This window comes from Liolophura sinensis, chromosome 8, assembly GCF_032854445.1.
Source record: "Liolophura sinensis isolate JHLJ2023 chromosome 8, CUHK_Ljap_v2, whole genome shotgun sequence".
NCBI lineage: Eukaryota > Metazoa > Mollusca > Polyplacophora > Chitonida > Chitonidae > Liolophura > Liolophura sinensis.
In genome coordinates, this window is record NC_088302.1 from 42,950,112 (window position 1) to 43,014,593 (window position 64,482).

The 64,482-nt window shown below is 40.3% G+C and overlaps 3 protein-coding genes across 3 annotated transcripts; all 3 read right to left on the reverse strand.

Moving 5' to 3' along the window:
* Window positions 1–16,280: 16,280 nt before the first annotated feature.
* Window positions 16,281–37,593, reverse strand: LOC135472200 (acid ceramidase-like). Its single transcript, XM_064751585.1, has 13 exons — window positions 37,417–37,593; window positions 36,024–36,067; window positions 33,800–33,884; window positions 29,314–29,403; window positions 28,676–28,748; window positions 27,266–27,340; window positions 26,317–26,362; window positions 25,367–25,511; window positions 23,783–23,837; window positions 23,070–23,236; window positions 19,368–19,532; window positions 18,175–18,231; window positions 16,281–18,029 (listed from the first exon to the last, which is right to left on the reverse strand). Exons 1-13 carry the CDS (start codon window positions 37,504–37,506, stop codon window positions 17,940–17,942), a joined length of 1,182 nt encoding a protein of 393 aa, XP_064607655.1. The 5' UTR covers window positions 37,507–37,593; the 3' UTR covers window positions 16,281–17,939.
* A 15,018-nt stretch (window positions 37,594–52,611) lies between these two features.
* LOC135473560 (uncharacterized protein K02A2.6-like) lies at window positions 52,612–53,808 on the reverse strand. Its single transcript, XM_064753414.1, has one exon. It carries the CDS (start codon window positions 53,806–53,808, stop codon window positions 52,612–52,614), a length of 1,197 nt encoding a protein of 398 aa, XP_064609484.1.
* Window positions 53,809–54,689: 881 nt separating this feature from the next.
* LOC135473561 (uncharacterized protein K02A2.6-like) lies at window positions 54,690–55,787 on the reverse strand. The gene has a single exon (XM_064753415.1). The coding sequence runs from the start codon at window positions 55,785–55,787 to the stop codon at window positions 54,690–54,692; it is 1,098 nt and encodes a 365-aa protein (XP_064609485.1).
* Window positions 55,788–64,482: the final 8,695 nt, after the last annotated feature.

The following is a 64,482-nucleotide window of genomic DNA, read 5'->3' on the forward strand; positions in this document are numbered from 1 at the left end:
TATGTGACTTAGGAGTTCGACATCACAAGTCTTTTGTTGCGCAACGCAACATGTTGTATGCTGCGGTTTCATCTGTGACGTGATTGACCTACCCACAGTGACGTCACGCTCTTCACGCTTCAACGTCACTGAAATGACGTATTACGTCCCACTTCGGACTTCTGCCTGTATCCCATTAACGCGTGCCTGTTCTTTATATACTAATCATGTGTAGTTTTTGTTCACAATTGGTCAGCAGAAAATTTAGATAAAAAGTCTTCGCTGTCCACAGTACGTTAAGGATATTTTACAATATAGTTTTTCTTCACATACTTGTAAAACCAGTTTTTCTTCCTGTTTTTATTGATGTTATAAATTTTATATGCCATCTTGAATATGCAAATGTAAATTTGAAATTTGAAAGTTACCCTCAGCCTCCTTGTGCTCGATGGCTAATAAATATCAACATAATAACCAATAAATACAGTGTTTGGACTTGGGTGATAATTAGGTGACTTACGTAGCAAACCAGGCTACTTTACACAGCTTTTCCTGCATGTGGAGCGGATACTCGGCGAAAGATCGTAAACTTCGTAATCCATACATGGCCTGCAATGGCAAAATGATATATGTACCTGGATCAACGAAACTGACATGCCAAACTGAAACGGCAAGAGAGTTTGGTAATTTAACCATATACTACAAGACTTACAGCATATAGTGCAAAACCAGAACAGTGACGACAGTGTGAAAATTGGCAAATAGTCACACGAACCTTGTGAAATGGGTCCTCTTGTCAACACCCCAGTTAGGGTTTTATTTTAACTATTCATGTAAATGTTTAAATAGTAGCAAATTACTCGACCCTAGGCAACGGTATATTAATATGTCTAGTTAGATCAACGAATCTGATACGTACATGTATCAGATCTGAAAGGCAAAGAGAACTTCGTAATCTATAGGCCTACATAACCAGCAACGGTAAAATGATATACCTAGTCAGATTAAGGGAGCTGATATATTCACCCGTAATAGCAAGTTATGGAGAACTCAGTAATCTCCAGGCAGAAATAGACTAATTAGCCCGGTTATTTTTGCCATAACGATTGTACTCAAGTAGACCTGTTTCTCACAGAACCCGTTAGATTGTGTTTCTTTATCAGCGCCGCTGAATCAACGCGACCAAAACACTCGAACCTGCTTCTCCAGCCGGGTGTATAAGAACCAAGCTTAAGCTTGACAACTATAGACACTGTAGCGGAGGATGGTCGCAACATTTCGGTTTAAGCCATTCAAAAATATGCTGTATATTTTTCCTCCAATAGCCGATTATTCAAGGACTTTATTCAGGACATATGACTACCAAGATTTCGCATGTTTATGAATATACAGAAAAAGTAGCGTAGAACAGTCCACAAATGCTTCCATAAAATTTTAAAAATCTGAAGGCATTTAACTCCTTTAAAAAAATCTATAGCATAAATGAACGTATTTGTACGCATACATGTAGCTCTAGTTGCCTGGTTGACGAACTTAACCTCATGGTTAGCTTTCTTTCCATTCGAATGAACTTCGCCGAGAAAATGTTGGGAAATTGGTAGATACTAGTACCACGCTAATATGACCCCCACCCCCACCCCCACCTCCACCCCGGTCCTCTAAGATACCTACCGTTTGTATCTGCTCCGGGGTGCGAGCCTCTGAAGGCAAACTTAAGATGTTCTTCACCTCACTGCTCAAGTTTATCTATAAAGACACAAGCAACGGTTTCATGTCAGTAACGCCCAATCAACGGTCATCTAATGTTTAATTTATCTGATTGTTGCTTAACGCAATAGTTAAGAATTTTCCACTTTTACCATTGGTGAGGGGAACAGCAGTTTCTGGCTTAAACCACCCACCTTTGGCAAGTTACTGCTGAACTTTCCCGAGTGAGACGCACAGATATGCATACTATATTGGCAGAAGGTCTTCAACGAAAGTCAGACCGCGCAAATAATGAATAGGGGCATGTATAAATTCCCTGTCCAAGGACTGGAATGAACCCATGCGCTGTGTATCTACGCGACTGAAACACATGCGCCATCAACCACTCGGCCACGACCGCTGACGTCTGCTGTTTAACGAAGATTCTAAAAGTTAACATTCTTCACACAAAATTCCATCGTTAATCAACATATTAAAACTTTGTATAATACAGATTGAACAGTACATTCATTTCTATATTTACACATTGAATCCAAGGTTCAGAACGCTGTGCTGAACAATATTTTATTTTCATGAGAGGGGGTCAATATTATAAGTGGACCAAACCGGGTGTTGTGAAACAACAACATTGATATTATCTAATTACTACATGCACATGTGTTTCGATGGGATATCGGTAACTGCGGATAATGGCGATCAAGGCAGTAGTGGGTATTCAACTGGCTGGTGAGTGGTTTAGATACAGTCTATACAGTTAACATCACCCCCCCCCCCCCCCCCAAACACCACACACACACACAAACGTTCTCGTTGCTTGTGTTGTACTTGGTCACAATAAGCAATCGATGACGCTCGTGTGGCCGACTGCGAAGTCTAACGTTGAAAGATCACGTTGAAGATCACTCACATGGTGTGCATATTTATGCGTCACACGTGGAAAAGTTTGAAAGGTTGGTGTTATGCCCCTGGCACTGCAGTTTCCTCTACCCATAACACTGAGCGCCAAAAATGAAATATTTTTGAGTACTTTTTAAAACAACAATCACACAAATAAACCAAGCAGTTAGACATAGTCAGACCGCTTGGTTCGGCCCTCTTTCCAGTTTGAATTTTGTAGAATATAATCTTATTAACATGTCAAGTATGACTATACACGTTCACCTCTAACTTATCGATATATAATTCATACCATCAACCCTGTGAATTTGGGTCCAAAAACATATATATATGAATAAATGGAAAACAAAATATTGAAGACTTACCTCGACTTTAGCCTTGAAATAAGTCGGATCAAAACTGAGACCAGAATTTTTTAGATTCTCGTAGCTATATTCCTTAGCAATGGCGGCGAAGGTAGGTGCGGAGTCATCGCCTGATTTGTCTCTGCATAACATCAGAAATTGTGTGATTAGTGATTTATTTATATGATGGATGTTTTACGCCGTACTCAAGAATATTTCACTTATATGACGGTGGCCAGCATTATGGTGGGAGGAAACCGGACAGAGCACAGGGAAAACATGACCATCATCAGGTTTCTGGTAGACATTGCTACGTGGTCGGGGAGGACGCCAGCCTTAGCTGGATGTCAGCTTACGCGCTGGCACGCTAACCACCTCGGCCACGGAGCCCCCTTGTGACCAATGAAGTCAGTTGGAGACGAAGTAAATTTAATCGTTGGACTTTGTACACGTATGCTACCTAACAAAATTTCCTGATTTAAAGCCGAGTATCGCTTTATTGATTATTCTTTTCACATTATAACTGACAATCTGTAACGTTATCTTTTTGAGATGCCTGAAGATGAAGATAAAGATACTTGCTTTTGCATGAGCGCTGCCACTAGTCTGCAGGCTATCCTCACCAAGTGTGCGGCATGACGGAACCTCTCCCGAGCCTAGAACACAGCAAATATCATTCTACACAATCTGTCACAATAAGAATTATGCAACAGGACAAATATATATCCTGTTAAAACCTTCCGTAATCAACGCTTAGTCTGGTGAGTAATTTGTTAAGTTCATTTATTTATTTAGTTGCTTGTTTACTTATTGGAGTGGTGTTCAAGAATTTCTTACTTATAGTACGGTGGGCAAGTTTATCGGTAGAAGAAACCTGCGCGCTGAGAGTAAACAAATGACTTTTAGCCAGAAACCTGCCAAACTTTTTGACCTAAGGTCACAGTCACATAAGCACAGCTTGGATTTGAACATGCGACCTATATAACCTGCTAAACGCAGTAAGCCCAGACATCAAGTAACTGGAACGCCACTTTCTATATTAAAAAGTTAGCGTGTGAATAGTCTGATGTTAACCAGAACTAATAAATATATCTGGTGTCCAAGTCTTAAGTGCCGATTGGATGTGATGTCCTCGTCTTTGGGCGAAGATAAGTCCACCAGCATTAAGAGACCCTGGGAAACCATAAGCTCATGGTTTACCACCATGTATAAGTATATGGGAATATTGAATTATGACGCTGTGTTAAAAGCCAGGGATGTCCTCTGCTCGAATACTAAGAATACAAAACAGTTAACTTGATGCCAGTGTGTATCTTCATGGCAATGACAGAGGCGTCTCTGTGGGACGCCTCTGGTTCAACAAGAGTAAACTTATGCCTGGTTTCACCAAGATTTCAAAGGCTATAGTTATTGCTGCGATCTATGATTATTCATGTAACAAGCCTACTAGAACTCTTTATACAATCGTTCCACAAGTGTGCCAATGCCAAAACCATATCAACCTAATGCTTCGTTATAGATTCGTTGAAGACAACTTGTAGCAGCTATGCATTGTGACTTTAGCTGAACAGTTACAAAACCAATAACTGTTTCACACGTTTTGCAAATGCACAGAGGTATTTAAGCCATGCTTGGACTGCATTTATACATGCATATAACAACTCTGAAAATAAGGTGTTAATTTAGTATTAGCACTAAACGCGCGAAACTCAGTCACCATCTTCGCATGGCACATATAACCACAACAACAAAAACACCGCGACTTTACTTTGGCCTGTCTCTCTATTTGGAGGATTTTCCGTAGCTGTGAAAGCCGGAAACCAGTTGGTGTGGCTTTTGAGGGTAGAGACACTTGACTTTCCGCGATGTTCCTCCAGCGGCGGTGTACTGTCTTCCTGACAAGTCCAGACTCTTCCCCCAGGGTATCACATGCCACACCTACAGTAAAGTGTGCGCGACCAAACAGACTACCACGGGTGCTGCCCCGAATCAGTTTCTCTTTCAACTGACTCTTACTCTTTGCTAAAGAATCTCTGGCTGCCCCCACGGAACTTAGTGCCAGAAAAGGCAACGTTTTCCTGGCAGCTTCAAAAAGCGTTGGCCTGGAGGCTCTCTCTCTGTTAAAATCCGCCATTGTAAGTGAGTCTAGGTGATCGGAATCCTGCTGTTGTAATACAGAATCATTTGGCTCCATGTCGTATACTGAGCACTTTAGAAAAGGTAACAACCTCCAGCTGGCGTAATCCCCGAAGGCAAACACTGCGTGGGGCTTCTGGAGAGGCATTTAGACCTTCTCTGTTCGCAAATCTATAAGCAAACGTGAACACTGCAATGGCCGGGTATAAAAACCAGCCGTAAATCAATCCGCCGCATATAGCCGGATTTCTCCCCTATCGACTTCAAGCAGGTTAACCTTCCGCTGATTTATGGTACTCTGTACGGTACTGTGTACACAACAATTAAACGTTCTGATTTGAAAGTAATGATCAGTTAGATTCATAAATATGTTCACGCTATCAGAGAATGCTGAGCCATTATGCGGGGTTAGGCAGACATTCAAACCAATAAACACATTCTAAACGTAATACGACCATAACGTTCCGAAAGGTGTTTAACATTTCTTTCATGTTTAAGAAATAGGGTCCAATGAAACCTTTAAACACCCAGGAAGACATATATATGTCAACCAGGCCGTTAGGAATAAGTTTAGGAAAGAAGTTTTTTCTCGTCTTAAAATTGAATTGTTCTGGCCATGTATATGAACATGGTTTATATGTTGACTAAACAGTATATAAAGTACGTGTTTTTTAGTTTCCCGGAAAATTAAAAAGCATTAATGCAAAAGGGAAAAAATAGGAAAACATGAGAAACAAGGAAAAAGAAAAAGAGAAAGAATGAAGAGATATGCGTCTAATTATATATTTGATTTTAAATATACACTCGTGTGTTTTACATTGATTTGTCACGCTGGCTGTACGATTGGGGTGATATCACTAGGATTGTAGGTTAAAGGTCTTTAAATAAAGACTTGCCGCCACCGCTTATCATAAATTTCAGCACGCCGTCCATTGAAAAGCTCGTCACGTGAGCACGGAAGTGTGCCAGACAGATCGTTTAAAGCGAACAGCAGGTTCGCACCAATTTCTGTTTACAAGCTGGCCTGATACAAAACAAGAATACCACATTAGTATCCTTGGGAACGACCCAGAACAAAGGCGAAAAGATGAAAAGATACCAGGCTCCCAACTCATTAAAGGTTGGTCGACAACAGGAACACATAGGCACAACACAACAAGCGTTATTCTACAGCCAAAGGAAACATAATATAATCACCTGCCTGATTATGAACAGCCTGAATGCTTTAACCGACAACGCACAGGTTTGGTGGAACAGCAGAGGGAATCTGTATAGTTTGTGCGTACTGACTTTATACATGTAACTGACCTTTACCACCAGCCCCACCCCATCCTACCACCCCAAAACAGTGGAAACAATATCCTCGGGTTCCGGAAAATACCGTTTTCTAAACACAGTAAGCTAAAGAGAGCAGAATAGAAACTGATGTGATTAGCTGCTACAAACGATATGTGTGAGACAATCTGTATCGTAGAAAAATACAATTGGCCCTAAATATCATTGGCTTTCTTAAAAAAATTGCAAGAATACTAGGAAGTAGAAAGATATATTACAAAAAGATCAGGGAACACAGATTAATCACAAACGGAAAAATTCTATTACTATTTTACAAGACATTTTGAATACAGCCGTTATGAATGCAAGAGATGAAATTAGCACAGAGATGTACTAGATACATTCTGTGAATTATCACAGATACTGTCTTCTGATTGGAGGAGGAAACAAAACGATACGTGTGTCTATTGGTCGCTCGGTCTCTCAGTCAGATTTTTTTACATTCTTCCGGTTAATAGGGGTTGTTCACTTACAGAGGGCATCGCCACGACACAGCTGAAATATTGTAGAAGTCGTCTTAAGTCATAATCATTCCTTCATTCTTAACGAAAGGCCTGAGAGCATGGCCACATACGTCTTGCGCCTGTTCTCATAACCTCTGTGTAAATGATCATTACAGGAGACCCGAAAATAAATACATGTATCCATAATTAATTAAAACGTGGTCTTTGCGACCTTACAGAGGACACGGAAGGTGTGGACCCGTGCCCAGAGCGTCTTCCTCGGGCTCGCAAAGGTCGCATTCAAAATGGACGCCATCAGCCACGGTACATAAACACCGATATTACACTTTGACATTTACACTATGGTTTGATGCTGACACCCTGGGTGACCAAAGAGAAACGAACCGCATATTACAGATGCATTAAAAGTATACATCATACTCCGCACAGCGCCTGCACCACTACACACTCGCTTCTATCACTGCGACTTCTGTACCAAGTTTGACAAGTTTGACCTTGGGAGACTGTGACGCAAGAATGCTTGATTAGGCTTAGTCTCGCCACTGGAGTTCTAGCGTGTAAATACTTAATCAGTATTCAGCAATAAAACGGTAAATAAAATTCAGGAGTTCGATTCTTTAAATCACTACAACTAGTAAACTTCGTACAGAAATCTTGAACAACGCCGAGATCACTGTCATCATGGTGATGAGGCAGGAAGCGATGTCACAAACGCTTTGGTTCAACATTTGTTTCTGATAATACTTGATACAAATCCATTTTTCTTATCTAAAGTATATCGAAATCATAACATGATTCTAACTAACTCCTGATTATTGCTGACTATAGTTTCACACATGGATTTTCGTGGTGAGGCCAAGCCTACGTGCGTCACACGGGCTCCAAAGGTCAAACTTGTCTACTGGTGGTAGTGATGTGAAGCAAACATAGAGAGCGGCACATGCGCTGTAAGGAGATTTTATTTGATTAGTGTTTGTCGCCATATTTTAACACAGCTCCAAAGCCTTTAACACTAAATGCAACGGTGAGTAAAGTGTACTCAAAGTGACAATCTGTACACAGTTGCCGTCGTCATGGACGCTGGGACGGGTCCATTTCGGTAATAAAGTAAAGAGGCTGAGTTGTGCTGTCTGAACGTCTGTTTCTTTAAAATTTGACAGCTGACATTTTCCGAGGACAAAGGCAAAATAAGTTTAGATATAATTGGTCAGGCAGTTAAGTTGAGAGGAGAATTATTCACTGTCTCCGCACAACTGCAGCCACTACTCTGAACCACGCTGATGTTAGAATACAGGAGATAATGTTCGTAACTGGCCACTGGAACGAGTTACAAACAGCTAGAAGTCGCATGAAGAACAACGCCGCTCTTTGAGCAGTGTTTTACACTCAATCGTTGTTTTCCCCCAATCGTCGGATGCCTCTGTGACAGCGTGCCTGGCCGGTGTGACCCGAGCTGAACAAGTAGGCCTGAGTCTGCCGAAATTGGATCTACATGGTCATGAAATTCTCGGCAACGCTACCATCTCAGGAAGCACCTTCCATTTAAGTTTCAACTGAATCTACAAGTTTCTCCACGAAATTAATCGTTCACTTCTGACAGTTTTTTTTTTATTAGTTTAACTTAAAATCATCATTCCTCTGTCGTCGCAAAACTATTATGTTCCAGTCTCGAGCTTGAACTGACATGGAGAAGCGCTGGCGGGAAATGTGCATTTATTGGTCAATAACTGTCGCGTGCCTCCCTCTGACTGGATGATGTATTTACCACCCATTCCACTGGAATGGACTTGCCCAGAATTATAACAAAACAGCCTAGACCGTTACATATACAGTTGTTTTCGGTATTATTTTTCCCCTAATGGCTCAATTATTTCATAATGGTATGTTAGAATAGAAATTCAGAGTTCTCAAACAGTGGACAACTCCCGCCTGCTGTGAAATATCTTGGTGATTTGAGCGTGACAAACTACGTTTTATTTCTTAACTCAAGAATGTTTCACGTATACGCCGGCAGCCAGCAATATGGTTGGAGGAAACCGGACAGAGTCCCAGGGAAACCCACAATCATCCGCAGGTTGCTGGAAGACCTTCCCATGTACGACCGGAGAGGAAGCCGGCAAGAGCTGGATTTGAACTTACCGCATTGATGAGGGACTCTTGGTTCGCTAACCACCTCGACCATAGAGGTCGCCAGTATGAGTACATACTAATAGAAGACTTACCAATTTAGATTTCACCTCCTGGGTGACGGAGCCGAAGCGCAATCGGGACTTGCACACGCTTTTCTTTGAAATCTGGTTCATGGTTGACGAAGAGCTCGTCGTCAGTCCCGAAGACGGCGCTGTTTGTGGGCCGCCAGATTCCAATGTCGCGGACCGGGGCCCACTGGGCTCGGACCCTGGAGTAATGCTGAGGTTCACCCCAAACACCTCCAAACGGGTGCTCCTGTTGCTAGTTTGAGCGTTCTCCCATCGGTCATCAGGGGAGGATTGCCGTGCTTCGGAGGAGCCGACTTTCAGAATCATGGCGCTATCATCTTCGGTCGCCGACAATTCTCGCTTTCTCTTCTCCTCCCGCATTTGCTGGAGTTCCTCATCTGTAGGGTATATCTCCCGGTATCGCTGGCACAGGAAGGCCATGTTACCTGTTGGTTTGCCGTCATCGTCATCTTGGTCTTTTGATGTCGTTTTCGGCTCTTTGGAGACAATTACTCTCTGGATAGTCTGAAAGTTGCTAGTGCCAGTGTAGTTCTCTGGACGCGAGAAGTAATCCAAATCGCTCTCTGGAGTTTCATCCTTTGTCGGAGAGTCACCCTGTGTCGAAGAGATATCCTTTGTCAGGGACTCGTCTATTATCGGCGACTGGGTCTCGGAATCCATCTTGAGACCCTTTTTCAAAGTTTTATAGAAATTTAACTCAAAAATTTAGATTATCTTTCCTCTTTCGGAATATTTAACCGTAGTAGGCTCCCTGCACCTCCTTGTTGAGATCGAACCCTACAATAGATAAACCAAGTTTTTGAGAGTATAGTAATGCAAAGGTGATGACTTCTGGGGTTTGTTTTGTCAGTTAGGTTATTCATTATGCAAGACTCAGTTTTATGAGTTTTATACTATAACACAGAGCGATCTGGGTATAGACTTACATTACAATGTAACCGCTCGATTGACCGTGCCGCAAATACTTTGGCTATTATATACATAATATACACGTATATAGATAAGTTCCGGGCAAGCCATAGTGACATAATATAGAAGACAACAGCAAGAAGATTAAAGGTGGAGAAAACATAAAAAATACATAAAATTCCGATGAAAGAGTGCGAAAAATTAGTTCTAAATACGGTCTGCATTATTTTTTCGATTTTCGGACAGAGAACAAAACACTTGGAAATAATTTGTGTGTGGTGGGAATTTGGGGCCACCTCTTGGTATATATGGTACACCCATTTGCATAATAATGTAATAAATGAAATGTAACACATGTTTAAATAAATATATTTTCACTAGAATTTGGTCTCTTCGGATAACAAAGGTGTTCAACCTGGAATTTATATTCTAATATATTGATAAATATTATTGTAATTCAGATTAAAAGCATGTGTTTGGATACAAACAACAAATTTACATTAAAATAAATTTATTAGACATGCATCACATCGCTATTTAGAACATTATTAGGCAAAGACGATATACATGTATAGAAAACTTGGTCCCAAGTACCCACCATACCGGTACAGGTGTATTTTCAAATGCTCTTTTCTCTTGAAATAAAAAATCGAAAAAATATCAAAGATCATATTTTCACGCTTTTTGATCTGATTTTGGCACCATTATGTTATGTTTTCTTCCATGAAAATAGAGTATGCAGCGACAACAGTGTGGTTGTTGACATATAGTCACACGTAACTCATGAAATCAGATGCCTTGTCAATTTGCCTATGTAACTCATTAGGGTTTTGCTCTAACTGTTCATGTAAATGATGACATATAGTAAGCAGCTTCACACCTCCTCCCCCCCCCCCCCCCACCCCCCCCTCCTCTCCTTCGCACTATGGTCAGAATGCGTTCAAGTTTTCCTGCTAATAGTATTTGTTGATGTATGGTTGAAAAATTGCCGTGATAAATCTACGCAACCGGGTCTTTTCTTAAAGAAAGAAAAATGTAGTTAATACAATATAATATAAGCAGCTTTTAAATAATCCCAAGAGCTTACGATAAGAAGTGTAGAAATGACAACAAAGGCTATAAGGCTAAGGTCTACACAAAATTTCCATTTCTCGTAAATCGCAGAAAGGGATTCTAACCGCATCAGTGTTGGTGAAAAACAAAACATGAGTCCTTCCAAATAACTGTATGTATGAAACAAAATACTTACCACGTTGGTTGGGAGTCCTTGTTACACCTCCTCTACACAGAGAAAAAAACAGAAGTCAGCGGCGTCAACGTGGGCAAGCAATGGCGTGAATAGCTTGAAAGATGTCCTGACGTTGCTATAGGGATTCTTCTTACGTCACTATCGCAATAACGTTGAACTGCATTACAATGGCAGAAGACGCAACATTCAATGACGTCACAAAGAGCGATCATTATAGCGGCACTATCTGTGTTTCCGTATCCTGCATTTTTACCAACGAACAACATGGACGATTTTCTTTAACCTGAATGTGATTACGTCCAATATGAAACCAAAAAATTCTTGTTGGCAACTTTCAGGGAACTTACATGTAGGTTGATTCATTTGCAGACGAGTTGGTTTATTAATCCTGGTGATGGCGATCCTCGGTGCTTCTTCATTGCCTTCAATCTGAAGTTCTCATTCGCATGTCTTGTTGGCCTGAACGTTTATCTTAGTACTACTAAACCGTAATCTTCAAAAATACGCGTACTGCTGCATATTGACACCACGGGCAGTGTGTTGTCTCATCGTCGAAGGTCGTTTTTACTGTAAACTTTGGTTTCTTGTCGCAACTATTTTAAGGATTCAACAGATGCAGTCAGCTTGCTCCCAGTGATGTTTGTCCGCCATCCGTGAGTCCTTACGGTGATGAACGGTAACCTCGCGACACTGCATATGTATTCAATCCATCCACAGTCAGTTTAGGGCAAGTGTTCCAGTAAGATTGACTATTGCTATGGCATTTCACTTTTAAGGACGGCAGTATTTTGCGTCAATTCTGAGCTTCCACATGTCAATATTATTGACTGATAAAGAATACCTCGGTATATATTCCATAAATTAATTGCTTATTTTCGCCTATAGGCATATAGCTGTTAACTGGGACAGTAACGCGGAAGGGTGTGTTTCCTCTGTAATACAGTCCCGACTCCCAATATTATAATGCTGATAAAAGATGTAGGGCTAATGAGAACGTCCAACGCTCCAGTGAAATAGATTTCTTGTATGGTTTACAAGTGGCAGGTGTGCACGATAATACTGATTGTTTTAGGTTTGCCTAAATCCGATTTTAAAGTTATTCTTGGCAGTGTTTCTCCCTGCCTTGCCAAGCTGGCGAGGCTCACTGAGGTGTGACGGGAGTGTGTACTACGGCGACTGATGTGGACTACTGTCGGCTGCCGGTAATACCCCACCCTCCACAGAGAATTTACTAATTAAGACAACAGCCCTCGCAGGGTATCATGCCTTACATTGCGAGAAGGTACGGTAGTTCGTATCAGTCAGAATGATATAGGACTGACAGGGCGACACCATTTTCTCGCTCTCTGTCCGGGACAACTCCAATACTCTCATGCTTCGTTACTCCGCAGTCATGGTGCCTTCATGGTTGGCACTTTATAGGATAGGCGTTCTGCCAACTGCGACGTACGAAGTACTAGCTGACACGGTGTCTGTGATGTGTCTGGGAGGTGGCGGGTCTAGCGCTTTGATATAAGGTAACGACAAACAGGGACCGGTTGTTCAAAAGTGGACTGGCGAATACCGCCATTAACTTTTAATCCGCTTCTGAACAACCGGCTTCAGATACCTGTGTTACGACCTACCTGCTGCAAGGAAATACTCTCACAAAATGACAAGCTGCACTTTGTGTATCAGTGAACGGTTGTAAGAGGCAGGGATTGACTCAGTCTTAGAATGCCAAGTACAAAAAAATAATAAGTAAATAAATAAATAAATTTATAAACAGTTCCACCATGTAGAAGGGCTAAGTACACGTGTGTAACTTCATGCCTGTATTTCGGCGCACAATGTAGTATAGGCCTTCAAGTCCTGCGTTTGACGCAGTCAACATTCGGACTCTTCGATGAGTATGTGAAGTGGCCAGCGAATAATCACCTATTAAATCTGCCTTCCGTTTCACTTTTGAGGCCACTTTTATCACTGCAACATGTAGTGAGGGTGAACTGAAAGTTGGGGGTGACAGCCAAAAGTACATGTAGTCTCATACTCAGTACTAGAATTTTACATGAGGTGTATGTTTCTTTTTAGTTTACTGCAATGAAAATACTAAGAAACTTTGCAAACGTCAAATGCAGTATTATAATTTTTTTTGGACAGAAATCCGTTAATAACAAAGTAACAAGATTTTATAACCTTTAGTGATTTTACTAGATACATTGATACTGTGACCGCCAGGCATTTAGAGGCCATAGGGGAGTCTCCATGTTAGATTAACAGCGCTTTGATGATGAGATATTTTCACTGAGAGGTCGCCACCCCTCTCATATTTTCCATAGACTTGATGAAACTTGAACTTACCATCCAGATGAAGCATACGCTGGTCAAGAGAGGATTTTACAAGTTTCAAATAAGATGTTTATTTTTATGGCGAACACTTCGTTAAATATGTTAACCGATTATTAGTTGCCCTAATTTTATTTGGTTTAACCACCAGGCGAACCAGTCACCATAATGTAGCAAGCCGGAGATTTTATACCGAGCGGTGTCGGAGTGCAATCGGTGCTGATTACTGTAATATGTTATGGATGTTTGTCCAAATTCGAGGAAATCATGGCTTGGAATCTGATGAACAATACCGATGTCACGAGTTCATGTCCTTTCTTGGGACTCTTGATGTGGCCAGAGCCGTAAGGTGTTGAGGACTTCTGCTGATCAAGTCCCGCGAATTTAAGCTTTAATTGCCACTGTGAAAATTAATACCTGGTTATATGTACCCGTAGGGCTGTCGATCTTGGGGAAAGTTGCTTAAAATATATTATCAGCAAAATATATACTAGCTGTGAATTTCCATAATATTTTAATAATGCTTTTTGTTATGAACTTGTTATCTGGTAATAATGGCTAAAGCCAGTAACTGTAGGGATCATTCTGCATGCCAATCCAGGACTAAAGTCCCGCGGACAGAAACCCCGCGGACATAATGTACCACTATACGCAATTGGTTTGGCCGAGATATTCCAGCATGACATACAGGTTATAGCTTACTACCATTCACAGAATCACCTTGCGGTTGCCGTAAAGAAAAAACTCCCAGAAAAAGCGGTGTGGGGGTTATTCTCTTTCAGAAAACGGAAAAACAGAAAAATCTCCCAGATAAGAGATCGGGTGGGAGTTTTTCTTTTTTTTTTAATGAGGCAAAAAAAAAAAAAGAAATCCCCAGAAAAAGATCTCGGGCTCTGATATAATAAGCCAATTCGGATTGCCACTCTAAATCGCGATACCTGCGGGCAAGTGGTTGGCTGGTTATTTGGAGACCCGAGATAATCATCCAATGATAGTGTCACATACAGGAGTGTTTCAACAATACTATCTCTTAATTATCATCTCTGGGCCTCGAGATCTTTTCTGTGAGTTTTCCTTTTCTTCTTATTTAAAACAAAAATACGCCCACCCGATATAATTCATAGTATTATAGTTCAAAGGAAAATGTTTGAATACTCTTAAAAAGAATAAAAAATATATTTTTATAGGTTACCGTGTATTTTTTTCTATATTATATGCCATACCTGGATGTACATGATAAATAAAAGGAATCAGTGATCTTAACGTTGTACTGGAAACTTTCTATTTTGAACAAGCAAACAATCGTTGTCATTTACCATATACACTTAATACTGATCGACGGGCTTATGCCCGCCGGGTGTTTTGTCCGCGGGGCTTCTGTCCGTACCTTGATTTTCGATATACCCATACACGCTTTGCATATTTTGTCAAAATACTTCACTTTAACTCAGTGAGTGAGTGAATGCTTGGCGATTAAAGTCGTACTTAACCCTTTTTCAGGTCGGATTTCCGCCGTTCTTTTATCTAGTGCTGCTTCATCTTTTATTTAGTGCTGCTTCATCTTACTTACCGAAGGCAAGTAAAATGCCCCACCCGAGCCATTATACTGATACCGGTTAACCAGTCGTACTATGCCCTTCATGCTGAACGACAAGCGAGGAAGTTACAACTTCCTCTTTTAAGGTCTTAGGTGTGACCCAGGATTAATCCTGTATCTACCGCTCATGAAGCGGACGCTCTACTAACTGTGCTATCAGGGCCGGTTCGGTTTAACTGAAGTCGGAATGAACTGAACGAGGTTTCCCAATGATATATTTTGAAATACCTGGTTATATAATTAATGATACGATGTCATATTGTGCATCATTCGTACATTTTAAACATACCTTTAGAGTGATTAGTAGATAAATAACCATGAGAATTTGGCAATTCTCTTTACTTTAGACAAAATGTATGGCCTTGCGTCTGAAAATGACTTTCCAGAGCCTCGAGTGTCCCACACATGCACGTGCCAGATGAAATCTACATGGTTTGTATTCTCTTATGGAACTGGGAAAATCTGGCTTTTCACCTTTTCAGCTTGATCAAACCACTTCACGTTTTCTGAGCTAAAATTGTGTCATATTAGCCATACCTTTCACAGCAATACGTACTCCTCAGAGATAGACATTTTCTCAAGGTCGTCTGATACGTAACAGCGGGCTTCGACCAAGTATAAAGCCCGGTTTAGCTAATTAAATGATATTTACATATACATGAAAATACATGCATGACTGATCTTTTCTTCAAATACCCGTGGTAATATGTTACAAATACATCTTTTTCGAATTACTCTAAAAAGGATGTAGCCACCCCCACCGCCGTTCCTTCCCTTCCTGGTTAAGACTCAGTTGTCAGATTAATGGCATGTTCCCACCAAAATGTACAGGTCGTGAGTCATAAATGTAAATTATGCCAACAAGTCGGCTCAAACGCCAATCATCCATATTCCATTCTTATAAGGGCCCCCAAACACGAGCGTGGAGGAAGTCCGGCTGTCGGTATATTCAAGACCATCCTGCGGATATTATGCCTAATACATGGTTTTCTTGAATGTTCCTCTGTCAATAATGCCACACAACCATCGACTTTAAACATCGTATAGTATAATTTGTGGAACACAACTGGGAAAACTACGTGCTGAGTGTTTTGGGTAAAGAAATGGCAAAGAGATATATTCGCTAGGTTGATTTTCCAGTATCGATATTTTTTTTATTTTTTTTTTAACTTTATAAACAAGCGTGTACACGGAAAAATGACATCGTCAATTGCCTTTTACAAGCTGTTGGGAAAGGCTGGCTTTATGTTAAAGGTGATGGTAGACCTATACTCCAGTTGGCATGCCCATATCACCCACTGTGAGCGCTTTTGGGGAGAGATCCGTGATCGACCAGCTTACTTTCAATGTCTTTGTAATTACTGAGAACGTTCTGTATGTGTACATACTGCATGTTCAGCAGCCTGACATGTTATTTAATACATTCTTGCAACATTTATTGGATCCAATCAACAAAAGACAAGGATTTTATTTCTCGTCTCATGCAAACAATTCAAAAATATACTCGAAATCATACATCATGCCACAGCACTATGGCTTTATCTTTAACATTTTCATTCAATTTACAAAGTCATGGCATTTTAATAAGGTACCTATAACAATCACAGAAAAATAGCACTTGCATACAATATTCACTTACAACAGTCAATTTATAGCTCCCCTTCATCTGGAGATGGTAGAAAATTGTTGGTTTGCACTAAATACTCATCAAACAACGCTTCTGAAGTTGTTGTTACTCAAAAATATGGAAATGGTAAAAGGTTGACGTAGCTGGACAGAAACATTGAGAACACACTCACATTATTATTCACATAAGACCAGTATTAACCTTACAGTCATGCTGGTTTACAAGTGTTAGATCATCATATCAGGCATGAAAAAGAGGAAACCATACATCATACTCAAAATTGTGAACTTTTCAGCACTTCTGAATTCAATTCTGAGCACTTGTATCTTGCATTTCTTGTATAAATGAAGAGGAATTTCCCCCAAAAAGAGGACAAATCTCATGTCTGTTATTCAGGTTTTGAAGATAAAGTCGTCTTCAGGGATCAGTATACACAAGTTAGAGGTCATAATTCACAGGTCAGGTATCAGTATACACAAAACAGAGGTCATAATTCACAGGTCAGGGATCAGTATACACAAAACAGAGGTCATAATTCACAGGTCAGGGATCAGTATACACAAGTTAGAGGTCACAATTCACAGGTCAGGGATCAGTATACACAAGTTAGAGGTCATAATTCACAGGTCAGGTATCAGTATACACAAAACAGAGGTCATAATTCACAGGTCAGGGATCAGTATACACAAAACAGAGGTCATAATTCACAGGTCAGGGATCAGTATACACAAGTCAGAGGTCACAATTCACAGGTCAGGTATCAGTATACACAGGTTAGAGGTATATGAGCTAACTGACAGGTCAGGGATCAGTATTCACAGGTTAGAGCTATATGTAATAACTGACAAGTCAGGGATCAGTATTCACAGGTCAGAGGCCAGTTTTCACAGGACAGGATTCACGAAGATGTCTGGTTGGAAATAACTGGCCTAACATATTTACACAGGAGTTCATCGTTCACATGTGTTAATCATTTGAAGATCACCATTCTTCACTGATCATCATCCATAAATCCCGTTCAACATTCTACAGAGGTATTCCTCCTTCATCCAGAGATTATGATCTTAGTCTCATCCTTAGCTTCAAGTCATACATGTAGGTTATCATCTACAGGTCACAGGTCACCTATGAAGGTGAGCTGGATGTCATGATCACCATGGGAAGCATGGTTCCTCACAAGCCTGGATCCAAGTCTCTAAATGTCCTGAGTCCACCTGCATTAGAGCAGTGTATGTGGTCAGCTGAAATAAAGAATATACCACATTTACAGAGCATACACCACATTGTAATCCCTGCATGTATCAAATGAATATAAGACTTTGGAAATACCTTTGTTTAGTACTTCCTACATAAGAAAACACGGCCTAATTATGATTACATACTCACCTTGTTTAGAACTGGTTTTGAGGACAACACATCAAATATTCCAGCCACAGAAACCTTCTACAAAGAAACACCATTTTTCTGTGATTACAGAATGCAATAAATACACACTTTGACAGCAACATACAGTCCATCGTAGCTGTCAATCAACTTCCTCTGTACTCAGTATTACAAAAGCATTTGACATTCATTGATTTATTTCATTGTTGCAGATTGATTTGAATGCCACACTCAAGAATTTGTCTCACATGTAATATACAAAACTGGTCAGTTATATGGCCAGAGGAAACTGCAGTGCCTGGAGTAAACCTCTGACCTTTGGCAACACATGCCACATCGATAATGCCACATCATTATGAACCTTTGTAATACGGTCCAGCTCCATTTATTTATTTATTTGATTGGCGTTTTAAGCCGAACTCCATAATATTTCACTTATAAAACGGCAGCCAGCATTATGGTGGGAGGAAACCAGGCAGAGCCCGTGGGAAACCCACAACCATGGCATAAAACCCCAATCAATCAAATAAATAAATAAATATTTATTTATGGATCTGAAAACTCCATATCCAAGAATTTTCCAATCATACAATGATTGTCAGTTTTATAAGTGGACGAAATCAGAGCACCCATGCCCCAGGTTTTGGCACTTCCTCATACACATATGCACACCACACTGATGAGAGATGAGAAGTGATCTTCAGCAAGGCTGGATTGAGTAAACGGCCATGTGAGTGCCATTGATCAGGTACATGTATTGTCTCCATGGCCCCTTGATCAGAGTCTCCCTTTATGGTATGGAGATACCACCAGTGGCCAATTCCTCAAAGCCATTTCAAAATTTAAAACCTCCTTAATACAATGTGTAGTTTTTAGTTCTTGAAGTAGGAATGTGGACACTTTTGTCTTAAACTAATAATGATGAAGTGGACAAAATTTAAATTTGTAAAGCTGAAAAATAAGCTGGATCATATTTCAATTTTTGACTTAAGTCTGGCCAAATGGCTTTGTGAAATCAGATGTACATGTGGGGGTTTTCCATGGCACACTCCAAGCAGGATTCTAGCATTTCACTACCACTCCAAAAGCAAACTACGGGCTGATCAGTTGGTCTAATATCTGGGTTGTGTGGAGAAAAAATCTACCTTGGCATGTACTGTATGACACATTATTATGGTTGACTGGTAGACATTTACCTTCTGAGTGAGAGTGTTCATACACTTGTGTGCTGGTGTGCGTCGGTCATCCAGGAATAGAGGCTTCTGCCAGTGATCATAGTTAGTCTCCAGAATGTACCACATAGAGCTGTTCATACACCAGACATCTACAGCAGACTCCCGGGCACGTGTTATAACACAGCCCTACAACACAAAAGTGGTCACAGTCTGAAGAATGTACCACACAGAGCTGTTCATACAGCAGACTCCCAGGCACGTGTTATAACACAGCCCTACAATACAAAACAGTGGTCAGAGTCTGAAGAATGTACCACACAGAGCTGTTCATACAGCAGACTCCCAGGCACGTGTTATAACACAGCCCTACAATACAAAACAGTGGTCAGAGTTAGCCTTCAGAATGTACCACATAGAGCTGTTCATACACCAGACATCTACAGCAGACTCCCGGGCATGTGTTATAACACAGCCCTACAACACAAAACAGTGGTCACAGTCTGAAGAATGTACCACACAGAGCTGTTCATACACCAGACTCCCAGGCACGTGTTATAACACAGCCCTACAATACAAAACAGTGGTCAGAGTTAGTCTCCAGAATGTACCACATAGAGCTGTTCATACACCAGACATCTACAGCAGACTCCCAGGCACGTGTTATAACACAGCCCTACAACACAAAAGTGGTCACAGTCTGAAGAATGTACCACACAGAGCTGTTCATACACCAGACTCCCAGGCACGTGTTATAACACAGCCCTACAATACAAAACAGTGGTCAGAGTTAGTCTCCAGAATGTACCACATAGAGCTGTTCATACACCAGACATCTACAGCAGACTCCCGGGCACGTGTTATAACACAGCCCTACAACACAAAACAGTGGTCACAGTCTGAAGAATGTACCACACAGAGCTGTTCATACACCAGACATCTACAGCAGACTCCCGGGCACGTGTTATAACACAGCCCTACAAACACAAAACAGTGGTCATAGTCTGCAGAATGTACCACATAGAGCTGTTCATACACCAGACATCTACAGCAGACTCCCGGGCACGTGTTATAACACACCCCTACAACACAAAAGTGGTCACAGTCTGAAGAATGTACCACACAGAGCTGTTCATACAGCAGACTCCCAGGCACGTGTTATAACACACCCCTACAACACAGAAGATCACAGTTAGCCTTCAGAATGTACCACATAGAGCTGTTCATACACCAGACATCTACAGCAGACTCCCGGGCACATGTTATAACACACCCCTACAACACAAAAGTGGTCACAGTCTGAAGAATGTACCACACAGAGCTGTTCATACAGCAGACTCCCAGGCACGTGTTATAACACACCCCTACAACACAGAAGATCACAGTTAGCCTTCAGAATGTACCACATAGAGCTGTTCATACACCAGACATCTACAGCAGACTCCCGGGCATGTGTTATAACACAGCCCTACAACACAAAACAGTGGTCACAGTTAGCCTCCAGAATGTACCACAGAGTTGTTCATACACCAGACATCTACAGCAGACTCCCGGGCACGTGTTATGACACAGCCCTACAAACACAAAACAGTGGTCACAGTTAGTCTCCAGAATGTACCACAGAGTTGTTCATACACCAGACATCTACAGCAGACTCCCGGGCACGTGTTATGACACAGCCCTGCAACACAAAACAGTGGTCATAGTCTGCAGAATGTACCACATAGAGCTGTTCATACACCAGACATCTACAGCAGACTCCCAGGCACGTGTTATAACACAGCCCTACAACACAAAACAGTGGTCACAGTTAGCCTCCAGAATGTACCACAGAGTTGTTCATACACCAGACATCTACAGCAGACTCCCGGGCACGTGTTACGACACAGCCCTACAACACAAAACAGTGGTCATAGTCTGAAGAATGTACCACATAGAGCTGTTCATACATCAGACATTTACAGCAGACTCCCGGGCATGTGTTATAACACAGCCCTACAACACAAAACAGTGGTCACAGTTAGCCTCCAGAATGTACCACAGAGCTGTTCATACACCAGACATCTACAGCAGACTCTTGGGCATGTGTTATGACACAGCCCTACAACACAAAACAGTGGTCACAGTCTGAAGAATGTACCACACAGAGCTGTTCATACATCAGACATTTACAGCAGACTCCCGGGCACATGTTATGACACAGCCCTACAACACAAAACAGTGGTCACAGTCTGAAGAATGTACCACACAGAGCTGTTCATACATCAGACATTTACAGCAGACTCCCGGGCACATGTTATGACACAGCCCTACAACACAAAACAGTGGTCATAGTCTGAAGAATGTACCACATAGAGCTGTTCATACATCAGACATCTACAGCAGACTCCTGGGCATGTGTTATGACACAGCCCTACAACACAAAACAGTGGTCACAGTTAGCCTCCAGAATGTACCACATAGAGCTGTTCATACACCAGACATCTACAGCAGACTCCCGGGCACATGTTATAACACAGCCCTACAACACAAAACAGTGATCACAGTTAGCCTCCAGAATGTACCACATAGAGCTGTTCATACACCAGACATCTACAGCAGACTCCCGGGCACGTGTTATAACACACCCCTACAACACAAAACAGTGGTCACAGTCTGCAGAATGTACCACATAGAGCTGTTCATACACCAGACATTTACAGCAGACTCCCGGGCACATGTTATGACACAGCCCTACAACACAAAACAATGGTCACAGTCTGAAGAATGTACCACACAGAGCTGTTCATACACCAGACATCTACAGCAGACTCCCGGGCACGTGTTATAACACAGCCCTATAACACAGCCCTACAACACAAAACAGTGGTCACAGTCTGCAGAATGTACCACATAGAGCTGTTCATACACCAGACATCTACAGCAGACTCCCGGGCACGTGTTATAACACACCCCTACAACACAAAACAGTGATCACAGTTAGTCTCCAGAATGTACCACAGAGCTGTTCATACACCAGACATCTACAGCAGACTCTTGGGCATGTGTTATAACACAGCCCTACAACACAAAACAGTGGTCACAGTCTGAAGAATGTACCACACAGAGCTGTTCATACACCAGACATTTACAGCAGACTCCCGGGCACGTGTTATAACACAGCCCTACAACACAAAACAGTGGTCACAGTCTGAAGAATGTACCACATAGAGCTGTTCATACATCAGACATTTACAGCAGACTCCCGGGCATGTGTTATGACACAGCCCTACAATACAAAACAGTGGTCACAGTCTGAAGAATGTACCACATAGAGCTGTTCATACATCAGACATTTACAGCAGACTCCCGGGTACATGTTATGACATAGCCCTACAACACAAAAACACAACTAAAACACAGAGACCTATCAACAGAACTGAACCACAGGTATCTAAGCTCAGCACAACAACATAGTTGCTATGACTTTTTAACTGATTTTAAGGATATAACCTTACAAATGAAAACACATATATTGTACAGATGTAATAAAAAAGAGTGCAATACATCTAGAATATGACCCTCAGCTCAAGCTGGCTTCCTCACCAGTCGTACATGGTGGGTCTGTCAGCAATCTGTAGATGGTCATGGGTTTACCCACTCATATGAGTGAAATATTCTTGAGTAAGGCAGTAATACACCGATCAAATAAATAAATAAATTATATAATAACGTTCAATCTCTCACCTCCCCTGGTTTAGTTCCACCTAGGATGAAATAAGCTGGAGCTAACATTTTTGTGTTGGTCAGGTTTTTCTTGGCTTCCTCAAAGCTGTGAGAATTCTCCAGGGTTTGTCTGGTCAGGAAACCCATCCACTGACCGCTGTGGTCACCCAGTATCCACTCTATGACACCTATAGACATAGACACGAAATGAAAAAATAGATGTTTTCATGCTCATAGACGGCTACATGTACATGGCAAAACAATATCTGTGAAATTTGAGCAGAAACAGCTAGGTGCGTTCTCAGGCATTAGAAATAATTAAAGTTGAATTAGTTGAAATTGCTAACACCGTTTTGCTTTCAATAGTCTTAACATACATGATTTTGCTTTCATTGAACTCTTACATCTTGGTTTTGCAACATCAGATGAAGGAGCTTTGTCCTTCATTTTTTTTTTTACTTCATGTGTCATATGATACCAGACATGACACCCACTCAGTCACATTATCATAATTACACTGACACTGTGCCAACCATTCCTGTTCCCTTGCTCTAACCTCTCTAAGCCTAACTAAGCACCAAGCAAGGCAGCAATTAGTACCAATTTGGAAGTCTTTGGTATGGCCCGAATCAGGTTTTTTATTCCAGATCCCCCAACTTCAAGGTGTATGCTCTATAACCACGGGGCCACCGAAGTGGTCAATTTGCTGAATATACTCTTGAAGTCAAACATACCCATGAATCCACCATCTATGTTGAACCTTTCATTCATGGTCAGGGTGAAGACACCCTACAATTAAATGTGTAAACACTACATGTATGTACTGTATGTGCACTAATATTTCATACAAAACATACATGCCCATCATATTAGCTAAATCAAACAGTTTCAAACCAAATTATTTTATTAAATAAACCTTCATTGATTTTCCAAGATTTTCTGTCTGTTACTCACTGCATATCCAGAATGGCAATCAAATAAATGATGCCTCGTTTTTAAATGTCTTACAGTTCACTGAAGTACAATGTAGGTATAAATCCATCTGTAATATTGTGCAGAGGACAGTGTGTGAAACTTCACACACAGTGTGCAGAACACAAGAGTACGTGAAACACAATTAACACTCTTAACCATGTTAACTGAAAACCTTTTACATACTCACATTCATTACAGAACTAGAGATTAAAAGTACAGAGTGTCTTCAACCAACCTGCAACTGGCAAAAAGCTATGTGTATCCTAAACATTTGACCAACAGATACATGTATCTATGAATATTTCTTTATGTACAGGACTCTATTAAAGAGGTGTGTTCCAAGTGAGTCTTAGGTGTGTAAGTCAGGGGTGTGTCACACAAGGTGTCGGAGATGTATCACAGGTGTGCCAAGGATGGATTAGACTTGTGTGAGAGGTGTGCTACAGGAACAGCAGCAGAGTGTGACATGTGCACTAGAGGTACAGCGGAAGTGTGTCAGAATTGCACTAGAGGTGCAGCAGAGGTGTGCTAGAGGTACAGCAGAAGTGCTTCAGGTGTATAGTAGATGTGTTTGAGGTGCACTAGATTTAGTTATCATCAGATTGGTTATTTATGCTGTACTCAAGAATATATCACTTGCAGACCTTCTCAGATGGAACTCACAGTGACCGCATTGGGGAGAGGCTCCCGAGTCATTGCACTGTTGTCAGAGGGGCATTAGAGGTACAGCAGAAGCGTGTTTGAGAGGCACAACATGTGTCAGAGGTGCTCTAGAGGTACATGTACATGTACAGTAGAAGTTTGTCAGAGGTGTTCCAGAGGTACAACAGAAGCGCGTCAGAGGTGCACTATTGACTTACAGCAGCAAAGATACATGTGCAGTAGAAGTTTGTCACAGGTGTTCCAGAGGTACAAAAGAAGTGTGTCAGAGGTGCACTATTGACTTCCAGCAGCAAAGATACATGTACAGTAGAAGTTTGTCACAGGTGTTCCAGAGGTACAAAAGAAGTGTTAGAGGTGCACTATTGACTTACAGCAGCAAAGGTACATGTACAGTAGAAGTTTGTCACAGGTGTTCCAGAGGTACAAAAGAAGTGTGTCAGAGGTGCACTACTGACTTACAGCAGCAATGGTACATGTACAGTAGAAGTTTGTCTGAGGTGTTCTAGAGGTACAACAGAAGTGTGTCAGAGGTTCACTATTGAATTACAACAGCAAAGGTACATGTACAGCAGAAGTTTGTCAGAGGTGTTCCATAGTAGCGCTAGAGGTACAGCAGAGGTGTAAAGGTGCAAAAAGAGGCGTGTTTTTTCTAAATCTTTATACTGAGCCTTAAAAATTACTGGTTTCACTCCTGTCAAGACACCAAGGTAACCGGCAAAGTGCACCGACTTGAAGACGGTTTTGTTGTTACGTCTAAAGTCGATATTGACAATGGTGTGCCGAAGAGCCTCTGTGATGGTCCAGCTATCAGTTTTCACGTCCCAGCTACATGTAGAGGTAAATAAGAAGTTAAAACAACCACTGAGTGACTAAACATACGTAGGTAAAATGATGCATTTATTCAAATAATAAAAAACGACACTAGTAAAATGTACAAATATCATCTCAGGATGTTATAACACTTATTATAAAAAGCTACAGCATTTATCATTATAGAAAGCTATGTCATTTATCATTGTCAAAAGTTTATTATCGGTTTCAAATATGGAACCATACACCTGTGATGTGGCATTTGAAAACACATCTCAAAATGTTCAGCCCGTATTCATGAGACATGCTATAACTAGTCAACCCAAATTCATGAGACATGGTAAAACTAGTCAGCCCAAATTCACGAGTCATGGTATAGCTTGTCAATCCAAATTCATGAGACATGGTAATCCCAGTCAGCCTAAAATCATGAGACATGGTAAAACTAGTAAGCCCAAATTCACGAGTCATGGTATAGCCTGTCTGTCCAAATTCATGAGACATGGTAATCCCAGTCAGCCTAAAATCGTGAGACATCGTAAAACTGGTCAGCCCAATTTCATGAGACATGTACCAAGAGTCAGTCAGCCCAACTTCACAATTAAGTTGAAATGTATTATCCTATCACTCAATAAACATGCACATGTTCAAACATGTGTACATACAGAATATATCTAACAGCACTTTTTGGGTCCTCAGCCAAATAGCCACAAAGTGCAAAATTCTTCACGTTACCGGTAAAGTTTATAAATATTATATGCTTATATTAAATTAAAGAGAAGGATAATTTGTGCATGAATGCTGGAAATATTATACTCACCCCAAAAACAATCCAAAATCCAAGTTCCTGGCATGAAAGAGTTTTCCTGTTTAAACAGTGTCATAACAGAACCGAATAATTTATTTATTTGTCTGGCATTTTATGCTGAGAATAGAACAAACAAAGCAACCCACACATGTACAGCAGAATTACCTGCATTTAAGTAAAGACTGTAAAATGTCCTATATTTACATTTTACATCTACTTTACATTGGGCATATAAAAATACAAACACATGTACAAACATAAATAAAAAAAACATAAAAAACAAACATAAAAACCTACATCTTTATGTACATCTTAATTAATACTGACTTTATATCCATATATTTTACATCTACTTTCAGGACTTTACAATAGGACATTATAAACAAATATGAACATCAACATGTGCATGTATAGATATAATATATATAATATTTGTTTCTGTAATAAATACGTACATGTATGAAGTCACTGCTCACAGACACATTCAAATAAATGAACAGTTATTAAAAGCTGGTATGATCTCTTTTAACTTCATCTACACTACCGTCACATTATGACTACACAATACTGCACATTTGGATTCACAACCCAGGCTAAACCTGAACCACAGTTCAGGTGCAAAAACTAGACCTCTTGTAGAACATATTTTACAGCCCTCATGTCTTAAGTCACCCACCTGATGAACACGGGCCACAGTTACAGCACAGAAAGTAATGTAAATCTCCAAACCTTTCAACTATTAAATCACCTTATTATGAAAATGATGCTAATTGATCTGTTTGTGTCACTTAAGATGCATTCTTCATAACACTGCACAAATTATTTCTCTACACCCCATATATCTCTCAGAATGTTTCAAAATATTGGTTGCTGATTAAGGCAGTTGAAAAGGTTGAAGAATTAGGCTAAACAACTGATATATTCACATTCTGTATTAACACTTATATCCCAAGTCACCTACCTGAGGAATCCTGGGCCACAATGGAGGTGCAGAAAGTAAACAACTCATAGAAAACATTGTAGAACACAACCTCACCTGAAAAACAAAATTACATCAAGTCAGAACACCACAATTTTAAAGGAGAGAACTGGTGACTTTTTATAGTGATAAACACACGTTCTACAAATGAATATATATATCTGCTACATATAGGTAATAAATAACATATTAGACAAGCTAGAGTATAACGTAATCTTCCCATGACTGGCTGTGGAAAGCAATAAAACTATTGTAGTGGTTCAACTGTTGTATTTCTCTTATGTGCTTTCGTTTCTTATGATGTCTTCTCCTCAAGTATGCAGGCACCTATGAAGTGCGACACCATCCAATCACTTTAATCCTGTTTGATATTTAACGTGCTGAGCTAAGCTTGTTAAATGAATTAACCAATCAGGATTCTTTCCCTTGAACTCAGAGATGCTGCTACTATTTGGATCCAATTTCATAACAGTTCCAGGGCTGTTATCCAGTATGACTTGTACATGAGATTCAAGATTCTTATACGAAATTAAAGTTCTCCAAGAACAGATTGTCAGTGAATGGGAAGATGAATATTTATTATGATGAGGGAGGAACCAGCAGTTGACACAAGTACCAAACAATTGACTGTCATATGGGACAGAGTCCCAGTTAAGTGCCATATGAGACAGAGAGTCCCAGTTGTGTGTCATATGAGACAGAGTCCCAGTTGAGTGTCATATGAGACAGAGTCCCAGTTGAGTGTCACATGGGACAGAAAGTCTCATGAGGCTCTTGTCTCAAATTATGGTACCAAAGTTCAGTTGATATATTCTGGTATATAGTCTCAGTGGTCCACTTTTGATATCTCAGATAATTTCTACTTGCATGACACTGGAGCTGGATTCTTAGGTTTCGTGAGACTGGAGAGTCCTAGAATTTTTGGACTGGGATAAGTCTCATGAGACTCGTCTCAAGTGATAGCACCAAAGTTCAGGTCACTTATTCTGGTATTAAGTCTCACGAAAACCTGAGAATCCAGCTCCAGTGTCATGCAAGTAGAAATTATCTGAAATATCAAAAGTGGACCACAGAGACTATATACCAGAATATATCAACTGAACTTTGATACTGGCAAATATTGATTTCTTAAATTAACCATTAAGGCCTCAGATAACGATCTTATCAAATCTTTTGTGAAAATTCATAAAACATGAATATATGCAACTTCCCTACATCAAATTTATTTTTTAAATCCTGCTTTCTTAAATTCCACTACAGTATTAAAGTCCCAAAGAATGAGAAGATTATTCCAGGAATGATTTTAATGAAGATCATTCTGTGAAATCTATATAATGACAACAAAATAAAGGTAGGTGCGATTTTAAGACGAGCTACAAGGAGAAAACTTGCCCAGTGGTAGGCCAGTGGCATTGGCTATGCCCCTCATTTCATCAGCGTATGGTAAGGTAGACACCATCTTCTCCTACAAAATGTACACAAACTTAAATACAGCGCAGGCAGAAAAGTAGATGTGCAGGTTATGTATCTATCAACAATTCATAGTGGCTGTGAAGATTACAACTTAAACAAATGAATGTCAAATCGTCAGATGTTCCTAATGTGAATTTAAGATCATGAAGTTGCAATAGACATTTTCTTACCAATGATATCTTCCCAACAATAAGAAATAAGAGCTTCCGACATGTAAATACAAAAGGTTACTCACACACACTCAAAAATTTTTCACCAACATACAATGGCTGTCAGTTTTACAGGTGGAGAGATGCGATGCGCCCATGGTAACCACCAACATAAATTGGCCAGGTCCTGAGACCTTTCCCACATGAGTGATGTACAGAGATATATGTACGGCATACTAATGAAAGACAACGCTGGTATTCAACGTAAGTTTAACCGACTGTACCAATGACCATACAAGCGCCAGCGGTAGCTTACTGTCACTGTACACAACCCGTGAACAGTAACCATGGCGTAGGTAACCACAGCCTTAGAACAATACATGTTGCAACAGCTTCACAACACCTTACCCCGTTTGTGTCTACGAACTTGATGATTTTCTCTGTGCGGTTGCCGAAGTCACGAATGAATTGCTTGAACATGGACAAGAGGTGCCGTATCTGTGACAGAAAAACACAAAACATTGGAGGATGAAGAACACATGGATGTCAAATAAAGGACAAAATCAAGGCATCTATTTGTAAGTACATGTAAAGTATATCCTCCACTCATATTTGTTTATTTATTTAACTAGTGTCTTATGTTGTACTCAAGAATAATTTCACAGAAAACCTATGATCATCTGCAGGATGATACCAGACTTTCCAACGTATGACCAGATAGGAAGCCAGCATGTACTGAACATACAGAGTGATGCTTTGGTGAACTTTTTAAGTCCTCCTGCTGCACTTACATCTCCATGTTAACTACCAGGCCATGTGGGCCCTCTCCACTCATGCATGTATCAGACACAAGATACCAATAGGCCATGTGGGCCCTCTCCACTCATACATGTATCAGACACAAGATACCAATAGGCCATGTGGGCCCTCTCCACTCATGCATGTATCAGACACAAGATACCAATAGGCCATGTGGACCCTCTCCACTCATACATGTATCAGACACAAGATACCAATAGGCCATGTGGGCCCTCTCCACTCATGCATGTATCAGACACAAGATACCAATAGGCCATGTGGGCCCCCTCCACTCATACATGTATCAGACACAAGATACCAATAGGCCATGTGGGCCCTCTCCACTCATGCATGTATCAGACACAAGATACCAATAGGCCATGTGGACCCTCTCCACTCACACATGTATCAGACACAAGATACCAATAGGCCATGTGGGCCCTCTCCACTCATGCATATATCAGACACAAGATACCAATAGGCCATGTGGGCCCTCTCCACTCACACATGTATCAGACACAAGATACCAATAGGCCATGTGGGCCCTCTCCACTCATGCATGTATCAGACACAAGATACCAATAGGCCATGTGGACCCTCTCCATTCGTACATGTATAAGACAAGATTTTTAAAGTGTAAATTAGCTTAATATTAAAGCGCAAGTACATCTTCCCATTTCATGAAAGCGCTTAATTCAAAAACTGTGAGAAGTTTTTCTGCAAAAATACCATACAAAGTTTTTACAACTGTGAATCTTTTATAACCTTCATGACTTTTCATATTTTCATCAAGATGTAAGAACTGAGTTGACTTTGCATGTACATGCATGAAGAAGTTCTTTGTTTTCATTGTGTGCCTTTTCCTTGTCTTCATTATTTGGGAAAAAAGTTATTTCAAATACTCCATTACATTAACCCTTAAAAACACATATCAAAGACTGTTTTTCATCTCTTGCCACATATAGAACAATATCCTGTGTCATGTGAGTCATGCACTGAAGTTAATTTTATTGTGAAGAATCACAGGCCTATGATTTAATAAAGTTTAAAACCACAGAACTCTAAACCACAAAAATGATGGAAGCTTTGGTTATGTACATGTATTTTTGCATCTTGTACATGCATGTAACGCAGAACACCCATTATTGTGCATAATACAAGGAGTGCATAAAGGAAGTTTTGTTCACATGCTGAAAAAGTTTTAATGCACAGGTTTAAAGGAAGTAAAAAACAAGCCTCCTTCCTGCACATGCTGAACATGATCTTTGACCACAGCTAAAAAAATCATGCAAACAACATTACAAAAATATACAAATAGAGCTCTGTGAGTCAGCATTGTCTTTCAGACCTTCAGGGTTGGTCTGCATGTGCTAACATAAAGTCAAAAGTTTATACAGAAACGTGCCATTTTAATTCACATCAGCTGAGTCGGCATCATTTACAGGCAGCGAAATTTGGTCTGCCTGCGAAACCCAGAAATCGGTTACGTCTTTTCCGCCTCGCCTAACCGATCATTCGGTTACGCCACGTATGTTTATCAACCCGATCGGTTACGCTAATTGTTTACGTGGTTTATGTTTCAGGCATCATTCTGGATCATTAAGAAAAGTATTCAGCTCAATGTTATGTTTGTTTTTCTTTTCTATATCTAGCAGCTCATACCGTAAGGTTGGTGAACAAAAGGAAGAGAAATTTTACACTCACACGGTGTTTCAACGTTGTGTGTTGCCTGGTTGGTACTTGACTCCTGTGGCACATTTTTACGTGAAATTCCGTTATACAGGCTTATATGTTTGCAATATGCCCAGTCCAACATTAAGTACTTCCAGTAAGTGTCATTACCATATTGGGGAGCGAGTTTGGTATCCCTGATTACTGATAATTAACGCAGTTTCCAACGCACGTGTGTGAGTCTTACCACAGTGATATATATATATATATATATATATATATATATACTCACTACAGGGCCGGGAGAGACGTCACAGGCCTGTGCTCTAAATCAGAATGCAGCCGGTGAGGTCCCGTAAGGGTTCCATTAATCTGTACGATAAACTCTACTAATTTGGGCTCGAGTAGCAGTTAAACTACACGTACATGAAAAGGTAACCTTGTTTTATTTACTTGCGTGATCGTGAAAAGATAAGTCAAAATAAATAATTTGAGTATTATCTCAAAGCCTGTAAAGCATATATGAATGATTACATTTCCATGTGACCAGCACAGGCAGCTGGCTGTGGCTGAAATTGATGTTTCTATTTTTAGACGCGTTGCCATACTGGCCGCGTTGTGATTATGAAAGCTGTTCAGTCCAGTTTATCTGTAGTTACCTAATGCACACTGACTCTAAGGACGTTCTCGTTGGACAGTTGGCCTAACCGATTTTCCGGTTAGCCAAATTGAACCGCACGTAACCGTTCGCGCCAAATTTCGATGCCTGCATTTAGATCATAGTAGGATAATAAGCAAGAGGCCATAAACATTCTACGTCAATCACTTTATATTTTTACATTAGAAAGTATGTACAAAATTTCACTTTCCATAATCTGAAAATAACAAAGTGGTCTGGATATTAAGATGTAAAACTGGGTGTATCTTGAGAAATTCTAAGCTGCTTGTGGTCTAGACTGTCTGAGCCTTTTCAAACTGCACACCACCCTACAGGTGCACTATAAATACAGGTGTGACTGCACCAGTAACAATAGGGATTATTTAAACCACAACAGGTGTATTTATATAAGACACGCACATATACATATAAATGTACATATAAGCTTATCAAGTACAATGCATCTAAACTGGGCTAGCAAGTTTCACGTGCATGTATTAAAAGATCAGGTTTATTAAAAATTAACCCATACTTGAGCTGTTTTGTTTTCAAAAAAAAAAAAAGAGGTTGAAACAGACATCCTGTTTGAAGACTGGCTGACTCATATGGCAGTCAGTCAGTCAGTCAGTCAGTCTGACAACCATAGCAAAATCAAGTTTCTTATCCTTTTAACGCAATTCAAACAATCTGTAAATGCAACTGCTAAATATACAGGACGTGATCACGGATGAGTGAAGGAGACCTTGGATGGGTGGAAGTGATCAAGGACGGGTGGAGACTTTGGATGGGTATTGGTGATCATGGATAGGTGAGGAGATCATGTGCAGGGGAACAGGGATGGGTCGATACCTTGGATGGGGAAGGAAACCTTGGATGGGTGTTGGTGATCATGGATAGGTGAGGAGACCACGGATGGAGGGTGCAGGGGATCAGGGATGGGTCGATACCTTGGATGGGGAAGGAAACCTTGGATGGGTGTTGGTGATCATGGATAGGTGAGGAGACCACGGATGGAGGGTGCAGGGGATCAGGGATGGGTCGATACCTTGGATGGGGAAGGAAACCTTGGATGAGTGTTGGTGATCATGGATAGGTGAGGAGACCACGGATGGCGGGTGCAGGGGATCAGGGATGGGTTGACACCTTGGATGGGGAAGGAAACCTTGGATCGGTGGTAGTAATCATGGATAGGTGACGAGGCCATGGATGGAGGCTGGAAGGGATCAGGGATGGGTGGAGACCTTGGATAGGTGGAGGAGCCCTTGGATGGGAGGAGAGAAAATTGGATGGGTGGAGGAGGCCATGGATGGATGGGTGGGTGTAGGAGGCCATGGATGGGTGGAGGGACCTACTGCTGGATGGATAAGAAGACAATAGATAGGTGGGGGCAATCATAGATGATGGGTAAAGGAAATCATGAATTTGTAGTTGATATATCATGGATGGGGAGTTATGCATTTCTTTGTTTGACTGGTGTTTTACGCCATCATCAATAATATTTCACTTAATATACAATGACAGCCAGCATTATGGTGGGAGGAAACCATGCAGAGCCCCAGGGAAACCCACGATCATCTGCAAGTTGCTGCCAGACCTTCCCACGTACACCCGAAGAGGAAGCCAGCATGAGCTGGATTTGCTCACAGCGACCTCATTGGTGAGAGGCTCCTGTATCATTGCCGCGCTGGCATGGTAACCCAATCGCCCATAGAGGACTCTGGATGGGGAGAGAGGGCACAGAAATATGATGATGAGGGGACACATTACCTGTGGTCCTCTGTCCTTCATCACTTCAGTCCATCTCTCTTCCCCTGGCAGGTCTAGATTAACCACATAAGTGGGGATACTCCAACTGAAACATGGCAAAGTTTACCAGAACAGCATACATGTACATTCAACAACATCTGGACTTTAAAATATACCATATGATTACTTTATGTCCTAAATCTACATTAGAGGTATTTCATGTTGTTTACGAGGAAATAACGGTATCCTACTGTCTACAATTTCCTCTACACATATAACTACTAAACCATATGAAGACATGTTAGTGAAACATTCTTCAGAAACATATTTCAATCCGAAGCAGGATTCTCAAGCTTATAAAAAGTATCATGCTTTATTATTTTTATGAGATTTCACCAAATAACACGTAGAAAAAAATGACAATACTGCACATGTGACTGGTGTGGATCGAGGCAGATATCTTGGGAATTTTATCCAATGAAGCACTTTGCTATCAGATTGTGCAGGATGAGCTGTGACGTAGCCTTTACTCATTCGTTCCATGAAGTGACATTTGATAATGCACAACTACTGTATAAGACATTATTTTGAGATTGTTTACGATTTAGTTACGTTTTGCTGAGGGGCCATTTCGCATAGTGTTGTGGGACAGGTCTTTATCATAGTAGACCGTAGGCATACTTAGACATGCTGTTCAAATTATACAGTACAAATACATTTCTTGTCGTTCATTTTACTATCTGGTCAGCTGCTTCTAAATAACAAATATCACAGTAAAAAATTTGTTAGGGATACCGAAAGTTTGATGGGAATGAGAGGACAGGATCTCAACAGACAATGCTTAAAATTAATTAAATCTCATGATATTATTTTTTTCTTTATGTTAGTGAGAACTGAAGAATTTTCATTTTTCTCCTTTGTCTTTTTTTTTCTGTTTTCCTTTATAAAATACAGTCAAATTACTGAAACACCATGTTCAAGCAGAGGTGCTTTCTCTGATGTCCTCAATAACTAGGTCAGCACTGCTCTCATCTTAGAAGCCATCTCCACAAAAGTGAAGCATAAAATTCAGCGACAGTCAAATGCCTTTATCAGCCTCAGTGGTGTTTAGATTTATTTCCATGTGTTCACATCTGAGCATAAATCTTGTTGTACAACAATGCTACTGTAATTTTGTACACATGTCATGGGGTCAAAATTACCAGCACAACTCAGTAGGCTAGGACCTTAGACAGGAATATCCTGATGGTGCATCTGCAGGTTACTTAAACTATGAATGATACACTGAAAAAACAAATGTTTATCATTTAAACATATCTTTGCAACAGATAATAAAAGTTAAAATGAATCCAAAGTTTCAAAAGGCTATAATTTGAACCCTTTTATACATTTTAGGCAATTCATCAACTATTTTGAATGGTAACACGTGCACACACTATAACAACTGCTTACTTTTAACATGTTCAACATGTACTTATTTTTCAAATACACATCTTTGTTTCATAAATATATTGATTTATTTTATAAATACATGCAGCATTTTATAAATACTCACATTTTTTGTATAAATGCAATAGTTTATGTAGTAAATTGGATGGGTTTATTGCTTAAACAGAGTGACAAAGTTTTCAATGTATATGATAAACATTACAAAGCGGTCTTATTATGAGTTGTTGGATTAACATGTTTAAGTGTTTAAGTATTAAACATGTTACAATTAAACATTAAGCACATTTATTATCTGTTGCAAAGAGATGTTTAAATGTTACACATTTGTTTTTTTCAATGTATAGCAGCCTTCCTGTATCAACAGATCAAGCAGTGGAAGAAATATCCTTCCAGTATGTCCAATTTCTGAGAAAGCTATTTATCACTTGAACCTTCATCCGCAGTCAACAACTGTATCTGCCATAGGCTACTGCTTTGACTATAATACCTAAAATAACTTTGACATTAGAGAGCTAGAGTAAATGGAGATACCCTGAATCTGTATCAAGACGAAGTTTCACCAAACTTTTCCTGGGTTGAAACAAATCTAAAAATAAATTTGATGCCAGTTTAAGATACACTGAATGGTAGTTTTGCAATGAACATAGACATTAATCAGAGGCTGTCTTTCACATTAAATTTATGATAAATACACATACACAAGTACAAATGGCCACACATATTTATCATCTTGCCCATGGCTACACCACATCTGTCATACCACATAGAATCTTAATCAGTTCAATCATTAACTTACTTGCTGTCTGGTGGATAAAGGCCACTCTCACATTTTTCTGTAAACTGTACAACAGAAATAAATTAAAACACATGAAGATTTTGCAGAATATCAAAATTGATATTTGCAACCATGAACTACACTCAAAGCTGTTTTATTATATACAGAAAAAAAATCCACATCAGAACAACAAAAAAATAATAATAAAAATGAATGACTTAAGATGAACAAGGATTGCTTTGCTTGCTTGTTACCAAATCAATATCGGGCTTTCAGATTTGATGATACAAAATTATGGACATTATCTTCTGATGCTGCTTTACGTGGCTCTCAAGGGCTCATCAGTGCATCTTAACATAGGTGGTATATAGAACCTTGAAAATTAGCAACAAACGATTACCTTAAAAATCCACTGAAATACATATTTTAGGAAAACAATTTTATTCAATGAATAATCATAACATATAAATCCCAACAAAACAATCAAGAAAACATCACGAAAGGAAGCTAATATCTGACCATAACACATGGTTTATTTCGTTAAGCGCACTGACATGTCATACTTGAGTGAAACTATTTCCAGGAATTTCTTCACATTTTTTCATGCCTCTATAATGGGCCTCTGGCGATTCTCTCCAACAGACCTATAATAAAGGTCCTTTATTGCAGATAATTTTAATTACTGTATATACTCATCAATGTTAAAGTTCAATAATACATGCTCATTCTAAATAGACCTAGTCTAATTGATGCTTGGGTTTATGTGCCATGCGAAAGTTCAGCATTAAATAATGCATTCAGACTGAATGTGAATGTTCGGGTGACAACCTTCATACTACATGCACACTGATGCTTTAGGCAACCAAAGCTTTGCTTCCTTTTTAATCTTCAATAATTATTGCAAACAGTGATGCGAATTCAGTTCGTGACAATGTCTACAAGGTTTATTGTAAGTGATCCAAGTTGGGAAACCTGGGACGAAATCCCAGTTCGGTCATTCTAAAACTTTAAAACTGGTACATGATACTTGGTGCTCAGACTGATGCTTGAGGTTAGAGCAAGAAAACAGGACATGTTGGCCCGATGTCGGTGAAATGTGACTGCATAGGTGGGGTGTCATGTCTGATATCTTCGGCATGATTTTTCAGTGGCGGCAGCACGTTGGCTCACACTGCCACAAGAAGATGCGGTATGAGCACACACTAAAAGACTATTCGTCGTTCTATGACTACAGCAGTATTTTAAACTCGAATACCAAGACCTTTGTTGGGTTTACAATCGACTGTTGCTACGATCAAGAATCTTTGTGCAACGGGCCAAGGAATAAAGGCTTCTGGATTTAACTGTTCATGTAATGACGTACATTAATACTAGACAGAGAAAGATGCCGATTATAGTGCATACATGTACATACCGGCGGGACTTGGGACAAAACACTTGTCAGCCCAAGAAAACCAATAAACAACACGTCAATTATCATCTTCTTGTTAACACAGTCAACCATCACGCCACAAAGTCACGTTCACAGCATTCCTCACTGGGTCTGCCTCTGTTCAGCTAACTTCCTTTTGCAAAATTGTACTGCGAGAAATCCATGCAGCCGTCAAAACCAGCGCCTCGTGACAAGCTGACCTTGACCTTTGCCCTTGAAAATTAGCCTCCGCGCGGAGACGTGATATAAACTCGGTTATTTAGTGCCCTTTATTACGTCTATTCTATTAAATTATTCTAATATCTTGCGACGTGTAAATAAAATCATGAAATTGTGACAACATAACAAACTACAAAAAAAAAACACAGCTCACAGAAAAACGCCAAAACTTAACCTTTGGGTTGCAGAGATTTTTGTTGCCCCTGTGAGGAGATCAGAACCCGGAAACGTATGTTTGCACCCGGAGCCACATGACAGGGTTTAATACTAGCTGGTGTCCAGTGTGAACACAGTTTTCAAGAGCTTCATCATTCAGCATGTCAGGCCAGGTAAGAAACTGGGGGGAATAGATCACTGATTATCCACATATTGTAACTCGCATCTTCTCATTTTGAAATCCAGTAAATGTTAATGCCCATTCGTGTAAAACTGGTGTTGGGAACACTCACTGACTCAGGCTGGTCAGTGAAGGCCTATAGGCCTATGCCATTATAGGATATACATGCATGTTGTATATTAATATAGAGAGAATGCCAACATATGTGTGCTGTTTTGTGCAGCTTTAACATCGTGGGAATTATAGCTTTATGGGGATATGGTTACATCTACAGCTAGTTCAGTGAAATGAAATATTGAGGTCTGTTTTCAACAACGTCTGATATTCACTTGCCTCAACGTTTAATTTAATTGAACTAATATATACAGCATGTAGTCAAGGAAGTGGAAAGCACAATTACAAATGTTTACATGGTGAAGGGATTGGTAGTTGAAAACATGTAACTCTGATTCAAGTGGTGCCGGCACCACAAGCATGACAAGAGTCAAGGCAAGATCAAACGGAGCTGGAGTACTGGCCAAAAGATATATTTAGCGTTTGATATGTTCAAATAAAGAACCGCAAATTCATGTCCACAACAATCACTGGTAGTTGTGTATTGTATTTCTCTACCTGTAGGACTACTGCTAAGAAATATTGCATTGAAATGTTTGCATTTTGCCACATCTCCTGTTTTTTCTGCCAATTCAGTACTCTTTATTTATGAGTATGGTTCTACACAGATATGGCGAGATATTGTTTTGGTATTCCACCCTGCCTAATATGCAGATATGGCTGCCAAGAATAAGAACGCAATTCAGATATTGGCTATACTGAAATAAAATTCCTGTGTGTAGAGGAAATGAAAAATGTCCTACAACAAATCTCATCAGGTCAGTTTTAATGCTTCCATGATAAATATGTAGAGGCAGTTATTGTATGATACATGTGTATGGTGTACAAAGTGAGTAGTGTGTATAATGATGTTGTTGTCGTCATCTGTCACAGACATGTTTATATTGTCGTGTGTAATAATGATGGTTATGTTATCCAACATAACTTGATGTAGGTGTGAAAATTTGATCTGTTGACAGAAACACAAGTTCGAGATGGAGATGACCTGTGATGGCTGCTCTGGGGCTGCCAGGAGAGTCCTGTCCAAATTAGAAGGTGATGATAATGCTTGTGCATTCAAGTTGATTTTAATATTAAACTAGAATTTGGGGCCTCTGTGGCTGAGAGTGGTAGCATGGCAGCAAGGAACAATGACTCAGCATTCTCTCACCAATGCGGTCGCTATGAGTTCAAGTCCAGCTCTTGCTGGTTTCCTCTCTGGCCATTTGTAGGAAGCTCTTCCAGCAACCTGTTGATGGTTGTGGGTTTGCCCTGCACTCTGCCTGGTTTCCTCCCTCTGTAATATATGTTGTCATGGTAGTTACAGCCTGCTCAGTTTGTAATCGATTAACTTTGTTGTTAAATTGATAATGCAGTTTCAAAACCAAATTCTTGTATTGTGAAAGTTAAAAATAGTCTTTCTGTGTTGTATCACCTGTGGAAAATGTTAGGCAATGTTAGTAAACATTAATTTATCTATCACTTGTCTGTGTTCCAGATGCACAAATGACACCTCTTTCCTATAGAAACTTCTCAGGTTGAAAACATGTTCAGCTCCTCAATTTTCCCCATTGTTTATCTACTCTAAATAACATTTTTGTGAAACTGTTTTCATACAGACACCCATGTTATAGTAAATGTGAGCATGCAATTATTGACTGGTCACATTAAGCAGTTGGACTTTTTTTTTTTTTTGCTTTTTTTTGGGTGATAAAAGAATTCAGAAATAAAACATACATTTTTCTTCAAGTATTTAAATTTCTAACACATGCTCACAAAACAGGTAGATGTAATAATATAGTCTAGAATAATTGGAATATGGATTAATCGTTTGTTTCTTGAAGAAAAACAAACAGTTAAACCATGCTCCAACTACATGTGCATGTAAACCTGCTGCATATCTCATACCATGTGCAGTGAACATGTATTAGAAATTCAAATACATGTATCATTTTTATAACTTGATTATTCCATGTTTAAAGTCTTGTTTAAGTCTATTAAATGAATATCAGTGCTCAATAAATGTTTTTGGTGTGCATTTTGTCTGTGCAGGTGTTACAAATATTGAGATAGACATGGAGAAGCAGAGAGTGTACGTTACTTCAGACTTAACATCTGAACAACTCCTGGAGACGCTGAAGAAAACTGGCAAAACCGTGTCTTATGTGGGAAAAGCGTGAACTCAGGTACAGGTGTCTGAATTGGGCACTGGTGTGATGGTGTGTGTGTGTGTGAACTCAGGTACAGGCGAGTTAGCCTTTGTGTGAACTCAGGTACAGGTGTGATGGCCTGTGTGAACTCAGGTACAGGTGCCTGTGAATTGGGCACTTGTGTGATGGTGTGTGTGTGTGAACTCAGGTATAGGTGAGTTAGCCTGTGTGTGAACTCAGGTACAGGTGTGATGGCCTGTGTGAACTCAGGTACAGGTGCCTGTGAATTGGGCACTTGTGTGATGGTGTGTGTGTGTGAACTCAGGTATAGGTGAGTTAGCCTGTGTGTGAACTCAGGTACAGGTGTGATGGCCTGTGTGAACTCAGGTACAGGTACCTGTGCCTGTGAATTGGGCACTGGTGTGATAGTGTGCGTGTGAACTCAGGTACAGGTGTGATGGGCTGTGCGTGAACTCAGTTACATGTGTGATGGCCTGTGTTTGAACTCAGGTACAGGTGTGATGGCCTATGTGTGATGGCCTGTGTGCAATCTCAGGTACAGGTGTGATGACCTGTGTGTGAACTCAGGTACAGGTGTGATGGCCTGCGTGTGAACTCAGGTACATATGTGATGGCCTGTGTGCGATCTCAGGTACAGGTGTGATGACCTGTGTGAGAGCTCAGGTACATATGTGATTGCCTGTGTGTGAACTCAGGTACATGTGTGATGGCCTGTGTGTGAACTCAGGTTCAGGTGTGATCGCGTGTGTGTGAACTCAGGTACATATGTGATGCCTTTTGTGTGATCTCGGGTACAGGTGTGGTGATGGTCTGTGTGTGAAATCAGGTACATGTGTGTTGGCCTGTTTGTAAACTCAGGTACAGGTGTGATGGCCTATGTGTGACCTCAGGCACAGGTGTGATCGCGTGTGCAAGCTTGGGTACAGGTGGGATGGTCTAGCTGTGTGTGAACTCGGGTACAGATGTGATTGTCTGTGTTTGAACTCAGGTATAGGTGTGATGGTCTGTGTGTGAACTCAGGTACAGATGTGATAGCCTGTGTGTGAATTCAGGTAGAGGTGTGTGAATTCAGGTACAGGTGTGATGACCTGTGTGTAAACTCAGGTACAGGTCTGATGGCCTGTGTGTGAACTCAGGCACAGTTGTGGTGGCCTGTGTGTGACCTCAGGCACAAATGTGATTACCTGTGTGGGAACTCAGGTACATGTGTGATGGCCTGTTTGCAAACTCAGGTACAGGTGTGATTCTCTGTGTGTGAACACACATACAGATGTGATAGCCCCTGTGTGAACTCAGGTACAGGTCTGATGGCCTGTGTGTGAACTCAGGTACAGGTGTAATGGCCTGTGTGTGACGTCAGGTACAGGTCTGATGGCCTGTGTGTGACCTCAGGCACAGATGTGATTACCTGTGTGGGAACTCAGGCACAGTTGTCATGGCCTGTGTGTGAACTACGGTAATGGTGTTATGGTTTATGTGTGAGCTCATGTACAGGTGTGATGGTCTGTGTGTAAATTCAGGTACAGGTGTGATGGTCTGTTTGAGCTCAGGTGCATGTGTAATGGCCTGTGTGTGATCTCAGGTACAGGTGTAATGGCCTGTGTGTGACCTCAGGTACAGGGGTGATGGCCTGTGTGTGACCTCAGGCACAGGTGTGATGGCCTGTGTGTGACCTCAGGTGCATGTGTAATGGCCTGTGTGTGATCTCAGGTACTGGTGTGATGGCTTGTGTGTGATCTCAGGTACAGGTGTGATGGCCTGTGTGTAAACTCAGGTACAGGCGTGATGGCTTGTGTGTGATCTCAGGTACAGGTGTGATGGCCTGTGTGTAAACCCTGGTACAGGTGTGATGGCTTGTGTGTGATCTCAGGTACAGGTGTGATGGCCTGTATGTGAACTCAGGTAGTGGTATTATGGTTTGTGTGTGAGCTCATGAAACAGGTTTGATGGTCTGTTTGTGAACTCGGGTAAGGTGTGATGGTCTGTGTGTGATCTCAGGTACAGGTGTGATGGTCTGTGTGTGAACACACACACAGTTACAGGTGTGATGGCCTGTGTGTGAACTCAGGCACAGGTGTGATGGTCTGTGTGTGAACCATGGTACTGGTATGATGACATATGCATCAACAAAATTAATTGATGGCTGAATTTTTTAATAAGTCATAACATGTGATTAACCTAAATACACTACTGCCTATTTGTTTAAGCCGCCTACGTGTACATGTGTTAACTCATCAGTTGAACAGGTTTGAATGAAAACCTATTTTGGGCATGGTTACATTTATGTCAATTTATGCCTGTCAGTAAAAATATATAAATTTTTACAAGGTATTTACTAGGTGAAAACTGACATTGCATGTAGATTATAGGTAATAATCATTTGCCATCTGATGATGCATTCATTGTACATGTGAATAACTGCATGTCAGATGTAAGGAATAGAAATAAATCAGGTGAAAACTCTGTTCCAGGGTGCTGCACAACTGCAGAATGGTCTGACTGATCTACACACCTATACTTGTCATTGTGCCTAAGGGTAGAGGACTGAGAAGAAGCTTACACATAGAACAATGTGTGGGGGTTAGGAATATCATATATACAGTTTATACATAGATATTACTTTATATTGTCTTGGACATAATTACTACTGTACCTTCTACATGTGTATTAGTGTCAATGCTTATTGCTTTTAAACAAGTATTTTGTCCTTTTTATAAACCCCGCCATTAGGCAGAGCGTATTATGTTATAGCGATTTTGTCCCGCTGTCCATGTTCATGTCCGGGCTATAACTTCAACAGTTTTCCACACAGAGTTTTAATTTTTGGTGGATATATAGATACACAGATGGTGATGTGGTGTGGCTCACATTTTCTTCATTTTTGTAGTTGTCATGGTAACTGGATAGCCATTTAATATATATACTATATAAATAGATTTGATTTTCGCATCTGGGCTACAACCCCAACTTTTTTCCACATAAAGTTTGGATTTGAGGTGGACACCTTTGTCCACTTGTAATGAAGATTCCCCTCAGGGATTATATTCCCCACAATGCTGCTGGTATTCTTTTATAGATTTCAAACAAATGCATTTGTTGGGGCGTATGTTGTGTTCACCTGTTGGTTTTGGAAGAGTATTTTTTCATACAGTATGTCCTTAAACTAACAGATTGAAGTTGTCTTATAATGCCTTGGGATCATCTGCGATATTCTCTATGAAAGCTTGTTTTTACTTTGTGTCCTTCAACATGCATGCAAGTATAGATTCTTAGAGAAGACAAAGCAGTTTAATGTTGTGGACAGAAATTTGCGTAATATTCCATCATATTAATCTTGAATTTCATAAAAACATAGAAAGAAAAATAGACACCCATATGCACGCAAATATTACCTTTAAACACCACTAAATGTGTGTGGTAATTGATTATGGTTTGATAATGAACTGCACTTCTCCAAAGAAAACATCGTTAGTGTATGTAGAATGCTCAATGAACAGCTTACATTTTGACAAGGTACCAGTTACAACTTTACAGTGTACCAGTTTCATGTATATACTGCATGCTATATTTGAGACAGTGTTATTAATCAATAGGAAAGGAGTAGTTTAATACATTTGAAAGGTCTGGTTATGGGTGTTTGCAGGAATTCAAATATAACTGACAAGGATTTATGTAAAGGAAACAAAAAACATGTAAATAACATAATCATGTAAGGGGACTTGCCATTCTCAGATTTGTGTACATGTACTTAAATGTTAATAACAATTGTGTACTATGTGCTTGTATGTGGTGACCAATTTAATGGTATTTTGTTGCTTATAACATTGTCAATGATCAATTCTGAAACATCTCACAGAAAAACTGTATCCGGTACTATAATGCTTGTTGCTTTAAAAACTGAGGGATTCTGCTTTTTTGACATACATGTATGTACGTATGTACTTACGTATATATCGCTTAGAAAATGTTTTCTGTTCGCTTTATTTGAAACTTTTGTGTTAATCTCCGGTAATGAAGTGTATCTTCAGATATTATGGACACAAAACACAGTGTTTTTTTTCTATGTTAAGTATCATATTAAATTATACCTTTAGTTTATCCCGAGCAAGAAATAACCAGGACCCAGTCCTTCAAAAAGCCTTAAAAGTTAATCTTTGATCCTGAGGTGACAGTGATATATGGGATTAAAAGGGCGTATACTTTAATTCATTGGTATTTTAACACGAAGAAACTGTATTCACAAACCCTTAAAAAACCTTGGATGTGCCAAGTCACGGCCTGACTGTTAAACCACTCTGATCAAAATGAACATTTGTTCGCGGAGTACAGCGGTCTTTGAAAAACTGAATGTTATAGTATAATGGATACAATGTTAACAACCAAATTTCAGGTTGGTGACTGCAAGTCTGAGAGTCATTACATGGAATGTCCTAGCTCTACTCAAGACACTTGAGTTTCGCCGGCCGTTGTATCATTGCCATTTCGTTTGGTGTTCCACTTGTACCAGATGTTCTCTAAAACTCAGTGGATTATAAAAGAATAAATCCAGTGTCATCACATTTGAGTTTTATGTTATTTTTACGTGTAGAGAGAAAAATTCTCGACACAGAATTGTCTTAAATACATATGCTGCTCACTAAGCGTTCAAAATTTATCCCTTGATTACGACCATACAGTTTGATTTTGATTTCGTCAATGGGGTTGTTGTAAATCAAAAAACATGAAGCTTGGCGCTCGAGGCGACCCAACTCGGTCAACTTGACTGTTGAGTCGGGTCCTAGGATGCCTTAGTGCTCGTGTATGCTAAACAACGACGCCACTCTATGTGGAGTTGTAAGCATACTCTGGTCGTTACATGTATGCCGGCTCAACCTAAAGTCGTATGGCCGTAGCGACTGGGAACAACTCCGTACGACCACTTGAGAGTGGCGTCTTAAACTCATGTATGCCGGTTCAATATAGAGTCGCAAGGCCATAGCCACTGGAACCCCGTATGACCAGTTGAGTTGAGTCGTGTCTTAAATTCACGTATGGAGGTTCAATCTGAAGTCGTAAGGCCATAGCAACAGGAACTGCGTACGACCAGTTGAGTTGAGTCGTGTCTTAAACTCTTGTATGCCGGCTAAATATAAAGTCACAAGGCCATATCCAGTGGAAATCCGTACGACCAGGAGAGTTGAGTCGTGTCTTAAACTCCTGTGCATGCCGATGTGAAACTAATCCCTACACATAATTAACCTCCACCTCCTGCATGACTGATTTCATTACTAGCACACCGGCTAAAGGACATAGTAGTTGATTTTGGAATTTTAACGCAGTACTTTGAATATGAAGTATATGATATGGCCTAACGTATGAAGGTACAAAGAAGTTTCTCACCTTTCGTCGCGAGACGTAAATATGGATTTAAGGTACAATTTCCCTAAAGATCCAGTGGTCAGTACGAACTTAGATTAACGTGGTTTGGTGGCGTCAAAGGTGCTAACCGTCACAGCAACTTTGTTCGTTGGGAGAACCTATGTTGGGGTCGTGGCTGAGGAGTTACCTTTTCACCCCTGGGGACAGAAGTTTCCGGTTTTATTCCAGCCTTGGACAGGAAATTCATAGATGTCTCCCGATCCCCATGTGCTTGGTGGCCTTAGTGACAATTGTTTTCTAATGTAATGAAAACAGTAAAGGTATTACAGGATATATTTTCACGCCAGTGTGCGAGATGTTTAATTTGATTAAATCAGTTTGCACTTATAACAGCAGCATATCCACCCCATATATGCAATAGTTCAACTTGCCTACGACTCGCTGATGCGAGTCTTGGCAAGATGCCAACATGCTTATGACGTCACGTTATATGACACCTCCTTGTCCTAAGTTCCTACCCTGAAGGACGAAGAGCGACAAAATGAATAAATGATTGAATGATTATGGCTTAACGCCACATCGACAATAAGTCAGCTATATCGTGGCGACAACAAGGTGAAAACGTCAGACGGTTAGCGACAAAAGGAGAGCGAAAAGGAATAGAACAAGAAACTTAGCTGTGCAGACACGGATCCTAAGCTAACCTGCCGTTCATTAACAATGCATTTGTACCGTGAAGACATATCTTGCTCTTCGTCCATATGTATACTTATCAACCATCGTTTACATCCTGCTAATATTCATACACCTCGTGAGGCACCCCGACTACAATTTAACTCCACCATGCTACCTCGTTTTGAATTTTCGCTGTTGCTGAACCCACCCCATTTCACTATCGCTTATTCCTGGGCTCTCCTCTCCATTAGCATACCAAGGGAGTGTCACAGCACTGTAAAAATCTAAAGTAAATTGGTTCTTTCTCTACGTCTGTCTTTGCCATTGTGTAACAGTCTGAATTCATTCTTCTATATAAATCCCGATATTTTATTGGCTTGTATCACCATTGCCACTTTTCCGGGAGGGAATATTACATGTACAGAATAAAGATGTGATGAAAAAAAAAACATCCAGAGCCAATAATTATATTATTACAGAATCGTGGGAACAGCGCCTTTCCACCGTCGTCATTCTTTTGAAGACACACGTGTTGACTACAATAACGATTGTTTTCATTGTCTCTAGTTTTCAGTCCCGACTTTCCTCTGAAAGACAAAAGTGTGTATAACGATGGCAAAAAGTCACGTGGATACTGTATGATCACGTGCTAACTAGGAGCGATGGGCTTTGCATAACATGGACGGAATTCAGGGGCTAAAGAACTGTTTTATCTGTCAACTGATAAAACAATTTCAGCGGGCAAATTTGTCCCTATCTAGTCAAATTTTATACTTAATTTACCTTTTATAATTTACGTTACCCGTCCTGTCAAAAGGCAAATTTGAAACCTATAAAAAAATCTGTACATAAATGAATGATCACATATTTGTTTAAATTGTAAAGTGGTCGAAGAAACGTAACTAACATATTATTGTTCTGATGAGAGTGTCTCTGGCCTTCTCGTAACTCTCCGATCATTATCAAGTGCTTTTATACTTTTAACCTTGCGTCAGATACTCACACTAGCCTCACAAAATATGTCATTTTATTCAAAAAAATTTTACAGGCAACTTTTTCTTCTAATTAACGTTGCACAACACGGCAACTAAACAATACATATATTTAAAAGGCGAACAACTTTCAACTGAATACTATTAAATCTTATCTCCTTTAATACATTTAATACATACATTTAACTTTGATTAGCTCATGTTCGACTGGCACACAACAAAATGATGTCGAAAAATATATTCCCAAAATAGGGTGCTGCACAACAATGCAAATATTTTGAAGCGTTCAAATCAATGTCAATAAAACCATATAACATTTGCACTGCTTATAAACACAGCGAAAAATTGACTTCGTAAATTTATCTATTTCAAAGTGTTGCGTGCGTTTATAATATCTTCCCGGGCGAATCAGCACAGCACAACTAATTTCTCGCTATTTCATCGTGACACCCCAAATGTTCTCTCGAACACTTCCTGATCCTGTAACGCTTTATCCCGGACACAGTTCCACAAATTATATATGTTTTGACGTTCCTTTATTCTCGAAAGAAAAAACATCTCTAACCTACATCTTAAAAAGAAAACAATGAAACAAACGTCACGACTTGTTGTGTATATAAACACCCTATATTCCGACGTTCTTTGTCTCTTGCAACAGCTGAAGAATCACCAACTTCTCAACAAACACACAGCATTTGAAGGTATGTTTTCATTTGTATTAATCTTCAGAGGTTTATATTCAGGTAAAACTTCATAAACCCAGCGTGTTCAGTAACAATCCAAACCTGAAATTATAGGTTTCTAGCAGGCCGGGAACAACTCCGGTCCAACAGATTTAATTATTTTTCTGATCAAACGACTGGAGCGTGACCATTGGGAACACGTCTGCCCATTCCTGGTGGGCGTCATGTGTGTTGCAAATCGAGATACCGTGCTTTCTGTGTTCGAATTTCTCCTACCTCCTCCTGTATGCCTGAGCACCACCTGAATCCCTACGAACCATTTTAAAAACGAAATGCACACCGCCTAAATCCCCATTTTTTGTGGACAATTCAACAAAACACGGACTAAGGCATAAAAGAGGCCCATTTTTGTTTTTTGTTCATTGGTTGTTTGTCCTTTTAATCTAAAATATGAAGAAAGCTGCAAGCTGATAACATATTACTGCTTTGCTATTGTGTTTAGATAAGATTCTGCTTGATTTCTATTGAAATCACGAATTGTTTTGTTTGCATGGATGCATGTTTAGTACACCACATGCATGTGGGGAAGTTTGTCAGTTATTTGCCAGAGGCCGGTTGTTCAGTCTCACCTTTTGCTATTTGTCCACCTACAACACTGACTGTTAAGATAAATTAAGAAAGAAACAAATGAATAGACAAACAAATCAGAATATTTAACTAAAATCTATAATAGGAGGGCATTAACTTAGATTTCATTTATGAAATTATAGTAAAATCGTTTCCTAAATGTTTATACAACGTCGTTTCGGCATGCTGTTTGATTTTTCTGACATAGATGGGCAGAGAAAGAGACCCCGAGATATACTGTAGGTTTTGCTGTTAAAAAAAGTTTGTCGACGAGCACCACGAAGAACACTTTACTGTCGATACATGAACAGCTTTTTGTTTCTGTTACAGATGAAGACTAGGGCCCTTCTCCTGATTCTCTTAATTACTTTTTTTGTCATCCAAAGTGGTGAAGCGGCGAGTCGTCTGTGTAGACCATGTATCCGACGATGTCTGCGGAAAAGACCCATCCGTGTCTGCAGAAAAGTTTGCTTTCGCTTCTGCCGACGTACTGGTAGAGAGGTAACTTATGAAGCTCACAGTTACAATGGCTGTGGGGTTTTCTTGGTTTTCTTTTTTGTTTGTTTGTGTGTTTGATTTTGTTGGTTTTTTTGTGGTGTTTTGCAAAAAGATTTCGGATTAAATATTTTAAATATTTAAAAATATACGACATGCCATGTGATAGTTAGGAATACAAAAGGTAAGATCTTACTGCTCTTTTTATTCCCTTCCATTTTGGCAAACCCTACTTTCCTCTAATATCACCTATGTACATTTTCAGGCTGTCGCTGAAGATCAGGCGCTTGACGAAGATCATCTCGACACCACCAGCTTTCTGGAGGAGTAGAGTTAGATCTCTAATTGGGTAAGTAGGGATATATAACATAGACGCTTTGTAAAGATTCAAAGCAACGCTTTTATCTTTTCCATAAGTTGAGCTAAATGACAACTAATTATACACGATTGTGTCTCAAACATGGCAAGATACAGTGAGATTGTCTTTGGTTTCAAGTTTTACAAATGCTGAAAATATTAGCGTGTTTCTAAAAAATGGGCTATATTCTTCTCTGTAATAATGCCTGGGTCATCTGATCAATAGACAATGAGATAGATTTGTAACTAATCCTTGCTTTCTTTTTCTTTTCGGATCAATTTTTAGCCTGGACCAGACCGTTGAACGTCATCAATGAAGAAAACCGCACGGATAGCGTTCGGAAGCACCGTCAAGATCCCAGTTCTTCTCAATAAACCAGTCTTATAAAAGCATATATTATCTTACCCGCCTTAGTAATTTCTCATCAGGTAAACAAACAGCATTTAATAACTGAAGCCTATACACCAGATCAGTTCAACAGTTTTGCCGTCCGCGTCTCAGAGATTGATAACTAAAACTCCGATACTGAGACTGATTATCAAGGCCATGATCCTGTCATTCTGATATTCAAGACTAAAGCTATGATTCTCATATTCACAACTGAAAGTTTTATACGGACATTGATCACTAAAAGTGTGATCCTAAAGATCATTACTAGATCCGTGATTCTGGTATTAATAACTAAGTCTGTAGACATGACATTCATAACTAAGGCTGAGATCATGGCATTCGCAAATAACACTGTGAAACATGGCTATGATCATAGTATTTAGACCGATTGCTAAAACAGTTTATTAATGTTGATTGATACTCAAGAATTTATCATTTGGATGGTTGATAGTTTTGTCGGTGGAGAAGGCGTGACTCATTATAGTCAAAACCACCGAACTTTACTGACGAACTTTACCGTATGTGATGTACAGGTCATATATTGTGTGATACATCATATTTTGTGTGATGTAAAGAGACCTTCTGTGAATGTTATACTGTTTAAACGGCCACGGAAAGTTGACAACCGATTGAAGTCGCCAAGAACAACTAACAGTGCTTGTTTCTTTGGGGTTTAACATTTGAGACTATGGTCGAATAGTGAAGATGTGTGTTCACTTTTGACAGCAGTCTTTACTGTAAAGTGTTATTCAGTGTGACATGTTTAGGACAATTTTGGACTTTACCAGCACGATCAAGCATGCCGGATCAAGCACGATCACCACGAAAAGAACAACTTTCTGGAGTGGATTCCACAGGATAGGCTTCTTTCTCTTGTTTTTGTTGGTTTTGTAGCAGCCTATTGCCCTTTTTGCTGAAAGAAAACTTTTATGTCTGCTAGTAAATTGCTGCCCCAGCCTTGCCAAATAAAGTGTGGAAGACATTAAATCTGGAGTTGACTTGATTTTATCGTCTACACAGTCGTCAGCCTAATCCCGGCGTACAACCAACTAAACCTGTTAACTGTATGAACGCACTCGATGGAAATTAACTGGATACGAATGATACGGACAGGCAGACGTATCCATGGGAGGGTTCCAGTTACCCCGTTTAAGAAGACGGAAGGATAATTATCATTAACTTGAAGTCGCACATTCTACGCGTTATTCAGCCGTACGTTACAAGGATCATGCATTGATAAATAGAGTTATAAATGACCCTACATCTACTACTGTCTGATTGCTTCATTCCAGTTATATGAACCGGTGGTGTCAGATCTGAATTGTCAACATTTGACGATTTATCATCATCGCCTTCCTGACCGATGAACCATTCAATTCCATTTATTAAAGCCTATATATTGGAGTATAGGTTGGCCATAGCAGTATTATAATGTAAAGAAACTATTCAGAAACCGTTGAAAAACCTTGAATGTTCCAGGTCATTTCCTGACTGTTAAACCAATCTGTTCAAAATGAAAATTTGTATGCTGAGTACAGTTGTCTATACAATGAAAAGCTGGATGTTAAAGTATAATTGTTTACAGTTTAGTGTACCAAATTTCAGGGTGATGACTGCGAGTCTGAGAGTCATTACATGGAATGTCTTAGATCTAATCAAGACGACTGAGCTTCGCCGATCGTTGTATCATTTCTATTTCCTGTAGTGTTCAGCTTGTACCAGTGGATCATAACAGAATCAGTCCAGTACCATTACATTTGAGTTTCATATTATTTTTATGTGTCTCGTCACAGAATTGTCTTAAAAAGATATGCTGCTCACCGAGTGTTCTAAATCGATCACGACTTTACACTTTGATTTTGATTTCGTCAATGGGGTTGCTCCAAATCAAAAGACATGAAGCTCGGCGTTCTAGGCGACCCAACTCGGTCAACCTGACTGTTGAGTCGGATCCTAGCATGCCGCAGTGCTCGTGTATGCTAAATAACGACGCCACTCTAAGTGGAGTTGTAAGCATACACCGCTCGTTACATATATGCTGGTTCAATCTAAATTCGTATGGACGTAGTGAGTGGGACCAACTCCGTACGACCACTTGAGTTGAGTCGCGTCTTAAACGCAAGCAAGGCAGTTCAATCTGAAGTCGTAAGTGTTGTGTCTTTGTACTGATTTAACTATTAAAGACATCTGAATGAAGACAGAACACTGTTGTGTAACTGCACACTCGCACAGTCTATTCCATACCATAATACTCATTCGCTCAGTGATGCAAAAACCTAACTTGTGCAAGTGCGGAACACTACATCCCTCCCTGTTTAAGATAAAACCTTCCGTTAAACCAGTTAACTCAATCGCAAAAATTACAGTTACTCAAAGTACAACAATTATTCAAACCGGCTTAACCAGAAAACGTCATTACGTTAGACTAACACGATGGTTGATCAAGAACAACTTTGTAAGCACATGTAACTAGAAAGAATGTTTGTGTTGAAGTTTTTTTCCAGTCCAAGTTCTAACAGTCCCTTGAGCATTGCAGGTAAACATGTACTATTTGGCATATGTTAGTCATGGAACAATATAGAGTTCCACTTGCAACTGCACCATTAATTGAAATAGATGTTCAATGTGAACTCACTGAATCACCATTCAAATAAAGTCTTTAAATGAAACGATAGTTCACAGTCTGACTGTTCAGTTAATCATCTGAAATAAACGCATTTATCACATAATCACCAATTTTACGGTTTACCACATTCTCCATGAATCCAAGTTAGAGCTCTCAGCGTGAGACATAGTCATTCAGGTAAGATGGAACTCTGACATTTGGACCAGAGAGCGTTCGCCGAGGTTCTGGCGCGTTGACAGGCGGATTCATAGGTTGTGGTAAGTCATCATCTGGATGATCAAAAAAGTCGGGTTCACTATCGGAATCCTGTTGATCGGTTAACCACTCGGAATTTGGGTTGTTTCCGTTGGACAGTTTCAAGAGGGACGCATTGCGTTTCTTGAATTTCCCGCCATTGTCGCGAATCGTAATCATGTTTCCCGTTTTACTTACAACAGTGTACGGCGTCGGTTCGAAGGTTGTGGACAGTTTGTTGAACTTCTTCTGGCGAAGCAGAACTCGGTCACCAGTTTTGAATGTTTGAACTTTCGCGCGACGGCGTTTGACAGCATACTGTTTCCCTTTCTCCTTTTCAGTAAAGTCTCGGTGTCGAACGATTGGTGCGGCTGTGGGGGTAACTGGCTGAGACGGAAGTTTTGTTCGGATTTTGCTGTTGAATAACATCTCAGCTGGACTCAAACCGGTTACCACATGAGGTGTACTGCGATAAGCCATTATGAATGTCGATAGTTTCTGACGCCAATCTTTGCGTTCCGTGTGGCTTGTTCGAATCGCTTTCAACAGAGTCCGGTTAAGTGTCTTAATCTCACCGTTTGCTTGTGGCCAATACGAGGTAACATGTCGCAGAGTTACGCCGCGATTTTCCATGTTCTCCCTGAATTCAGGAGATGTGAACTGAGGTCTGTTGTCTACGGTAACCTTCAGTGGTAGACCATGTCTAGCGAATACTTGATCTAACCAGTCTGTGATTGTGCTGATCGTTACATTTCGCATAACCAACAGCTCCGGATACCTCAAATGGTTGTCAACAAGTGCAACCACGTAGTCACCATCGGGGAATGGACCCAAAATGTCCAATAATAATTCTTCCCATGGGTTGTCTGGCGGGGTGGTAGGATTTACGGGTTCTGGAACGGCGGATTTACCGACTAGTTGGCAGGCGTGGCACTTTTCAGTGCAAGTTGTAATATCCTTATCGATGCCAGGCCACAAGACTTTCTCTCGAAGTCGCAGCTTTATCTTTACAATGCCTTGATGGCCTTCATGTGCCAGTTGAAGAACACGATGTCGTAGCTGTGCGGGTATGACAAGTCTTGTACCACGTAACACAACCGATTCTACAACAGTCATTTCTCCAAATATGTTTCGGTACGCTCCAGGACATTTGTCCTTGTCGGCACACTGGACGGCTGATTTAACAGTCTCTAGTTCAGAATCATTCTCACTTGCTTCAGCGATATGGTCGTATGTCAAAGCTTTGGGTATAGCACTTTGTACAAAGAAATTGACATACTCGTCAGCGGCGTTCGGTTTCTGGTTTGTCGACTTTACAGATAACCTGGATAATACGTCAGCTGTGTTCGTTGGTCCTGGTCGGCACACAATCTTGAACGTGTAAGGCTGTAGTCGTAATACCCATCGGTCAATGCGCGGAGAAGGTTTAGAGCGGGCTGAGTAAATGAGTATAATGGCTTGTGGTCCGTGACTATTCAAATACAAGACCGTACAAATTGAGATGACAGCGTTCGCAGGCCCAACCTACCGCGAGAGCTTCTTTTTCAGTTTGCGAATAACGCGTTTCTACGTCTGTCAAAGCTCTACTTGCATACAAAATTGGTCGATACTCACAGTCTGGCTGCTGATGAGCCAAAATCGCTCCATAACCATCCGGGCTTGCATCCACGATCAGTCGTGTGCTGGCTTCTGGGTACGTTAGCACAGTGTCACTTGACAACAGGTTTTTAATCTTGTCAAAGGCTTGTTGCTTTGCAATGTCCCATTTCCACTCCGCGTTTGCCCGTGTCAGGCGTCGTAGCGGCTCGGTGATATTGGAAAAGTCTTTGATGAAACTTCGCGCAATAATTTGCCACTCCGCTTTTCCTTCGCGTTGCGTGGTTCTCGCGTGTTTTTGATAGCATCCACTTTGGAACTTTCAGGCGAGATCCCTTTCTTGGACAGAACGTGTCCCATGAACACAAGACGAGCCATTCCGAATTTGCATTTTTCGGGGTTTACAGTGAGATTTCTGTCCTTGAGGCGCGGAAAACTTCTTCCAGCCGTTGGTCGTGCTCACTGTCGTCTTTGCCGCATACGATAATATCGTCGTACAAGTTTCGAACACCCTCACACCCTTCAAACACTTGACTAATTACGTTCTGATACATTTCTGGTGCGGCGGAAATTCCAAACATAAGTCTTTTGTATCGAAACAATCCTTTGTGAGTCACGAACGTTGTGATGTTACGCGATTCTTCATCCAACTCGATTTGGTGATATCCCCATTTAAGATCAATCTTGGAGACGACTTTTGCGCCATTCATTTCGTGTAGAATGTCGTCCACTGTCGGAATCAAGTGACGCTGTCTTACCACAGCTTCGTTCGCCATGCACACGTCTACACATATCCTATCCTCACCATTTGGTTTGGGGACAACCACTAGCGGTGAAACCCATTCCGATACAGATACTGGTTCAATTATATCGAGAACCTGTACCCGTTTGAGTTTTTCTTCAACTTTACCTCGTACCACATATGGAAGTCGCCTAATTGGCTGCGCAACTGGTTTGACGGATTGGCTGGTTTTGTCACTCAACGCGTTCACTTTCGGTCCAATTTTCAATATACCAAGTTGCATCGCGGTCTCTTTACCTAGCAGTGATCTGGTACCCGTTGACGCTATCAAGAGTTCGGTTTTCGCGGTTCTGTCTCCGAAACGAACGATTGCGCTGCATTTCCCCAGTAATTCCAAGGGCGTGGTCGAACCATAGGGAAACACATTCTTTGAGCATTGTTCTAATGTTACACCAGTCTTCTTTATTTGTTCCCACGCGGACATATCAACAATGTTAACGCTTGCGCCTGAATCGATTAACATCGGCACGTTAATGTTCGCGATATTCACCTTGATCTGTCCATTTGAATTGTTGCTGTGAAGAATGAACACATATTCATCGTCTGACCAGAAACTTGCATTAACTTGTGACTGAACGAAATTCGCGTGTCCAGCGGCCCCTCCTTTATTTGGGGGAGGCAGAAAATTCTGCATTTTGAGTCCGTTTTCGTTTTTTGTGTGACTTTGGGTTTTCATTTTGCCGTGCTCGGTTGCCATGGTTACGCTGGGACGGCTGTTTGGCTCTACCAGTGCTTTCTGTGTTTTCCGATCTAGCAGTTCGATTGATATGAAATGAATTAACGTCTGTTGTCAGTTTATTCACACTCACAGCACCCTCAATTTTGTTGACTTGTTCAGATGCTTCTACAGTGCGTGCAATGGATAATAGTTTGTCCAAAGTTAATTCAGGTTCACGCAGAAAACGTCTCCGTAACCGATTAGAGCAACATGTTTCAATTACTTGAACTCTGATCATCCCCTTAGATCACCAAATTCACAGTTCTGAGCTAAGGATCTTAATCTTGTTACATAGAGGTCGGTAGTCTCACCTTCAGTTCGTACTGCATTACGGAACATGTGACGCTCGTAGGGAATGTTTTTCTTCGGCTCGAAATACTCAGACAGTTTGGCAAAAACTGTGTCATAATCATTGCCAGTGTCATTGAAAGTATCAAATATATCCTGGACGTCGGCTCCAACCAAATGGAGAAGAACGGCACGTTTCTTTTTAGCATCGGTGGTGCCGGTAGCTACGGTGTAGTACTCGAAACGCTTAACCCACGTCTCTCATCGCTGTGCGAGGCTCGTCGGATCACCGTAGACGTCAAATGGAGGTACGGCACGCAGGTCAAATGGTCTGGCCATATTCTCGTCGCCAATTGTTGTGTCTTTGTACTGATTTAACTATTAAAGACATCTAAATGAAGACAGAACACTGTTGTGTAACTGCACACTCCCACAGTCTATTCCATACCAAAATGCCACTCGCTCGGTGATGCAAAAACCTAACTTGTGTAAGTGCGGAACACAGCAACAGTAAGGCCACAGCAACAGGAAATGCCTACGACCAGTGAAGATGAGTCGTCTCTTAAACTCTTGTATGCCAGCTCAATGTAAACTCGTATGGCCATAGCCACTGGCACCAACTTCGTACGACCAGCTGAGTTGAGTCGCGTCCTAAACTCATGTATGCCAGTTCAATCTCAAGTCGTAAGAGCATAGCGAAAGGAACTGCGTACGACAAATTGAGTCATGTCTTAAACTCTTGTATGCCGTCGTATAAAGTCGTATGGCAATGACTGATTTCATTACTAGCACACCGGCTAAAGGACATAGTAGTTGTTTTTGGAATTTTAACGCAGTACTTTGACTATGAAGTATATGATGTGGCCAACATGTGAAGGTACAAAAAAAATTTCTCAGATTTCGCCTTCAGACGTAAATATGGACTTAAAGTACAATTTCCCTAAAGTTCCAGTGGACAGTACGAACTTAGATTAGCCTGGTTTGGTGGGAGAGCCCATGTTGGGGTCGTGGCTGAGTAGAAAAGGGGTTACCTTTTCACTCCTTGGGAAAGAGGAGTTTCCGGTTTAATTGTGTGCCTTAAATAGGAAATTTACATATGTCCTCCGATCCCCTTGTGCTTGGTGACCTTAGCAACAATTGTTTTCTAATGTAATAAAAAAAACAGTGAAGGCTTTCATTCAATTATTACAGGATACATTTTGACACCTGTGTGCGAGTTTTTTTTAATTTGATTACTTACGGTTATAACCGTAAGGCGTTCAACTTGCCTACACCTCGCTGGTGTAAGTCTTGGCAAAATGCCAACATGCTTGTGACGTCACGTTATATCACATTTGCTTGTCCCAAGTCCCTACCCTAAATAAAATGTTATGAATGAACAGATGTGTTAGAAATGAGAGTGCTCATGATGATTTGTATCATCGCTGTAATTGCCAGTCACAATTAATGGAGTATAGACAAGCAAATCACACGAGTGGTATGTGGTATGCGTCTTGTAAGATGCAATATACTTTAACTTTAACAACACATGCCTTGGTATTTTGACTTCGCAGTCGTGCATGGTAGAGAGCCTGTTTGTAAATTAAAGCTTTAGATAGTATATTACCCATTAAGCGCATAATTTTTGAATTTCCATTCAGTGACTGTGTCCTATACACTTTATCATAAAACTCTTCCATCACAGATCAGCGACGACAATGTGATAATTGGCAGATCGTCACATGCAACCGGTGAAATATGGTGAATATACCTCAGTTGGGATTTTATTCTAAATGTTCACGTAAATCACTAAACACAGGCAGTTTGTTTCAGATGCGTGGATGACAGAGAACGTTACAAATAGATATGTACGGTAGGCAACAGTAAAGCCCTCCTACCATACCTACACATAAGCCGATGGACGATGAACGACAAAAGGAGAGTGAAAAGGAATAGGACGGAAAAGATGGCTGTGTAGACACGGATCCTAAGCTAACCTGCCGTTCATTAACAATGCATTTGTACTTTAAAGACATATCTTCCGCTTCGTCCATATGTATACTTATCAACCATCGTTTACATGCTGCTAACATTTATACTCCACGCGAGGCACCCCGACTACAACTGACCCCCACCACATTACCTCGTTTGGAATTTTCGCTACCGCTACCCCTTTGGCTAGCTCTTACTCCTTGGCTCTCCTGTCTATCAGCATACCAGTGGAGTGCCTCAGCATTGTATAAAATCTAAAGTGAATTGGATCTTTCTCAACGTCTGACTTTGCCTTTGTGTAACAGTCTAATTGAAACGCCTTTCTAACAGAGACATGAGAAAAGGCTTATTTATCTATATAGGCACCGATCTTTTATTGTTGACTTGTGTCACCATTGCCACTTTTTTCCGGGACGGTGTATTACATGCACAGAATAAAGATGTGATGAAAAAAAAAACACCCAGAGCCAATAACTTTCTAGAACAATGGGAATAGCGCCTTTCCACCATCGTCATTCTTTTGAAGACACGTGTATTGACCACAAGACCGAATGTTTTCATTGTCCCAAGTTTACAGTCACGAGTTTCCGCTTAAAGACAAAAGTGTGTATGACGATGGTAAAAAGTCATGTGGGGATACTGTTTGATCACGTTCTAACTTGGAGATAGTCTTTGTATAATATGGACGGAATTCAGGAGGTTATAAACTGTTTTATCTGTTAAAAATTATGTAAACGTAAATGCGACAATTTTAGCGGGCAAGTTTGTCCCTATCTAGTCAAATTTTATACTTAACTTACATTTTGCAATTCACGTTACCCGTCCTCTCCAAAAGCAAATTTCAGAGCCATAGAAAATCTGTACATAGACGAAAAATCACGTATTTGTTTATAGTGTAAAGTGGTCGAAGAAACGTAACTACCATGTTATGGTTCTGATGAGAGTGTCTCTGGCCCTCTCGTAGCTCTCCGATCATTATCAAGTGATTTTATACTCTTAACCTTGTGTCAAGTACTCACACTAGCCTCACAAAATATGTCAATTTATTCAAATTTTTTCTTTACAGGAAAATCTTTTCTTCTAATTAATGTTGCACAACACGACAACTAAGCGTCACATACATTTAGAATGCGAACAACAACAACGTTGGGTTGAAAGGTGTTAAATCTTATTTTCTTATATACATTTAATGCATACATTTAACTTAGATTAGCGCATGTTCGACTGGCACACAACAAAGTAATATAGTCACAAAATATGGTGCTGTACAACAATACACATATTTTGAAGCGTTCAAATCAATGTTAATAAAAGCATATAACATTTGCACTGCTTATAAACACAGCTAAAAACTGACTTCGTAAATTCATCTATTTCAAAGTGTTTCGTGCGTTTATAATATCTTCCCGGGCGATTTAGCGTAGCACAACTAATTTCTTGCTCTTTCATCATGACACGCCAAATGTTCTCTCGAACACTTCCTGATTCTGTAATGCTTTATTCCGGAAACAGTTACACAGGATGTAAATGCTTGTCACTTTCCTTTATTCTCGAAAGAAAAAACATCTCTAACCTACATCTAAGAAACAAAACAATGAAACAAACGTCACGACTTGTTGTGTATATAAACACCCTATATTCCAACATTCTATGTCTCTTGCAACAGCTGAAGAATCACCAATATCCCAACAGACACAGAACATTTTAAGGTATGTTTCTATTTGTATTAATCTTTGGAGGTACATGGTCAGGTAAAACTTCATAAACCCAGCGTGTTCAGTAACAATGCAAACCTGAAATTATCGGTTTCTAGCAGGCCGGAGCCAACTCGAGTCCAACACAGTTAATTATTTTTCTAAGCAAACGACTGGAATGCGTCTGCCCATTCCTGGTGGACGTCATGTGAGTTGCAAATCGAGATACCGTGCTTTCTGTGTTCGAATTTCTCCTACCTGCTCCTGTATGCCTGACCGCCACCTGAATCCCTACGAACCATTTTAAAAACGAAATGCACACCGCCTAAATCCTCATTTTTTGTGGACAATTCAACAAAACACGGACTAAGGAATAGAAGAGGTCCATTTTTTTTGGTCAAATCGTTGCTTGCCCTTTTAATCTAAAATATGAAGAAAGCTGTAAGCTGATAACATATTACTGCTTTGCTATTGTGTTTAGATAAGATTCTGCTTGATTTCTATTGAAATCACGAATTGTTTTGTTTGCATGGATAGATGTTTAGTACACCACATGCATGAGGCCGGTTGTTCAATCTCACCTTTTGCTATTGTCCACCTACAACACTGACTGTTAAGATAAATTAAGAAAGAAACAAATGAATAGACAAACAAATCAGAATATTTAACTAAAATCTATAATAGGAGGGCATTAATTTAGATTTCATTTATGAAATTATATTAAAATCGTTTCCTAAATGTTTATACAACGCCGTTTCGGCATGCTGTTTGATTTTTCTAACAGAGAAAGAGACCCCGAGATATATTGTAGGTTTTGCTGTTAAGTTTGTCGACGAGCACCACGAAGAACACTTTACTGTCGATACATGGACAGCCTTTTGTTACTGTTACAGATGAAGACTAGGGCCCTTCTCCTGATTCTCTTAATCACTGTCTTTGTCATCCAAAGTGGTGAAGCGGCAAGCCGTTTGTGTAGACCATGTATCCGACGATGTCTGCGGAAAAGACCCATCCATGTCTGCAGAAAAGTTTGCTTTCGCTTCTGCCGACGTACTGGTAGAGAGGTAACTTATAAAGCACACAGTTACAGTGGCTGTGGGTTTTTTTTGTGGGGGGGGGGGGTCTTTTTTGTTTGTTTGTGTGTTTGTTTTTTGTTGGGGTTTTTTGTGGTGTTTTGCAAAAAACAAATATTAAATAGTTATATTAGCTGTGTTTTTTTTTCTTTTGTGTTGTTTTGCAAAAGGATTTTGGATTAAATATTTTAAATATTTAAAAATATACGATATGCCATGTGATAGTTAGGAATACAAAAGGTAAGATCTTGCTGCTCTTTTTATTCCCTTCCATTTTGGCAAACCCTACTTTCGTCTAATATCACCTATGTACATTTTCAGGCTGTCGCTGAAGATCAGGCGCTTGACGAAGATCATCTCGACACCACCAGCTTTCTGGAGGAGTAGAGTTAGATCTCTAATTGGGTAAGTAGGGATATATAACATTGACGCTTTGTAAAAGATTTAGAGCAACGCTTTTATCTTTTCCATAAGTTGAGCTAAATGACAACTAATTATATACGATTGTGTCTCAAACATGGCAAGATACAGTGGGATTGTCTTTGGTTACAAGTTTTACAAATGCTGAAAATATTAGCGTGTTTCTAAAAAATGGGCTCTATTCTTCTCTGTAATAATGCCTGGGTCATCTGATCAATAGACAATGAGATAGATTTGTAATTAATCCTTGCTTTCTTTTTCTTTTCGGATCAATTTTTAGCCTGGACCACACCGTTGAACGTCATCAATGAAGAAAACCGCACGGATAGCGTTCGGAAGCACCGTCAAGATCCCAGTTCTTCTCAATAAACCAGTGTCATAAAAGCATATATTATCTTACCCGCCTTAGTAATTTCTCATCAGGTAAACAAACAGCATTTAATAACAGAAATCTATACACCAGATCAGTTCAACAGTTTTGCCGTCCGCGTCTCAGAGATTGATAACTAAAACTCCGATACTGAGACTGATTATCAAGGCCATGATCCTGTCATTCTGATATTCAAGACTAAAGCTATGATTCTCATATTCACAACTGAAAGTTTTATACGGACATTGATCACTAAAAGTGTGATCCTAAAGTTCATTACTAGATCCGTGATTCTGGTATTAATAACTAAGGCTGAGATCCTGACATTCACAACTAACACTGTAAACCAGACATTTAGAAACATGACTGTGATCATAGTATTTAGACCGATTGCTAAAACAGTTTATTGATGTTGATTGATACTCAAGGATTTATCATTTGGATGGTTGTTAGTTTTGTCGGTAGAGAAGACATGACTGATTATAGTCAAAACCACCGACCGTTTCTGACGAACTTTACCGTGTGTGACGTACAGGTCATATATTGTGTGATCATATTGTGTGATGTAAAGTGACCTTCTGTGAATGTTACACTGTTTAAACAGCCACGGAAAGTTGACAACCGATTGAAGTCGCCAAGAACAACTTTTGACAGCAGTCTTTACTGTAAAGTGTTATTCAGTGTGACATGTTTAGGACAATTGTTGGCTTTACCAGCACGAACAAGCAAACCGGATCAAGCAGGATCACCACGAAAAGATCAACCTTCTAGCATGCTATCAAGGGAGTATTATCAGTGATATGAAGGATCTCTAAACATGCCCTCAACAGTTTGATAATTGATATCATGGACCCCATTGCTGATATCCGTGGAGGCAGTGCTAATCTTTAACAACAAAAATGTAACCTTATTTCAAAGCATGCCAGGGAATATCTGCTCGATCAGGAGTAGAAGCCAAATTACTCACATACCTCAAGAATAAGGACTAGGTAAAATAAATACAGTTATATTAGTTGCAATTGATCAGACGTCCCTAGAAATACTCAAAATACTTTCTTGTCATCACATTTAACACACACCAGTACAATACAACACCTTGATGACAAGCCTGAATTTCATATGGTGAGTTTGACTGATGGCTTCATGTTACGGACTGAGAAGTAAGCCTCAAATTAATTCGCCAGCCAGATATGTGTACAGGGGTCTACATGTACGTGTGTAAATCTAGGTGTCGAAACGGACATTCGCAAACAGCCGTCAACTACCAATTCCCAAGACCAAAAACGTTCAACACAAACCACTTTGATAATTTCTCTTACAGTGTAATAACAAATAAAAAAATACAGAAAATGTAACAAATAGGTAGATACAGTAAGCCTTGTGTAGCTCTCCTCCACATAACCTGATGGACGGAGCGCCACAGAGTGGGAATCTCAGCTGTGTAGACACGACTCCTTGGCTAACCATTGCTGACAAAAACCTGCCGTTCATTAACCATGCCTTTTCAGCAAAGACATTCTTGCGTCGCGTTCAGATGATTACTTACCAGCCACTGTTTACATTCTGCTAATATTTATTCTCCACGAGAGGAGCTCCCCTCCAACTGACCTCCGACATACTGTCGCTGAACCCACCTCGTCTGGCTAGCTCTTACTCACTAACTTGCCGTCTATCAGCATGAGCATAGAGCGCCAACACTACTGTATAAAATTGTCTTTGTGTAACAATCTGTAACAGAGACACCAGGAAAGGCATCCTCCGATACATGGTTCCTTTGCATTGTTTTCATGTGATAGTATGTCAAATTTGATGACAACAGGTTGCCACAGTTTACGCATTTTCATGAACAGTTTGAACAAAACCGTGATTGAGGTAAACTGACAAGAGGCCATATTTTACCGGTTTTATGCGACCAGTTATCACTGCCGTCACTGCTCTGGTTTTATTCTCAGTGCTTTACATATCCAGTCTCGGTGGATAGGGATGCGTCGCCCCACCAACAGCGACAATCTGTGGCATCAACCGCCAAAACGCTTCCCATTTACTGTGGATATATATAAAATACAAAATTCAAAGTTATTAAACTTTTTCCATTCTTTTTTAGACGTTTTGTTTCGTTTTACATGCATTTTTATCAACTGATGTTAATTGCAATTTATTAGACACCAGTGGTCTAGACTTTCTAAAAATGACGTGTTGTCGTCATGAATTCCCGCTGTCTGTCGATTCATTGTGTTCCAGTGTTTGCGAATGAAATTTCCTTTTTATATTATGACAGAGTCGCAGTAGTAATATAAACATCCAGAACATAATTTTATACTACGTGTGCTTTAACACTAAGACTGTAGGTTTATAATGATATGCTCCGAATGAATGATTAATTTCACCTATGTAAAGGTACCATGGCTTTTAGAGGTACTCAAGCAATTCAAGGCAGTCTCCGGCGGTCATTGGGACATAGACCACCATTACAACTTCCATTTTTCGTTAGGAATGTAATTCAGTGTATAAAGTCTTTTTTTTTTTTTTCCTCCCAGGCGGCCATTTTTGGTGTACAGGTGCATGCTTGTTATTAAAATGCTGGAAATTGTCTAAACTTTGAGGAGGTTTGAGCTTTATTGATGAAAGTTTGAATTTTGAAAGTTTGAAATTCTGGGCGAGAGGATACAAGGTATGAGGTAGCGATGAGACCGCGAGTGACGTCCCCTCGGCGTTGCTAGGCACGCCTCCCAGCTACCGGCATAGAAAGATCCAGATTTTGACGGCCAACCTATGTCAAGATTTTTATGACTTCCTTCTCAAAGGGGTCAGGTAAGCACCAAAGCTTATTGGCTACGGAATGCCTGGGACTGAGCTAC

Coding starts and splice junctions, on each gene's coding strand:
- LOC135472200 (XM_064751585.1), bottom strand. CDS start 37,506: ATGGTTGACTGTGTTAACAAGAAGATGATAATTGACGTGTTGTTTATT. Junction 28,749..29,313: donor AGTTCGTAGACACAAACGGG/GTAAGGTGTTGT, acceptor TACATTTTGTAG/GAGAAGATGGTGTCTACCTT. Junction 19,533..23,069: donor GTGGAACTAAACCAGGGGAG/GTGAGAGATTGA, acceptor TTTGTGTTGTAG/GGCTGTGTTATAACACGTGC.
- LOC135473560 (XM_064753414.1), bottom strand. CDS start 53,808: ATGACTGTTGTAGAATCGGTTGTGTTACGTGGTACAAGACTTGTCATA.
- LOC135473561 (XM_064753415.1), bottom strand. CDS start 55,787: ATGGCAACCGAGCACGGCAAAATGAAAACCCAAAGTCACACAAAAAAC.